Here is a 69632-nt window from a genome sequence, read left to right on the forward strand (position 1 = left end):
ATATAATAATATAATTAAAATTAAAATATTATTATTTTTTCAAGAAACACATGGAATCTATGCTTAGACTTGGTCTATTTCCATCATCCAAAAGAGAAAAAGAAGTTAATATATGATATCTCAAGAGAAACCAAACCTTTTATTCATATGATATCACTGTCACCAAGAAAAAAGAAACCCACTTCCCCTTTTTCTCTCTCTAGTTTTCTTTTCTTTCAGACAAGTAACTTCCGTCCGTCCGGCGGATAAGACCGATCTGGGTCCCCAAATTATTCATCTTTTTCTCTTCCTGATCACTCAAACACATCAATCTTCACAAATCTTGATCAATCTTGCATTACCCATCTGATAAAGTTTCAATCTTTGGATCAAAAATGTCATCTTCTTCAACTTCAACTTCAACTTCATCACAACCCACCAAACCCCCAATCTTGAAGAAACCCATCACCCCACAACCCTCAAATTCAAAACCCTTTTGGGTTCTCAAGCAAAGAACCCCAGTCTTGCAACACTTGTACACAATTGGTAGGAAATTAGGGCAAGGGCAGTTTGGTACAACCCATCTATGCACTGAGAAATCAACAGGTGTTGCATATGCATGTAAGTCAATCCCTAAGAAGAAACTGATTTGCAGGGAGGATTATGAGGATGTGTTGAAGGAGATTCAGATAATGCACCATTTGTCTGAGCACACTAATGTGGTGAGGATTAAAGGGACTTATGAAGATGCTTTGTATGTGCATATTGTCATGGAGTTGTGTGCTGGTGGTGAGTTGTTTGATAGGATTGTGCAGAAGGGGCATTATAGTGAAAGAGAGGCTGCAAAGTTGATTAAGACAATTGTGGGTGTGGTTGAGGCTTGTCATTCTTTGGGTGTCATGCATAGGGATCTTAAGCCTGAAAACTTCTTGTTTTCAACCACTCATGAAGATGCTACCCTTAAAGCCACTGATTTTGGGTTGTCTGTGTTTTACAAACCAGGTTTTTTTTTTTTTTTAATAAAGTTTGGATTTTCATTTATTGGGATGCTTGATGTTTTGAATGCCTTAATAATCTCATGTGGGCTCATCTCATCTTTATATGTTTTGGTTGTAGATTGTTTTTTCTGTTCTTGGGTCATGTATGATGTGTTGTTGTGTGTGATATGAATATACGATTCATCTTTTTTATTTTTTTTATTCTATTTTTATTTTAACATATGGTGAGTTGTATGTGCTATTTAGATGTAAATGTGTAATGATATGCATTGGTGGTTAGAAATATATAGGAAATTTAGGTTTTTGGTTGTCTGTGTTCTACAAACCAGGTTTGATTTCTTGTTTTTTTTTTAATAAAGATTGGATTTTTATTTCTTGGGTTGTTTGATGCTTTAAATACCTAAATAAACTCATGTGGGTTCATCTCATCTTTATATGTTTTGGGGTTTAGTATGTTTTGGTTTTAGATTGTCTTTTCTGTTCTTGGATCATTTATGATGTGTTGTTGTGTGTGATATAATTCATCATTTTCATTTTATTGTTTTAACACATGATGAGTTGTATTGGTATTTTAGAAGTAAATGTGTAATGATATGCATTAGTGGTTGGAAATATAGGAAATTTAGATTTTGGGTTGTCTGTGTCCTACAAACCATGTTTGATTTCTTGATATTTATTAATAAAGTTTGGATTTTCTTTCCTTGGGTTATCTGATGTTATAAATACCTGAACAATTTCATGTGGGTTCATCTCATCTCTATATGTTTTGGGGTTTTGTATGTTTTGGATTTAGGTTGTCTTTTCTGTCTTGGGTCATTTTGGAACCACCCTTCTTTATGGATTAAATGTTATTGTGGGTGATATAATACACTAATTATGAGTTTTATTTTGTTTAATTTAATCCTATAACTTAGATGTGAATATGTAAAAATGTGCAGCATACTTTCATTTACTTGGTTGAGTAAATATGAGTGAAAATGCATTTAATTTTCTGTGCTGTTCTTGTTGTGTCTTTAATTTTTTATTTTGCTAGAAATAGGTGACATTTGATGGATCTTACTTTAAAATGGAAAATTTTGAAGTAATTGCACTTGGTACATGCAATGGTACTTCTTCCTGAATGATGCGATGATTGTTACTTTTTTTTAATAAATTGTATGCTTCAAGTTCTTCTTGATCTTATAGTTCTTGTGGATTCTTTCTAAGAACCATGTTTATTATATAATCATGTTTTTTGTTCCAAACTTAGGTGAAACGTTTCGGGATGTGGTTGGAAGCCCTTATTATGTTGCACCCGAGGTTTTACGCAAGCATTACGGGCCGGAATCTGATGTTTGGAGCGCAGGGGTAATTCTGTACATTTTACTGAGTGGTGTTCCTCCCTTTTGGGCTGGTATATTTCTAATCTTTTACTATAATTTGTAGGCTTGTAAACAAACCGAACGTTCAGAGAACGGTTTGTGAACCATTCTGCATGAAGTTCCTTTAATTAACAAACGAACATGAACAAAATTTTTTGTTCTAATAGTTAAAGGAGCGAACAAAGCATGTCTTGTCTGTCTGTTCATTTATGTTCGTTTTCACTCGCTTATTTTTGTTTGTTTAGGTTCTTTAGTTTAAAATTTTATAAGTTCATTCATTAATATCTTTGGGTTCATTACAATTTAGTCTAGTCTTCTGAAAATAAAATATCACCCGTTACAATAATCTAGTTTTATTATTTTTTCAGGCCTGGTAGATTGATGTTCACATTTACTTTTAATTGGTGTTCACTCGATTATGTTTGTTCTATGTTAGGTTAGCTCATTGTTTGTGTTCATTTGCATTCATGAAGCGTTCACTTATGCTATTAACAAACAAACACAGACACACTGATTTTCTTAACGAAAGAACATGAACAAGAATTCCTCGTTTGTTTAATCATTCAGGTTTGATTGTCTGTTCGGTTAAAGTTAAACGAACGAACATGAACATGCCCGTTCGTGTTTGTTCAGTTCGTTTTACAAACCTAGTATTCTTTTTATCTTTTACCATAATCCGTTTAATTTAGGCAAAGTTATAATCTTTTTTTTCTAAACGTGTGTTTTTATCTACAGAAACTGAAATGGGCATCTTCCGTCAGATACTACAAGCAAAATTAGATTTTGAATCGGAGCCATGGCCCGCAATCACAGACAGTGCTAAGGATCTTATAAGGAAAATGCTTGATAGAAACCCTAAGAAAAGGCTTACTGCTCATGAAGTTCTATGTGAGTAACCTTGGCCCCTAAAAAAGTTATAAAAAATAATTTTATTTCGATAATATTGATACTGTTTTCTTTAACAGGCCATCCATGGATTGTTGATGACAAAATAGCACCCGATAAGCCTCTTGATTCTGCAGTATTGTCACGCTTGAAACAGTTTTCTGCAATGAACAAGCTCAAGAAGATGGCTTTACGGGTAAGTTTCTTTTCATGTTTTGGTAAAGCAGTTAGATTTATGATCTTGTTTAAAATGATAGGTTTCAGTGTTTCACAGTCGGGTTCAGTTGTCTCTTTTTAAGATAAGCTTGTGGTCTTTGTTTAGCTTTCTTTTTGAAAATGATAGGATTCCATGGTCCATTAAGTATGATAGGTTGAAGTGGGATATATTTTGACAGGGCTAAAGGATTCCGGGTGTTCCCTAAAGTTCCCTTTTTAGATAAAGTTACTGATAAATTATATCAACTATCATATAGGTTCCTTTCAAAATGATAAAGACTTCACGGCCCTTTTGGTATGATGGGTTGAAATGGATTAAATTTGATAACGTGCCAAAAGGGTTTGAGCCTATTGATATAAAAGGGAATCTGTTATAGATTCATTAAAATTGTGGGTGTTTTTCATTAAAATTTGCTAGTTATGATTATAAAAAAGTATTGTTAAATAGCGACCCGATGATGTTAAATATAAAACACTTGAGATTGCAATGGACTATTTCTTATATTGTTTGACTCATTTCTTTTTTACTAAGTTTGTTAGTTTTAGTATTTTACATATTAACCTGTTAAATAAACTACAACCAAAATGTGAATTATTTTCACATAAGTGGTTCAAGTTATTGTCATCTTTAGATATAAAATGGAGCGAGGTAGATATGCACAGCAAAGGCTCATCACTCGATTCTTATGAGCAAATCCTTTGTTACATTTGAAATGAGTTGATTTGGTTATAGGTTCATTAACTCGATTCTTAACCCATATATATACGCACTAAAACTACCCATTATGACATGCTATCATAAATAAGACGGACCTACCGCTGACTCAGGATATTATGCGTAGGTGATTGCGGAAAGGCTTTCAGAAGAAGAAATCGGTGGATTGAAAGAGTTATTCAAAATGATAGATACGGACAACAGCGGTTCAATTACTTTTGATGAGCTGAAAGAGGGTCTGAAACGAGTCGGTTCTGAACTTATGGAATCAGAAATAAAGGACTTGATGGAGGCAGTAAGTGCATATTATTAGAGATCTTTGACGTTTTAAATTACTGGAAATCTTTTGACTTTTATCTTTGACCTTGCAGGCAGATATTGACAACAGTGGAACAATCGACTATGGCGAATTCATTGCTGCAACTGTACACTTGAACAAACTGGAGAGAGAAGAGAATCTCTTGTCTGCATTTTCATTTTTTGACAAAGATGGAAGTGGTTACATTACAATTGATGAGCTCCAACAAGCGTGTCAAGAAATGGGATTAGGTGATGTTCATCTCGATGAAACAATCAAGGAAATCGATCAAGATAATGTAAGTGTTCATTCACAAGGTTAAAATAGTAATTTGTCACCCTGAATACTTATCAATTGACAATGTTTATAATCATCTAAATTGATTTGCTGAAAAACGACCAACTCATTCTCAAACTGCAAATGATAAAAAATTATTCGCGGGTCAACCCAACCTATCATTTTGACCTGAAACCCAACCCGACCTCTTTTAGCTAATTTTTCTTTACTATTATTATTATTATTATTATTATTATTATCTAGACATGGAAAAAAGAAAAATCAATTTAGTTATTAATGGGTCAGTTTGGGTTGTGCTTTATCTCAAGCAGGTTTAATTAAGAAATTTTGCTAAAAAGGATGATGCATACAACTTTTTAATGTGTTTTATCTTAAACTGCTTAAAATGGGTCGACGGGTCAAAAGTGTATTGTTGATGTGTACAACCTCTTATTTTATTATATTTAAATTGTATTGTTTTTATTATTTTTTTTTATTTTTATTATTATTATTATTATTATTATTATATTAAGATTACTATAGATTGTTATATAAATGGAGTTTGCACAAAATGGTTTTTGCCACTTTTTTTTTTTACTTTTTTTTTCTCAATTTTGGTCTGAAGTTTTCAGTACCTTTTTCTGTAGTTTGATGACTTGGTCTATATATATAATCACATCTAAATTCATGAAACTTATAAAAAGTCCTAAAATTCATGCAAAAAACGAGTGGGTCAACACAATCCAACCCGTACTAAGAATCATCCATTATGACTCGTTACAAAACTCAATTTTGCCACCTTACTTTGACCGGTCGATGTATTATTAATTAATAAAATATAATAACCCAAATTGACATAAATTAAACATGTGTGGTGCAGGATGGGCAGATTGATTATGGGGAATTTGCTGCGATGATGAGGAAGGGAAACGGTGGAATTGGGAGGCGAACAATGAGGAGCAATCTGAATCTGGGTGAAGCTTTGGGAGTCATACCGCCGCCAACTGAAGAAAAAAGTCCCTAACAGATTCATATTATTACTAATCAGTCAGTTGGATGATGATGTTGGTTTTGTTAGATTGAAGAACTAACTATGGATTTAAATTATATATTAAGCTTTTGACTTTGAACTATGACTTGGTCTTTGGCTTTGGCTGCTGCACTGTTTTGTCAGTTTGTGTTCATATCTTTTTTTTAATGGAGGGTCAACGGTCAACTGTTTTTAAAAGTCTAAATTAGGATGTCATTATAGTCAACATAAGATGGTTTGACATATTATTGGTAAAATTCTAGGGAGGGCCATAATGTGCTGGTTTGACATATTATCCGCCTCTTTAGCATAAGAGAGCCTGACTCGTAAGCAGTTGTTTAAGCCCGAGCTCTTTTACTAAATATGCTCCAATGGGGGCTCAAACTTATTTAATGTTGGCTTGGTTTTTGAGCATTTAGCAAGCCAATTTCAAATTTAGAGTTGCTCATTATTTACACCCCTAAGTTGGGTTGACGTGGTAGACTTACCACTTATTTTTTCGAGTTTTAAACATTATCAAGTTAGATTGTCTAAATATTGTACTTTAAATTGTTTAATCTAATTTGTGACCCATTTTCGTGTTTAGATAATATTTTTTAAATTATATATTATCATTTATTACCAAATAATATGCATGAGTATGACTTGTCTTGGAAGTTATTCTATCCTCACACATTGATTGAAATAAACAACTTTTTTATTTGTGATGGATAATGTTAGTTTGGTCTCCAATATCTCATTTCATGTCACACAGCCACGTATTATCCAATGAGCAATAAAATAAGGGAAAATTCTCTAAAGAGAATCCCTAAAACAGTCTTTTTTTTTCCTTAAAATTTTTTAGAATTTGAACATGGTAGACTTATTAGAAAAAAATAATAATATAGGGGTAGCAGGCCAAATTTTGAAAGAAAGTGTGGTAGGAGACAAGATTTGAAGAAATATAAATCAAAATTGAAATAAGTAAAAAAAAAACTAAAATGTTTCCTCTGTCGTACTCATTAAAAAACAATGACAAAAAAATATTATTATGTCTTTTTATTTATTATTGTATTTTTTTGTTTATTTTCATCACCGTGCCTTTTTTTTCTTAGCATTGTGTATTTTTGTCCTCAATATTGTGTTATATTACTCAGCATTGTGCTATATTTTGCGAAATGTTGTGTCTTTTTTATTTATTATTGTGTTTTTGGTTTATTTCGTCATTGTGTCTTTTTCCTTTACATTTTTTTTTTGAATGGAGACGACAAGGAAACATTTTAGTATTTTTACTTTTTTCGTTTTTGATTTATATTTTGAATTATAATTTTTCTTTTATTTTTTTCTTGAATTTTTTTAAAGTTTTTTCTATAGGTTATAAATCTTTTTTATTTTTGTCTCTCTTTGTATTTTAACTTTTACCTATAACAAAAATAATAATAAGGTTAAATCGAGAAACATGATGATAAAGATAATGAAGATAATGTAATGTACAGAACTTTAGTCATGTATTTTATTATGAAACGTGACTATTACAAATAATCATATTCTAGATAAATTATTTGTAAATTTATATAAACTCTAAACAGCATATTCCTATAATTATTTATATTGTAAATAAGATATAATGGGTGTTTGGGATTCCTTATTTTTACCTCCTTATAGCTTATGACTTATGATAAGTTAAAAGAAAGTGTTTGGATTTTCTTATTATGTGAGAAGAAATGTTAATAAGTTACACATTTGTAACTTATGACTTCTCCTTATAAGTTATAAGAAGGTGAAAATAAGGAATCCCAAACAGCCCAATAATATTGTTATACTAAGACAGAGCTCCTATAATACACAGGAGGTTAAAAAAATACAAAAAAAAAGTTAAATTTAATAATATGAATAACAGCATGTCTTATGAATTTATAAGATATAAATAATTTTCTAAAATACATTAGTAAGAATAATTTGTGTTTGTATTAGAAAATAAAAATGAAATGTTATGAATCTTTACCAATTAATATGTTTTTTTTGGCTAACTTTGTTTTTAACTAGAGCCCAATCCCTAGTAGCTTTAGCTTACTCCACCTAAATTCGACCTGCACATTGTTCTTTAAATATGGCTCATATGGTTCACCCGACTCGGTCAGAAACCGTTTGGTTCAACCAATGTTTTTAATACCGGTTCCTATCGTCCGGTTGAGCCGATAATACCGACTTTCACACACCAGACCAACATTTTTGGCCGATTTGCCAGAACATCGAACTGGCGTTTTTTTTTTAAATACTAGTTTGAACCGAAAAACCTGTTTTAAGCCCAAGAGATTTTGAGATTTGTGGCTTAAAACTGGAACAAGAAAATTGAGAACATCAATCATGACTTGATGTATACAACATTCTGATGTCATAAACATATCGCACACTTTTATAGCTTTATTTAAAAAAAATTGTTTAAAAATCTAGTGTGTTTTTCGTATTTTTTTTCCTGTTACGGATTAACTTTTGGATTATCTTTTAATTTATCGAGTCATGTATTTTTTAAGTTATTTATTGAGTTGAAGTTGCATCCTATATGAAATTATAGTAAAACTATTCAACTTTGTTGAACCTGCCGGCATAACCCCGTATAGTCGGTTGCATCATTTTTTAGCCTAGTCTAGTACGAGTTAAAAACCATTTTTTAAAGCATCGGGTTCAACATTAACGATTCAAATGTGACAAACTAGACCGATGACAAAGCCAATTCCCAGTTTAACCATTCCGTCCGACTTGTTCGATTCAGGTTTTAAAGCATTGCGAAACACAAATGTGTTAATATATCTCAAGGCAGCTCATTGGAATTTCTTTAAGCAAGTCCCATCGAGTTGGCTCTTGGAGTCAAGGTATGCCTTAAGGTAGCGACTGGCTTTTAGGTGAGATGGTTCAAGGAGCTATGTTATTGGATAATCGAGTTATGTAATCAAACATATTACAAATTTAGAGTCAAGTTATTTTACAAAGGGGAAAACAAATATGAGAAGGAAGAGAAGGATTTGTGACAAAAAAAAACACTCAAAAATAATAATAAAAAGTTAATAAAAATAGTAATTCAAAACATAAATCAAAAACAAAAAAAAAGTAAAAAAACTAAAATCTTTCTACCGTTGTTCTTATTAAAAAGAGACACAATGTTGAGGAAGAAAAATTATTGTGTTTTTTTATTTATCACTGTGATTTTTGTTTTATTTTCGTCATTGATTGTGCATTTTTTCCGTGATATCGTACCTTTTTTCCTCGATATTGTTTTATATTACTCAACATTGTTGTATATTTTGTTTGATATTGTGTTTTGTTTTGTGATTTGTTGCGTCTTTTTATCATTGTGTTTTTTGTTTATTTTCGTCATTGTGTCTTTTTGTCCTGTTTTTGAACGGGAAAAACGGGGAAACATTTTTGTTTTTTTCATTATTCGTTATTTACTTATATTTTGAGTATCAAAACACTTATTTTTGTTTCCATTTTTATTTTAACATTTTCCTACAAATCAAATCCAAACACATACCAAATCCACGAAAAATTTCAAAATTAATCTCAAACCAGGGTCGTCTTAAAGCATGTGTGGGCTAGGCAATCGTGCAAGACCCATCGAGGTTTGAGGCCCATAAATTTTTAATTTCTTTGAATATATTTCATATATTATATGAGTTTTTAATTTCTTTTAATATATTTCGAGGCCTATTTTTATGGCTCGTGCAAGACCCATGACAACCCTCGTGCACTTAGAGCCGACCCTGTCTCAAACCTATCCCACACCTTAACAACAAGACGGCCATTGCCATCTCAATGTTTCACATATTGTATTTTTCCATCATGTTCGGGTTTCACGTCAATAAACCCATTTAGCCTAACCCAATACAAACCATGGTTACCAAGTCATGATATTTGTCAATGATGCTTTCTACTTTACTACAGCAATAGCAATAGCAATAGCAATAGTCCAATAGAACCCTGAACCAAACCCTAGCTAACGTTACACCGAATCTCTTCAACAACGTTTAGCGGCTCGGTGATTCTTCCCACATAAAGGTTATATTTTTTTCTTGGATTCTGCTTTCTAGATTTACAGGGTTTGTTAATTTTCAATCAAGATTGTATTTTTAGTTAATTTTATGTAATCTTGATGAAGAAAAGATCTGACCCACTTGCTAATTGATTCAGGTTGTGTGGTTAATTTAGGGTTTGTGTTTGGAATAGTGTGAAATTTGTTAAGAAGAGTGAATATGGCTCGGAAAGGTTTGATGGAGCAGGATTTGAGCAACCTGGATGTTGCGAAGCTGCATCCGCTTTCGCCGGAGGTCATTTCTCGCCAGGTGACGATTAATATTGGTAGATTGTTTGCTTTGCTCTTGTCAATAGGGCTGTAAATGAACTGAACCGTCTTGTTCTGTGTTCGTCCTTTAAGCTTATATCGGATAAGCGAACGGTTTATGAATAGCTAGCCGAATGAATTTTTTTGTTCGTGTTTGGTCATTAAAGAAATGAACTTGTTTCAGTTGTTTGTGAATGGTTCACGAACAGAAATGAGCGAACACAAACAATGTTTTATTTGATTTGGCTTAACTTATAATGGTCAGTGTCAACAGTTTGGTTGGGCACCAGGTTTGTGTTGGGTGTTTTCTTTAACATTTGTATGCATATGTGTTAATATACATATAAATTAATCTCGTAATACTCGTATATATTTTTGTTTTATAGTGTTTTATAGTTAATAATTTTGCTTAAGTATGTATGATAAGATTAGAAAAGGTTATTATAAGTACTAAAAACTTTTAATGGACAAAAAAAAAACCTTTAATGGACGTAAACGAACACATTATTGAACGCTCACAAACACAATTGAATGAACATGACCTTTGTTTGTGTTCGTTCATTTAGTTAATCGAACGAAACGAATATAAATGAATTTCCCGACGAACAGTTCATGAACATTTCACTGAATGTTCTGTTCGTTTACAACCTTACCTGAGATTGGTGTTTTTTGTGTGTATAAACAGTGTTAGGATTAAACGCACACACGAAACTGAACACGACACGAAAGCAATAAACGAACACGAGGATTTAACGTGGTTCGGTCTAAACTGACCTACGTCCACGGGTGGCAACTAGGTATATCTTTATTGAGTGACAAAAATTACAAGTACATAATGTTGTTTATATAGAGACTGAACTAGGGTTAGTAAATTATTATGCAAGAAATCTAAACCGGGCCGGGCTTCGGTCTGGCCACCCTACACCCATCTGCCCTTTGGACTTCAAATAATAAATCGGGCCAACAAAAGGCCTACGAAACCCAACAATCTCCCACTCGGAGGCCTTGAATACTCTCGTCTGCACTCCTGATTGTACTTCTGTAATCTGAACATTAAACTTCTTCTAGTTGCCACCGCCTTCTCATCAATTAGCCAGAAGGCCCATTGAAGCTCCCCGGAGCTCCAACACGTCAGTCACGGCTGAAACTGCCCCTGACCCATTCTCTGTCCCTACCGGCTCCCACTGTAACGAACTACCGGATCCTGAGATAACCTGAGAACAAACACTCTCCATATTCAGCAAGTAATTCATTGGAGAGACTTTTACAGCTGGAATACTGGTTTTCTTAATCCACTGTCGACCTGGAACTGTAACTGAAACACGACCTGTGCTCCCACTGTCACGATATCCCCCAACTGATTTAACCTTCCTAGCTCGTTCATCCTGAATCTTCACTTTGGCTCTGGGTTTGTTACTTGCAAAACGAACCTTCTTCTGCCCACGAGATTCTGTGAACCGGACTTTGTCTTTCACCAAAACTGGATCCACTCCTTTCGGTGACATGCCGACCATATACAATGAACCCATTTTCTTTCCACGAGCAACAACGAGATTCCCTTTGACTACTTTCCACTGCCCATTCCCGAACTTAACATCGTGCCCTTGGTCATCCAACTGCCCAACTGAAATCAAACGTTTCTTCAAACTTGGAATAACCCTCACGTCTTTCAAAGTCCAAGAAGTACCGGCTGAAGTTATCAAATCAACGTCTCCCATACCCGTAACCTCTAAAATATCATCATTCGCTAGTCGAACCTTTCCAAAATCCCCAAATTTAAGATTCTTCATCGTTTCACTACAGTGAGTGGCATGAAACGATGCACCAGAATCCATCACCCAAGCATCAACGCTACTCTCAACACTACAAACCAAAGCCTCATCACTACTGACCCCGTCATCTGTGTCGTCTTCTGTAACGTTCACCTCTTTCTTACCATTCGGACACTGATTCCTGAAGTGTCCTTTCTCTTTACAACCCCAACATTCAATATCCTTACGAGTCTTAGACTGACTCCTCTTCCTGCTCCCACTGCCTCGCTGTTTTCCCCTACCTCTACCTTCTGTGACTAGCATATTGCCTGATGATTCACCTGAACTTCTGCGTCTTGAATCTTCTCCCAGAATCAGATCTCGAATCCCATCGAAAGTAATATTTGTAGACGAACTACAAACTGCAGTCACTGTTTGCGACCAACTGTCGGGCAAAGAGGATAATAACAAGAGGCCTTGAACTTCATCATCAAACTTAATGTCAACTGACACTAAGCGGGACAAGATCGAATTAAGATTATTGATATGAGTTGTAACTGACCCACCCTCTTTCATTCTTGTTGTCACTAGCTCTCGGATAAGATAGACTTTATTCGCTGCCGAAGGCTTCTCATACATGTTGGATAGTGCGTCCATCATACCACGGGCTGTGGTTTCTTTCATGACGTTAAACGCCACATCTTCCGACAACGACAATGTAATACAAGCCCTAGCTTTCTTGTCTAACTTCTTCCAATCTGCTTCTGACAGCTTTTCTGGTTTTTCATCTTCAAGCACTACATCCAAGTCTTTCTGACAAAGTAGTGCCTCAATCTGCATCTTCCACCAACCGAACTTCTGTCCGTCAAACTTCTGTATCGAAACCTTTCCGTCTTCTGCCATAACAATGACTAAAACGAAAAACTGGATAAAAAAACAGAGACAGACACAGCAACACGAGCCTGAACTTAACGACTGTTCTACTGAACTCTGTTAAAAATCAACCTATTTAAACCGCAGCGGAAATACGAACTGTAAATCAGAAACTGAAATTTTAAACTGAAACGATAAAACCTGACAAACGCGGTTGGCAACTGGTTATCCGTTTCTTTAACGCTTCTTCTGACTTGACAACTGTTTTTCAACAAAAATAGGATCTTGATTCAAACTTTCATGTCTCGTACTATGCTTCACCGGAGCTGATCAGCGATAACAGGTAATCAGGCCGGCTTCACTGCTCGGCTACCACACTTATACTTCGACCACAAACCCGTAACGGCAGCTGGTTACTCAGTTCTGTCGGCTAGACTGCCCGACACGACTTTTAGCGGTTGATGCTTCTTGAATGACGATCGAACAAATCGGTAATAGGGTGGCGGCGCTACTGCCGGCAAACCCTAATCGAACTGATGACCAACAAACAGGAACCATTGGTCATGTGGCTCATGGCAAGTCAACAGTTGTAAAAGCTATATCTGGTGTACAGGTAATTCGTCTTTTCATGTTTATTGTTACTGAAAGTTATACATACCGCTTGTAGCATTTAGAGTAGTGAGCTTCATTATTCAGTATAGTACTATAGACTATAGACCTATAGTTGGCATTGTTTCTAGAGAACCTTTTTAATAACTTCAAGTTGTTATCATTCGTATGCAGACTGTTCGGTTCAAAAACGAGCTGGAGCGTAACATCACTATTAAGCTTGGGTATGCTAATGCAAAGATATACAAATGTGAAGATGAAAAGTGCCCTCGACCCATGTGTTACAAGTAAGTGTACAGATAACGCTATTTTATTGTGTCTTGGCATTTAGTATGTTATTAATTTTATTTTTTAAACTATATGCAGGGCCTATGGAAGTGGGAAAGAAGATAGCCCTCCTTGTGATGTGCCTGGATTTGAGAACAGCAAGATGAAATTGATGAGGCATGTATCGTTTGTTGACTGCCCAGTAAGTATTCACTGTTTGTATAATTTAAACCGTTTATCTTCTCCTGTTAGTTGTCTGTTTAATAATTTATCATTATTGTCATAGGGACACGATATTCTCATGGCTACTATGCTTAATGGAGCAGCTATCATGGACGGAGCATTACTTCTCATAGCAGCAAACGAAAGCTGCCCTCAACCTCAGACTTCTGAGCACTTGGCCGCTGTTGAGATTATGAGGCTTCAACATATTATAATTCTTCAAAATAAGGTTGATCTAATTCAAGAAAATGTTGCCATTAACCAACACGAGGCAATTCAGCAATTCATCCAGGTTATTTACCACCTGTTTTTTTCATTAATTTGAATTTGTGATAATTTGATACATGTAACAAATAAACTCGTTTGACTTGAATTGTTTTAATTATTATTTCTCATATGGTAACTTTTTGATAAAACATTGATGATATCAGGGGACAGTTGCTGACGGTGCACCAGTGATCCCAGTGTCAGCTCAGCTTAGGTATAATATTGATGTGGTGTGCGAATACATAATTAAGCGGATTCCTATTCCAGAGAGGAACTTCATATCACCTCCGAATATGATAGTAATCCGTTCATTTGATGTTAACAAACCTGGATCCGAGGTTGATGAGATTAAAGGTGGTGTTGCTGGTGGAAGTATTCTCAAGGTTTGTTCTTTTCTGTTTATACTGCTTTTACTTTTTGTTCTAAAATGTCACAAAAGTTAAGTTCAAATAGAAATCTGACATGGCTGTTATTGTTTTATACAGGGTGTGTTGAAGGTGAACCAGCATATAGAGGTCCGTCCCGGGATTGTTGTTAAAGATGAGAGCGGTAACATCAAGTGCACTCCGATTTACTCGAGAATCGTGTCACTATATGCAGAGCAGAATGAACTTCAATTTGCTGTACCTGGTGGTCTTATCGGGGTTGGAACTACAATGGACCCTATGTTGACTCGTGCTGATCGGTTGGTGGGTCAAGTTCTCGGGGAGGTCGGTTCTCTTCCAGATGTTTATGTCGAACTAGAGGTAAGCGTGAGATCAGCTCAGCTTTTTGACTTGATAAAAATGATCATTTTGTGGGTTCTGATTCTATGAATGGTTTTTGTAGGTGAACTTTTTTCTGTTGCGTCGGTTGTTGGGTGTGAAGACAAAAGGAACCGAAAAGCAAGGGAAGGTATCAAAGTTGTCAAAGGTGGAAATACTTATGTTGAACATAGGGTCCATGTCGACTGGGGCTCGTGTGTTGGCGGTTAAGAATGATTTGGCAAAACTGCAGTTGACATCGCCCGTGTGTACGAGCAAAGGTGAGAAGATTGCTTTGAGCAGGAGAGTGGAGAAGCATTGGCGGTTAATTGGTTGGGGACAAATTCAAGCTGGTTCGACTCTTGAGATCCCACCCTGTCCAATTTAGAGTGTTAGACGCCTGTTTGATCGCCAGTTTTGCCTGCTGCTTTCGTTTCCAACTTTTGATTCTTGGTTATCTGGTTTAGCTTTTGTAGCGTTTGTGAATTTGTTTTGAACAACAAATACTTTGGATGATGTCTGCAGAGAGGATCATAAGACATGTACCGTTTACCTTTAAATGCTTTAATTATTGGTTATTTTTTTATCAGCATGTAATCTATAATTAAAACTAGACGTATTACACGTTTCACAATGCACGACTTGAAAAGTTTTCACTCGAACTAGACGTCACTTTTTGGTAATCTTTTACCAGGGTTGAATGTTACTAAACTAAGACTCCGTCTAACATGTTTAAACTCAGACACAGTACAAGAAGCTGCAACATGTAGTCCTTTTTAAAACCAAGTCATACCCAATTCTCCATATAAATGATTGAAATGATTACTTTTATGGATGTATGACCATGGGAGAAAGTAATGATATAAACAGTTGAAATGATTACATTCACATCATATTTCTTTTTAGTTTTAACCTAAGCCAAAGTGCCAAACTGTTAACTTCCAGATTGGGATTGTTTCTTTAGAACGTTCCACGCAAGCAAAGCTGCACCAACAGCAGGTTCCACCTGATAAAATTTTACCAAAACAAGCAGTATGAGAAATAAGACATAAAAATGGTTGATAGAAAAAATATATGTTTTGAGCTATACGTTGACCAAGAATGATTTCCTTACCTGTGGCCGGATTGGAAGCATCCCAGGGAACTCCTTCGAAATGCAGCTAATTACTTCTTTCCCGATATCCCACTTCCTATTGGCTTGAAGAACACCACCAACCATCACAAGAGGACAACTACCCTTTCCATCTGTCAAGTAAATCACACGTGTAAATCATTCAAACTATCTAAATATAGAAAGAAAAAAGGCTTAATTTCTTTTTTTTGGTTTTAATTATGCACCTTCACCACACAACCCAAGTCGGCAAACAACAGCTTTGACACTTGAGGCCAACTCCTGAACTGCATCAAGCAATATTCCGTTCGCCACCTCATCACCTGCTTCAGCACAAGATACAACAACCGGGACCAAAGCTGCGATTCGAGCCCATGATGGATCAGCATAGGTCCACCTATATTCAAACAAAAGCAATACACTTATATGATTGCATTTGTAAGCCAATAACATTGTTCTTGAAAACCAATAAAACTAGAAAACACAAATTCATAGACAGCTGGCACCTAGTGAGTAGTGACCCACATTGTTATAACTAGTAGTGTTGTAAACAAAAAAACAAACAGTAAACATCATAAGTTTCTAGAAACAAATACCCAATCAATTCATCTGGGGAAGAAAGTTCGAGTTCGAGCAGAATTCTTGATGTAAGCATTGTTTGTGGACCACGACCATCATAAGCCCTTATTACTGATGTCAATGCCATTGCAGCTATACCATATCCACTGCATGTAAACAACGCAAATCTCTCATACTATACACATTTCTCATAATATACATACACACATATGGCTATATAATGTATTAGTATATTACCTTCCCCAATCACCTAAGACGGGTCCTGCACCAGAAGCCCGGGCTTCTCTTCCATCTTCAGTATAACCATAAGCAATGGTCCCCGTGCCAGCAATTAACACACACCCATGAAGCTTTCCCATGGTTCCACTAGCCATAGCAGCCACAGCATCATTGTGGACAAAACACTTAACATCATCATTGGGAAATATCTCTCTGTGTATGGAAAGAAGAGATTAACACAAGTATGGATGTGAGTAAGAAATTAACTTGTAATGTATGCAAATGTATATATAGACAACTGACCTAACCCAACTTAATATCCTTTCCTGGTCTGTTGGATGGTTAACCCCTGATACAGCTAAACATACTGCACGAACAGATGATCGAGTAGAACCTGACTTAAAAAGAGCATCTGCCATAACATGCTCTAGTGTCTCTTTCGCAGCAGTTTCTGTCATATATATAAAAGTACTCATCACGTGACACATGGCACATCTAAGGTTGGTTAACAAGTTTTTCACTAGTAATTAAACTGTAAATGTTGAAAACTAGCACTGCAAAAGATCTAAGTCTAACATTGAAGCCTTTTATTTTCTATTACCAAGTTCATGGTTTAAAAAAGTGCTGCATCACGTACGTGAGCCATTGCTCTATGTAAAACAAAATAAGCTTTATTTACAACCAGAAGCTGTGTCTCTCTCATCTGTTTTAGAACTTTATAAACTTCATTGTGTGTGTGGCTGTAAAGTTATGGAGAGAAACAAGAATCTATTACCTCCAACACTGTTATGATTGGAGCAGCCAGCAACAGCATGAGCTAAGACAGGCGGAGGGTCAGGAGGAAGACATTCATCAGTAAAAGGAAACACAGGCATGCATATACACACAGTGGAAGTAGTCCCGCCATCCAATCCCAGAATCAGATCCTGAAAACCACCCTGTGATATTATTCCTTGCTCAAAATCCCAAATTCCCTCATTTCTCCCCCTTTTCATGGCTTCCTTCATCTACTTCCCACTACCTTCAGTATCAAAAGAGATCACAATCCACAAATCAAAGTATAAAACCCTCTCAAATCTTCATTAGTTACAGGGCTGTAAACGAACGGAACATTCAACGAGCCGTTCGGCCGGAAGCTCGTTCACTTTCGTTCTTTTAATAAATGGACAAACATGAACAATATACGTTGAAATGAACGAACATGAATAAAGATCGTGTTTGTTCATTTATGTTTGTGAATGTTCGGTCACGTGCTCGTTCATTTACATTCGTGAATGTCCTTTCGTTTACGTCATTCATCTTCGTTTGTTTATATTCCTTCATTAAAAGCTTTTTATACTTATAAATTTTATATTTTTTAGTTAATTATCCAAACATCTAAACTTTGGGGAACTTACACCTTTCACACTATTTTTATAATAATAATGATTATGATTATTATGCTTTAAGTATTTTTAAGTTAAACTTGATTTATCTTTTAGACGGTTATGCCTAAAATTAGGATTAACAATGTTGTTTTATATTTTCAAATAAATATATGTCCGTTTGTGTTCGCATATGTTCATCTACATTCGTTTAGAAAGTTCACGAACGAACACGAACACGAAATTTCATCCGGTTATGTGTTCGTGACTCGTCTGTTAAGTTTAACGAACGAAGAGAAGACGAACAAGGCTTCCTGCCCAATATTTAATTAATGCCATACACCACACAGGCACACACAGATTATGTACAGAACAACATTACTGCACCAGGTAGAGTGTGAAATGATACTACTACTATAACTTGCTTTAACTGCATATATAATAATATCATCCGGACGGCACTTAGGTCAAAACACTAACATCCGTGAATCCGTGATCAATTACTGCATTATTTTAAACTTAACAAGCCGCGTAACAAATTGAACAGAAATTGGCTGCAATTTCAGGTATTTAGAATCCAATAAGCAACGATTACAGTTCTAAAGAGTGATCGGATGAACAATTAAACTTCAGATAACATAACTACAGATATTCAGTATACATGCATACATCGATATATAGATTTGAAATTAGAGATCACGGAGATAGATATTATACCAGATAGTAACGATTCGAACGCTCGATCTACTGTAGATTCATCATCTTCTTCTTCTTCAACTGTTCGTGGGCGTTGGTGATTTCTTCAGTGAAGGCCGTTTATGTATTTTGTTTCTTTCCTTTTGGAGTCTTATTTTTTTAAGAATAATCATTTGTTTGGACAAATAAATATATTTATATTTCTTTTTACAGGGGATAGGTTATAATAGGAAGGATATGAAGTAATCTTATCTGGAGGGTTGAGATTAGTTTAGGAGGAAATCAAATGTGAACATAAAGGAAATAGTATAAAAGGAATAACACATTTGTGGACTTTTTCTCTCCACATGTAAGACACATGTCAAATTCCCCTATCATTCTAAAACGTCCATAACTTTTTTTTACGACGTTTTTATGAAAAACAAATTCACCATAATAACGAGTGTCTTTTTATCTTTTATAAGAGTACCATATTGTTATATAAAAATTGAAAAAAATAAGTGGGTTTTTACAAATTGTGTTTTATAAAATTGTGTTATACAATAGTATTTTTCATTGTGTTTTTTCCATTGTGTTTTTTACATTGTGTCATACAATTGTGTTTTTATCATTGTGTTTTTTATAGTGTTTTTTTCCATTGTGTTTTTCATATTGTTTTCCATTGTGTTTTTTCGAACTTTTCCGACGAGGTGGTGGCGGTGGGCGCTGGAGTGGTGGTGGTTGTAGGAGATGAGTGAAGATGTAATTGGGTTTTATGTAAGTGGGTTTTGAGATTAAAGTAAGTGGGTTTTGATATTAAAGTGTTAGACTAAAATACCATCCTTCCTAGCATTCTTAGAAAAATCAAACTTCTTATTTGAACCTAACCCTCTTTTTATATTACCATATACTTGTGACTTAATTTAAGTTTTTTAATTAAAAGTTTAATACCAAACCTATACATAAGATAGCCGAAATTAGCAATCTCATCTAAATTCTAAACCCTATATAAGTGAGTGTAGAACGAATACAAGTGCACATTTCATTTAACTCTCGCATGCTATATGCCTATATCATAAATAAATGACTATCTGGATAGTTCTTGATAATTTTTTATATATGGTTGTATATAACTTGATGATTCTTGCATCTAATCTAATCTAACTATACTATTAAAACAAGATGATTTTTCCATGTGACACAATTATAGAGTATCCATATTGGATTCCACATATACAATTTCCTTAAATGCATTTTTCACATAATTAACATTCATTAAAATGCATAACAATTTATTACTCTGTAAATGCATGAAATTTTCTATTCATTATTTTTCATTTAATTACTATTCTAAAGTTAAATTAACTTATTCATATAAAGTTAGAAAGACTAATATTTAACCTTTTACAATTTAATATAAAATTCTTTATTAATTTTATTTTATAATCATTTAAATCAATAACAAAAGTCCGACTATATAAATCAATGCAATAGCTAAAATCTTGGAAAATTATTAAATGGTAAAAAACATGGACATATCTTCTAACATTTTTTATACACATACATTTCAATTTTAATACTTTAAGTAATAATTTGATTTTAAATGAATATAAAATAAAAGTCATAAATAAAAATTATTATATAAAATAATTGAATTTACGTATTACATATAATATTTTTATTTTTATTATAATTTTCGTCCGTGTGGAGCACGAGATTTAACCTAGTATAAGTATATAACCATTTGACAAATGGCAAATTTTCTTGTATGAGCATGTTGTCTTAAAAAATAAATCAAATCAATAGGGGGTTGATTAGTAAGGTACGATTTGAACGTATAGTCATCCTTTTTTAGTTAGTAGTGCTTCAAATACTTAATTTGTAACACCCCAACCCGGAATAGGCTAACGTGTTATTATTACAGATATCAAAACAACGCCACAATCCAAATACAACAAAAATTAATGCAACCTACGTCATATTATTAAACAAAATGAATTAACTTTAAGAAGCTTGGACTTCATTTTTTTTATCTCTCATCACTAAATTCCCAGAATCCCGGATTACCTGAAAACAAAATAAGAAAAACAAAACAAGAAAACACGGCTGAGCCAAAAATTGCCCAGTAACGGAAAGAACAATAGTATAGGTAAGGACAGACGTAAGAGAATAAATATACGAACTTCAATTCAAACTCGAAACCAACCCTTTATACCTAAACATATACTTAATAAAATTCGGATGTATGATCCGACACTTGGCCAGAACATGGTCAAACGCATGCGGAAATATATCAGAACTATAACAAAAACACCCAGAGCCAGAAACATATAACTTGTAACATATATTGTGTGACGTGTAACATATAACGTATAACATTTAACTGAACTATAATTAAATGCGAAACATAATCCGATAAACGATCGGGACGTAATCTGAATATACTCAAATTTAATCAAATACATATACACATATCAAAACGGACCAGAAATATAGCGAAACAAAATATAATTACTAAAATACACGACGATGAAGTTAAAATAAATAGGTCGTGTAATACGGAAGCACCCAGAGCCTAAACAGAGGGGTACACAGCTAGCTAGTCCATGCACCAAGGAGACGGTGTGGGTGGCGTGCACACATTGTTTCATCTCAAACAGAAGTCAGGAGTCAGGAGTCAGGAGTCAGAAGTCGGAGCTAAGATCGATCTATACGCCTCTAAGTGGCCAAGGTACTACATGAGTACTTTCAGAGACGCCGTGAACTTTGATTACGCACTGTCACGATAAGTGCCATGTCAGGAGTCAGGAGTCAGGAGTCAGAGCTAAGATCGATCTATACGCCTCCAAGTGGCCCTAATACTTCAAAAGTACTAGTTAGAGACGCCGTGAACTTTGATTACGCACTGTCACGATAAGTGCCATGTCGTTGACGCCCCAACGACAAGTCAGAAATGCTCGGGTAACAGAGTACTGAACTAAAGTCGTATAACTAAAATATATTATATAAAATAACTGAACTCAAAATATAACCGACGCGTAACGAAAATCCGTACTACAAAGTAACGGAATAGAGTCAATACTAAAAGTGAACAAAAACAGAAACCGTACTACAAAGTAACAAAATAAAATTTATACTATGAGTGACAGAAACCAGAATCCGTACAACAAAGTAACAGACTATAATTAATACTAAGAGTAACAAAAACATAACCCGTACTATGAAGTAACAAGAAACAGAATCCGTACCACTACGAGAACGGTGAAAACAATATAAAGCTAAAAGAAGAAAAACACGGAATCCGAACTACGAAGGAACAAAATATAATACTATGAGTAACAAAAACAGAAACCGTACTATGAAGTAACAAGAAACAGAATCCGTACTACGAAGTAACGGAATATAAATAATACTAAGAGGAAACAAAGACGGAAACCGTACCTTAACAAATCAAATGTAAACAAAGTCGGGTAGTACTCAATTCGTGTTAGCACCTACATTAAAATTATCTTTCAATTTACTTACAATAGTTCAATGAGTTGATTAACTGTTTTTCCGGCGACATGGACTTTTAAAATCTTTAATTAGTTATGGCATATTATCAGGCATCACTATTATTATTATTTTCGCACAACAACTATCTTATATAAGTTTTTCTTAATTAATACTATAATGTAACAAAATAAATATTATGCTTAATATATAAACAGTTGGTCTTTTGAATTAAAAGTAATTGATTGATGTGTATAAAATCTTTAAAATTTGGAGTTCATCAAAAGGCTACAACTTCAAATATTCCCAATTTAGATTCTAAATTCAGTCACAATTAGCCACGAATATATACCAACTTACAAAACAATTCAGATTATTATTATTACTATTATTATTATTATTATTATTATTATTATTAACTACCCACAATTATAAGACTATATTATATATTATATCAATATGCATGACACGGTATGCACGAGCAGAACTACAAATATGTGACCATTTTCTTTGTTAATAAAAAAAAATATATTAGATTTATTATGCATGTTAGTCGCCGGAACAAGAAATCACGTAAATCAGGAAGGGTTGAAGTCTTAACCTCAATCGGCTAGCAAAACGGATCGGAGGACTGAGGCAGCGGCGGTGTGTGACTACCGGCGTTGTCAGCGAGAATTTGCGTAGAGGTGGTTGCGGTGCCCGCGGCTTCTCTGACGAGTTGCAGAGCGGCGGTGACTAGTTTAGGCTCCAGCGAATAGCGCGGCCTTCCTTCTAACAACCAATGGCGTTGACGGTTGTTTCCGGCGAGTTTTAGGGCGGCGGCGGTGATGGGTATTCGGCAGAGAGAGATTAAGGTTTAAGGTTTTGATAAAAGAAAACAATAATCGTTCCTTGTATTTATGATAGTCGACCCCCCCTGAATTCGCGAAATCAACAACAGTTTGTTTTTGAGTCTACCACGTTCTCTCGTCGGAAAGGTCGGGAAGAAGAAGATAAGCCTGGTTTTTCAAATCTTACTTTAGTTAATTGGCAAGAATAGCCCTTCTAGTCTAGAATAGTTTTTTTTTTTTTTTTTTTTAAACACCCTAAACTTATTGTTATATTATATCGATTGAGTAACATTAATTAATATATCACATTCGGTTAGTTATCATTGATATTCGATCAGTTTTTAATAATTACCGATGCGTTATATTAATTCGATATTTAATGTTTTAGGCTTTCAAATTCTCGTATATTACAATTCTACCTCCCTTAAAAGAAATTTCGTCCTCGAAATTAACGTTATACTTCAAAAATTTCAGCCTCGAAATTGTAAGACGGTGACACATACTTTCGGATATCACGGAAACGAAACAAACTTAAGCTTTCATAAATTCAGACATGACAATTGCAAAGTCTTGGAAACAAATATTAGGACATATAAAACAGAATTCATATGAAATCAAAACCATCCAAACTGAAATAGCAGACTCGTTACCATGATGATATTGAACGAAACTATGGGTAACCTAAAACTTGTATCGGATAATACTAGTTCTTATAAACGGAAATCAAAAATTTCATTTGAACACAGAATTACATATAACATAGTGGATAACTAATAACTAAAATAAATAAATTTTGATGAGCTAAAGCCTATGACTAAATTGTGTAACTAATAACCAAAACGAAAGACAGATAACTGAAACATGTGACTTATAAGTGGAAATAAAAAGTGATAACTAATGGAATACTAAAAAAAAATCAAGACTTAAAACGTAAATTTTCAAAAACATATTTTGAATATTAACATGCATTTCTACACTGATAAATAAATATATAATAAAAGACACGTAACACTAGCAGATAATAGCGAAAACTTAAGACAATGTCGTATCTAAATATTAGAGGAACATTAAGCTGCAAAATGGATTTTAGTAGCACACATACATACCTTACATTTGTTAATACTTGTTGCTTTTGAATTTATACTTGTAAGATAAATATGTTACTTTACAAAAATCATTATGTTACTGAAACGATTTTATGAAGTTTAAAAATAAATTATCCAACTCAACTTTATATATTTTCTTATATCCATTACTAATATTTATTATTTTAAATATTTTAAATATGCGGATATTACAATTCTACCTCCCTAAATAAAATTTCGTCCTCGAAATTTCTAGTTATCCATGCGCAATCAAACTTTGACGTAACGGATAAGAAACATAACTTCAAGCGGTAATGATACCAAAACAAAACTTAAATGGTAAACTAAAATATTTAACTGAGAATACTTAATCATATTACTGAAATGAAACAGAAAATTTTTCTCTAAATACATATAATTGGGTGTATCACAAAAATGTCAAACGAAGACATCTAAATGAATCCTATAACTAGTAACCGAGACAAAACAACTAACTGAAACAGGTGACTATAAGTAGAACTTAAAAACGGTAACAAATTTGATCCTTCATAATTTTAAAAACTCAAAACATATCAAATTCAAAAATCAAATTTTATAAGTTTACATATTATTTTTTTTTACTCATATACAAATAAATAGATAGATAAATGAATAAACACATAACACTAGCACAATAAAGTGAAAAATCTTATGACGAGGTCATATCGGATGGAGTATTAGAGGAACAAAATCTGCATAAAAGAATTTTTGTAGCACACCTGCGTACCTGTAAATTCACGATTACGTTCGCGACCATAATCGTCAATTTACCTTACGACTGTGTCCTAACAAGCCTTCCATTATGCATTTTAAAAACATGGCTTGGCTTATAACAAAAGAGTAATGTGATGACAAAATAATTAAGAAATGATGTTTATTCAAATGCATAATTATCGCGGAAAACGTCTAGAGGCATGCGTGGTAGTAAAGTCTGAATCGAGCGTAAAGGGTACGTAAGTCAAAGTCGTGATCCCTTTAGTTGTGTAGCGTTGTCTTCGAAAGTCATTTCCATATTTGTATAGTGTAAGCATGAACAATTTATTCAACTAAATGAAATCCGGAAAGTCAGAGATTGACGTAGGTGCCTAGAAAGGACTCTAAAAATAGACCGAAAATCATAAAATGATCGGCACGAAGATTGATATGAAATATTAATCCTAACCCAACGTCTACCCATTATCTCACAAGTCTGATTTTAAGGTTTAAGTTTTCTACAGGAAAGAGCCTTAGCTCTGATACCATAACTGTAACACCCCAACCCGGAATAGGCTAACGTGTTATTATTACAGATATCAAAACAACGCCACAATCCAAATACAACAAAAATTAATGCAACCTACGTCATATTATTAAACAAAATGAATTAACTTTAAGAAGCTTGGACTTCATTTTTTTTATCTCTCATCACTAAATTCCCAGAATCCCGGATTACCTGAAAACAAAATAAGAAAAACAAAACAAGAAAACACGGCTGAGCCAAAAATTGCCCAGTAACGGAAAGAACAATAGTATAGGTAAGGACAGACGTAAGAGAATAAATATACGAACTTCAATTCAAACTCGAAACCAACCCTTTATACCTAAACATATACTTAATAAAATTCGGATGTATGATCCGACACTTGGCCAGAACATGGTCAAACGCATGCGGAAATATATCAGAACTATAACAAAAACACCCAGAGCCAGAAACATATAACTTGTAACATATATTGTGTGACGTGTAACATATAACGTATAACATTTAACTGAACTATAATTAAATGCGAAACATAATCCGATAAACGATCGGGACGTAATCTGAATATACTCAAATTTAATCAAATACATATACACATATCAAAACGGACCAGAAATATAGCGAAACAAAATATAATTACTAAAATACACGACGATGAAGTTAAAATAAATAGGTCGTGTAATACGGAAGCACCCAGAGCCTAAACAGAGGGGTACACAGCTAGCTAGTCCATGCACCAAGGAGACGGTGTGGGTGGCGTGCACACATTGTTTCATCTCAAACAGAAGTCAGGAGTCAGGAGTCAGGAGTCAGAAGTCGGAGCTAAGATCGATCTATACGCCTCTAAGTGGCCAAGGTACTACATGAGTACTTTCAGAGACGCCGTGAACTTTGATTACGCACTGTCACGATAAGTGCCATGTCAGGAGTCAGGAGTCAGGAGTCAGAGCTAAGATCGATCTATACGCCTCCAAGTGGCCCTAATACTTCAAAAGTACTAGTTAGAGACGCCGTGAACTTTGATTACGCACTGTCACGATAAGTGCCATGTCGTTGACGCCCCAACGACAAGTCAGAAATGCTCGGGTAACAGAGTACTGAACTAAAGTCGTATAACTAAAATATATTATATAAAATAACTGAACTCAAAATATAACCGACGCGTAACGAAAATCCGTACTACAAAGTAACGGAATAGAGTCAATACTAAAAGTGAACAAAAACAGAAACCGTACTACAAAGTAACAAAATAAAATTTATACTATGAGTGACAGAAACCAGAATCCGTACAACAAAGTAACAGACTATAATTAATACTAAGAGTAACAAAAACATAACCCGTACTATGAAGTAACAAGAAACAGAATCCGTACCACTACGAGAACGGTGAAAACAATATAAAGCTAAAAGAAGAAAAACACGGAATCCGAACTACGAAGGAACAAAATATAATACTATGAGTAACAAAAACAGAAACCGTACTATGAAGTAACAAGAAACAGAATCCGTACTACGAAGTAACGGAATATAAATAATACTAAGAGGAAACAAAGACGGAAACCGTACCTTAACAAATCAAATGTAAACAAAGTCGGGTAGTACTCAATTCGTGTTAGCACCTACATTAAAATTATCTTTCAATTTACTTACAATAGTTCAATGAGTTGATTAACTGTTTTTCCGGCGACATGGACTTTTAAAATCTTTAATTAGTTATGGCATATTATCAGGCATCACTATTATTATTATTTTCGCACAACAACTATCTTATATAAGTTTTTCTTAATTAATACTATAATGTAACAAAATAAATATTATGCTTAATATATAAACAGTTGGTCTTTTGAATTAAAAGTAATTGATTGATGTGTATAAAATCTTTAAAATTTGGAGTTCATCAAAAGGCTACAACTTCAAATATTCCCAATTTAGATTCTAAATTCAGTCACAATTAGCCACGAATATATACCAACTTACAAAACAATTCAGATTATTATTATTACTATTATTATTATTATTATTATTATTATTAACTACCCACAATTATAAGACTATATTATATATTATATCAATATGCATGACACGGTATGCACGAGCAGAACTACAAATATGTGACCATTTTCTTTGTTAATAAAAAAAAATATATTAGATTTATTATGCATGTTAGTCGCCGGAACAAGAAATCACGTAAATCAGGAAGGGTTGAAGTCTTAACCTCAATCGGCTAGCAAAACGGATCGGAGGACTGAGGCAGCGGCGGTGTGTGACTACCGGCGTTGTCAGCGAGAATTTGCGTAGAGGTGGTTGCGGTGCCCGCGGCTTCTCTGACGAGTTGCAGAGCGGCGGTGACTAGTTTAGGCTCCAGCGAATAGCGCGGCCTTCCTTCTAACAACCAATGGCGTTGACGGTTGTTTCCGGCGAGTTTTAGGGCGGCGGCGGTGATGGGTATTCGGCAGAGAGAGATTAAGGTTTAAGGTTTTGATAAAAGAAAACAATAATCGTTCCTTGTATTTATGATAGTCGACCCCCCCTGAATTCGCGAAATCAACAACAGTTTGTTTTTGAGTCTACCACGTTCTCTCGTCGGAAAGGTCGGGAAGAAGAAGATAAGCCTGGTTTTTCAAATCTTACTTTAGTTAATTGGCAAGAATAGCCCTTCTAGTCTAGAATAGTTTTTTTTTTTTTTTTTTTTAAACACCCTAAACTTATTGTTATATTATATCGATTGAGTAACATTAATTAATATATCACATTCGGTTAGTTATCATTGATATTCGATCAGTTTTTAATAATTACCGATGCGTTATATTAATTCGATATTTAATGTTTTAGGCTTTCAAATTCTCGTATATTACATAATTATTTCTATGAGTCTAACATCATAGTGTTCCAATAACTAGGGTTGGAATTCGGAAGGATGCTTCTTTTTTTTTAAATTGTTATCATTTTCTTATTTGAGTGTGTTTTCATGGTTTGAAAATTTCGATCTTTAATTCTTAAAGACTAGCAAGACCTTATATGCTATATAGACTTCAAACGGAGAATGATAACTACCAGCAAAATATATTCTTTGAGATGATGGTCTTGACAATCTAATTGAGTTACTCCTCGTCATATCTGTTAGTCTACAAGCATAACTAAGAACTCATTAGAATGTGTCCAAAGGTTTTAGCCTAGAAGAAACTACCTAACATTTAAGTTATATGTGTGTCTGATTAAAATAGAGGGAATCAAGAGAAGAAGTGTCAAGTAGTGACCAATGCACATAGAGTTGAGTGAACATATACCCGTTTATTTATTAATGTCATGTAACACTCTGTTAAAAGTTTGTCACGCTTTTGTTTTAAGAAGTGTCAAGTAGTGACAATCGATGACATTGACGGGTATAAGACTAGTAATTAAAACATTTTTTACATTCACATGTGTGGTAGTACTCAAAACCACAATTTGATTTTAGAACCAACAAGTATGTAAGATGCAAGCGAAAGGAACGTACTTAACATGGCCATTTTTAACTCATATTCTTCACCGCTACAAGTTTAATGTTAACATACATACTAAGAATGAACGAGAAGGAAAACAATTAGAGAGAAAAAATAATGTATTTGAAGTTAATTAATTTTGTTTAAATGGATAGTGTTAATAAGTAACATAAAAAATTGTAAGTTTAAAAATATAGATACTGTCATTCTCTTATTGGCTAATGAGCCAATATTCACAAATGGTTACCATATGTGTGTATTTGTGCCCAAGAGTTCTATTAAATTGTGGACAAAATGTACAAATATACAACAAGTGGAAAGAGGTGAGCCGACATAATTATACATAGACTCGTGTCACGCGTTGTATCTGTACTCTTTCACATATCAACCATAGACTCTACACTTTTGAAAGATGACATATAGCGTGTTATTATTATTTTTTTTCGATTGACGAGCTACATTAAAACTAGCACACCCAGCAAGACGCTAGAGACCCGAACAACAAAACCACCGGAAAACACAATTCTGTCCACGACAAAGACTTAAAGGAAGACCTATTTTAAATCTAAAAATCCCCCGGCCAACGTTTTAATGCTCTTCACCACGTCCAATTCCTTTGGTCAGAAATGATATCATTTCGCGTCTTTAAAATGCACAAGAAGACTAGATGATGTTATGATAATAACGTTACGATGTCTATGAATTAATTTTTGTTTTCTAGAAGAGTTTGAAATAGGATGATTATCTTGGTTTGGGTCAATGTGTTTGTTAATAGCAATCAATCAGTCGTTCAATAATTGATAAATGAAAGCCTTTTTGACTTGACTGAAGCAATGCTGACTTTTAAGTTTTAAGTGCTGCTGCCGTTGTTGACATTTTCATGGTGTTGACGTCCTCCATTACGCTTTCATATTTTTATTATTCCCAGTCCAGATATCAGCATCAGCATCAGCATCATCTGATCCTCCACGTTCTCCCACGCGTCTTCAATGGATTCCACCTACTCTTCACTAACAACGTCAACTAATTCCACCTATAAATTAACCCTAACACCTCTCTATAACTTCATACAGCCATGGCACCGGAGAGCTTCAACTCTAATGTACGTATATTTCTATTTCTGTTATCTGTAAATATATTTTATACTTGATATAATAATTAGAGTTCATATCTTCTCTTTTCTGCCTGTGTATTTGAATTTACTACATATATATGCACCGTTTAGTGTATTGAATTTTGAAGTTAATTAGGAATGCACAAGTTAGGGTTTATGTGAACAGATCGATGATCATGGTGATGGAAACAGGACTGTTAGTTAGTTAGTTAGTATGTAGTTCATTGAGTTTTTATAAGTCAATTGTGAGTTTGTGGTTGTTTGCTGTTAGTTAGGGTCAGTTTTGGTAGATTGGATTTATGATTTATATATATAGCTAAAAAACAAAAATAGGTAGTTAACTTGAAGTCTTGAACTATACAGATAAGGTACAACAGAAGAAAGTTTGCTGGCTGATTGACAGCAGTGATGATTACTTCATTATGAACACAGTAATTAAACAAGATTGATATTTCATGTAAACTAACTAGTTATGAATTTATCATCATATATGCAGTATGGAATTCTTTAGTTATCTCATGATCCTCTCCCTTACGAATAAAGTATTATTGTAATTAAACTTACGAGTTGGGAGATTTGATTTTTAATTTTCTATGATCTTGATGAGGACTATTATGGAATTTATTGGCATGAACTGAATATCATAATACATATATGCAGGGATCATGAGAGAACTGACATATGATATTAGTACTGCATATAAGCAGTATGGAGTTCTTTAGTTCTCTCAGTCCCTTACGAATTAAGTATTGTAATAAAACTTACATGTTGGGAGATTTGATTTCTAAATTTCTATGATCTTGAGGAGGACTATTATGGAATCTACTGGCATGAACTGAATAACATTAGTTATGTCTTTAGATGATGGTATTTAATTATTCCGTGTTCTTTTTGTATTTGTATTCTTGGGGAGAGAATTTATGTTAGGGAAAAGATGTCAGAAAATAGAATATGTAGGAAATTAGCACTCAACAAGAGTAAGTGGAGAGGGGTAAAACCTTAAAATCATTTATTCGAGATTCTACATGTGCTATTTGGCAATTGATTACAAAGTGTGGTGGGTCTTGATTATACTTCTGCCTTTTATTTTTTGTTCTCTATGTTCATTCTTGTCTGCCATTTTCCAACAGGGTAATGCATCCAATTTGCCATATGAGAATGGTTTTCATGATTCGCTTTCTATTTTAAACTCTGAGAAAGCTGTAAAGGAACTTGTCGAGCAACCTCTTGTTGAGGGGATTGAAGATCATCTTGTGGAGTTTTCCGAGGCCATGAGAAGTATGATAGTATGTTTATGTTCATGTTCACATTTTCATGAAATTGTTAGCAGTCACGTATAATGGCACGCGATACTGATTCTTTTTAAATATTTTGTTTGTATTGATGTATAGCTGTTGGTAAGGCTTTAAGGCGTGCAGCAGAGGGGAAAGCTTCTGCTCAAGCCGAGGCATCAGAATGGAAACGCAAATATGAATTGGAGAGACAGAAGAATTTACAGCTGGAGAATAAAGGTCTATAATATGAGCAATATAATTAAATTCACTATTTGTTAGCACACATAGTAAAATAAAGAAAACATATGCATTACATGTTTCTGATGTTTGCATTGTATATAATTCTGCTAAACTGCTAATACCATGAATATTTTGTACACGTGGCAATTTTGACCTGTTAATTTTAAATATCTCAAATGGGTCGACTAAACAAAGTTATCTATAAGGGAAGGGTTAAAAGAAGGTACTAACCTAGCTGCTTTAAAGCATGTGGTGCTTTGAGACCCTATGCATAAGTTTATTTGATTTCAAATCCTTTTCTATTCTAACTTTGTTTTTCTACATTTCATCTCAGTTTTGACATCTGTAGAGTTATACAATAACGACACCGAGAAGAAAATTGAAAACTCAGTACCACACCTTGAACCCATGCTTGAAACCAATGAGCAGCCTCCAATATACCGTGGAAAGAATGGAATTTATTCTCATGAGGTTCTTTGGGACAAAGAACAAAATTCTTATTCCAATGCTTGCAGCAAGCTTATTCGAAAGGTACAAATCCAATTCGTATATAAGCATATAATTTTCAAATTCAAATGGGTATACTTAATTTTGAATAATTTATACCTGCCACAGGCATCATTTAAGCTACACTGGAGTTGTAAAGGTGAAAAGAATGATCAACATAAACATGATGTTGTCTCTTTTGAAAAGGGGAATATAACAACAGCAGAACGCAGCAGTAAACAGGTATGTTACTGTTATTAAGATGTAGAATTAGGCAACTGTAATGGTTAACTTTGCATTGTGTTTGTAACTGGCATTTTTATGGTCTTTTATTTCAGATTTGTTTGAAATGGGAATCTCCTCCACAGACTGTGCTCATCTTGACAAAACCGAATTCAGTTTCTGTTAAAGTGATTTGTGCAGAAATGGTCAGGTAGGATATTACATTGTAAACATTTTGTCATCTTATATTTCTGTTAGTTTCTTCATTTATTTCTATTATATTCGTGACATATATATTCATTTACACGTGTCAAAAGTTTCTAGAAACAAAATGGCTTGAATGCAGTGTTATATGTTTATCCAACTATTTTCAATTTTCTAAATTGTTTTATTCAATAAAACAAGATATCATTATGTTATAAATAGTTCTATAATCATATGCATACAATATACCAATCATTTATAAAATTCAAAATATTTGGGAATGTCAAGTTGTCAACTCCCATCCTGAATTGAAAATTACCCATTTTGACCTAGACACTTTGACCTACTCATCTAGTCACCCATTTTGCACCTCTATTTCTAAGCATGATTTAATCAACATTCTTTTTATGTTTTAGGTGGTTGAGGGAAAAAAAGTTGAATATTTATGTGGAACCACAAGTAAGAACGGAATTGCTAACAGATTCATCTTGCTATAACTTTGTACAGACCTGGAAAGATGGTGAGTCACACACAATACAAATTTTAAAGTAGAATTAACCGTTGATAATCTATTTCTAAAAGTAGAAAGTTTTCTCTTGTAAATAACTCCTGTATTGTTACTTGACAGGCGATGTTTCACTTCTGCATGAGAAGGTTGATCTTGTTGTAACTCTTGGTGGGGATGGAACTGTGCTTTGGGTATGTGCTTTCATTTCTATTTCTTTTGAAATATGAGAACTCTTTGTGAGACTTTTTAATTAACTCAATAATAGTGTACTTCTTCATACTCTTTTATCTATCTTAATTTACATCTATCGTTTGACCAGCCATAAAAAATGTTAAGTTGGTCTTTTACTAATTTTGTTGAAGTTATAATACATGTTTAATTAGTCGCCTGTAACTATCTAAAAAGCACAGAAAGATAGGTTCTTTTTAGATTTGAGTGAGATATCAGGTCATCTTGTCTGCAAAACAGTTTTGACTAGATTATATGTGCCAAGAAGTGAAACATCTTATTTCGATGTAGATATTTACAGTAATCACCTTTTGCAGGCTGCATCATTGTTTAAAGGCCCGGTTCCTCCAATTGTGCCATTCTCTTTGGGTTCTTTGGGCTTCATGACTCCATTTCGTATCCTTATCTTTCTGTATATATTACTCTTTCCTGTTTAAGTTATTTGTTCAGGAATGTCAGGTATCATATTATAGTGTAAACGGGTCAAAATTTCTTACTTTAAAATGACAAATATAAGCACTTGTATATATGATTCATAAGTGATCTTTAACTTTAGTTCCAAAGATAGTGAACAATACAGAGAATGTCTGAAATCGATCCTACAAGGTCCAATCAGTATCACACTCAGACATCGATTACAGTGCCACGTGATTCGTGATGCAGCTAAAAATGAATACGAGACCGAAGAGCCAATACTTGTGTTAAATGAAGTCACAATCGACCGTGGGATCTCATCATTCCTGACAAATTTGGAATGCTATTGTGACAGCTCGTTTGTCACATGTGTACAAGGAGACGGTTTGATTTTATCAACTACTTCAGGGAGCACTGCATACTCTCTTGCAGCTGGTGGCTCAATGGTTCATCCACAGGTATGTTTTATAAATTAGTTTTATATTAAACACGGCTTAGTGAGATAATAGATAAATATAAAAAAAGTGACATTTGTGAAATAGAATTAAGTTTAAACAACTTTAAACAAAACATGCAGGTTCCGGGCATCTTATTCACTCCAATCTGTCCACATTCGTTATCATTCCGACCTCTGATATTACCCGAATATGTAACGCTTCGGATCCAAGTTCCGTTCAACAGTCGAGGTCACGCGTGGGCATCGTTTGACGGGAAAGATCGGAAACAGTTGGCCCCTGGTGATGCACTCTTGTGTAGCATGTCGGTTTGGCCCGTACCCACAGCTTGTAGCGAGGATTCAACCAATGATTTTTTGCATAGCATACATAATGGGCTGCATTGGAACAAGAGAAAGACTCAATCTTTCGATGGACCACTAGAACCATAACCGGTAAATGTTTGAATGTGGGTCAATCAAAAGAGGTCTTGCTGATTAGCGTTGACTGTTTTGACTTTTTTCCCCCTTTTTCATATATAAGTTATTGTTACGTTGATAATAGAGTAACTAGTAATTTACCCGTGCGTTGCGCGGTAAAATTAGTTTGTAAAACCTGGTGTTACAGTGGCAAATCAACACGAATTCAGTTAATAGTAGCTACGTCCGTTACGGTACTGGAAGTAAAACAAAATGGAAACAAAAAAATAAAAATTGAGGTTGGCAAATGGGGTGGCGTCGGTTGGTCCTAGACGATGGCAGCGAGTCACTGCGAATTTAGTCAATATTAGCTACGTTTGTTATGAGAAGGTTGATCTTGTTGTAACTCTTGGTGGGGATGGAACTGTGCTTTGGGTATGTGCTTTCATTTCTATTTCTTTTGAAATATGAGAACTCTTTGTGAGACTTTTTAATTAACTCAATAATAGTGTACTTCTTCATACTCTTTTATCTATCTTAATTTACATCTATCGTTTGACCAGAATTTAGTCAATATTAGCTACGTTTGTTATGGTACTGGATTAAAATGAAAACAAAAATTGAGGTGAGCCAATGGGGTGACTTTAGTCGGTCCCAGACGCTGAGGCAATGGCTCAACGACACTATTATAATTTTCTTTTGTTAACATATTTAAAACAATGTTTCTTTGGTAGGTAAACCCGGGAGTTGGTAAAACACGATCATTGCAACGTCGAGTCGACTCGTATTCGGGTGATCCGGTGGTGATTCGGTAAAACTGGGGCTCTGGTAAAATCCGGCCTTTTCGGCGGACGGTCAACGTGAATTTTGTTGATTTCGTTTACATTTGTTACGGTACCGTACCGGAACAAAAGTCACTGCTAGAAAGCTAGGCATTTGCGACCACTTTTCCGGTCTCAAATCGGTCGCAATTGCCTTGTTGCAACCGTTTTGCAACCAAAAATGCGGTCAGTAAAATGAAGGTCGCAAATGCCCTGTTGCTACCATTTTGCGACTGCTGTTGCATTGCGACCTCTGTTACAGTCGGAAATCTTGCGACCGCTATCACCGTCGGAAATCTTGCGACCGCTGCTGAAGTCGGAAATCTTGCGACCTCTTTGCGGTCAGAAATTTTGCTACCGCTGTAGCGGTTGGAATTTCTGCTACTGCTCTGCAGTCGGAAATTTTGTGACCGCTGCAGCGGCTGGAATTTCAGTGACCACTGCTGCAGTCCGAAATTTTGCTACCGTTTTGCGACCACTTTTTGTTTGCAAGGCAGCCGAAAGCTTTTTCCAAAAAACCATCACAATATATATATACATATATATATATATATATATATATATATATATATACACACACGAACACACATATTTATATAATCATATACACAAATCAAACTAAAAAATTCTATCAAAGTGTTCAATATTAACAAAACTAGTCAAGATCTATTAGGGTTGATCAACGAAACCGGTTCCTGGAACCGAACCGGTGGACCCGAACCGGACCCGAACCGGTTCCTACCCGTTTTTTGTAGGAACCGGACCCTATCTGATTCAACCCGATGATCCGTGACTGGTTCTTGCATTTCTGAGTGGGGGCGGGTAGGAACCGGAACCGAACCGGTTCTGGAACCGAACCATCCGGAACCGGTTAGGAACCGGTTCTAGCCGTTGGATCGATTATAGCCGTTGGAAATAGTTTTTTTGGCCGTTTTTTGACCGTTGGGGTCAAAAATAGCCGTTTTTTTGGCTCCCCCAAGCACCCCACTACTAGTATAAATAGGTATTTGGTGTCATGGGTTCATCACAACACTCAAAACACAAACCCAAACGCAAAAAAATACAAAAAAACGCTATTACAACGTTTTGAGTTCTCTAATCTCTTGTTTTCTCTTCTTCTATATTCATATTTGTTGTTATGGCTGCCTCACAATTATCGGTTGGTCAAGGTTCCAACGCCGAACCAAGTTTCGTTCGTATTGTACCTTATAATCGTAATCAAGAGATTTGGTGCAATTGGGATTTGGTTGAATTGAGTGACCATTCATTGAAGGCTCGGTGCAAGTTTTGTGGGGTTTATTTAAACCCACTTTCGAATTCAAATTTGAAGAAACACATCGAAAAACCGTATTGCAAGGCGTTGAAAAAGAACGTCGATTCGCAACAAACGCAAATGGATAGTGAAGGCGGAATATTTACATACCAAATTGATCGAGTTCAAGATCGTATGGCGAAGTTTGTGATTTAAGAAGCTTTGCCGTTTAGCCACTTCGACAACCCTCGCTTAACCGCCATGATTCGAGATACGCTTCAACCACAATACACTCACGTAAGTCGTCATACTCTTAAACGTTATTGTTTAAAATTGTGGAAGAAGGCCAAAGAGGTGCTAATTGCATATTTTGAAAATATAAATACGGGAATAAACTTAACTAGTGATGTTTGGTCGGCTCCACATGGTCTACCCGAATCTTATCTTTGTGTCACCGCTCATTGGGTAGACCCGTCATCGTGGGAAATGATGAAACGCACCATTGCTTTCGAACTCTTTGAGTATCCACATACGGGAGATAATTTGTTTGAAATTTTAGATTATGTTATAAAAACTTATAAACTAGAAAATAAAATATTTTCAATGGCATTTGATAACGCGTCGAATAATACATCGGCGGTTGATAAATTAAAATTAAAATATACGCCGATTTGCAATGGTGTATTTTTTCACTCAAGGTGTGTTGCACATATCATTAATTTAATCGTGCAAGACGGACTTGCTTCGGATGAGGTTACATCGGTTATAAACGATTTTAGACTAATGATACATGAAGTTTTTAAGAAAAGTAAAAAAAGACAAATGGAATATAGAAAATTTTGTAAAGATACGGGAAGAAAAGCTTTGGGAGCTAATTGGGATGTACCTCATCGATGGAATTCCACTTGCATAATGTTTCAAAGTGCTTTGGAACAAAGAGAAACTTTACAAATGTTTCATTCTAGTCTTGCCGAGAATGATTTGGCAATCCTCTTTTCAAATGAGAAATGGGAAATTATCAATGACTTATCGACTTTTCTTGAAGTTTTTAAAACATCAACTACGAAACTATCGGGAACGTATTATCCGACAAGTCCCTTGGTTCTTTCGGAGTTATTTTTAATCGTTAACAATCTTAAAGAATTTGAAAATAAAAGTCCAATGTTTTCAAACATCATATTACCAATGAAGTTTAAATTAAAAAAATACTTTCTTGAATTGCCACCGGTTTTTACTTGCGCCGCCGCTTTAAACCCAATGTTAAATGTTACGGGGGTTGAATGTGTGATAGACGAAATTTTTTCAGCCTTAGATATGCATGAAGTTGACCCAAACTTTTCAACAGAGGCAAAAAATTATTTTAACTTGAATTTTAAATTTATGTATGACTTTTATTTAAATAAATATGGGTCAAACATACACATGCCTATGCCGGGGGGGTCTTCATCAAGTTCAAGTGCTACTAGAGTACGAGATCTCATTATTAGCCTTATGAACACCGTTCGCAACGTAACGGCTAAAAAACAAAGGGGTAACACCCCTTCAAGCGAACTAGGAAGGTATAGTGCAAATGATTACTCTACCGGTTTATCCGAAGAGGAATATGGCACTTTTGATGTTTTGGCTTGGTGGAAGGTAAAGGAAACCGAGTTTCCGATTCTTGCCACCATGGCCCGTGATTTACTAACCGTCCAAGCTTCTACGGTAGCTTCGGAATCCGCTTTTTCTCTTAGTGGCAGGGTAATATCGGTGAGAAGAACAAGACTAAATTCGGAGTCGGTGGAGATGTGCATTTGCTTAAAGGATCACTTGGACTCAATCGATCGTATTCAACACGTAACCACTCTCGAAGATGAAACACCACTTGATGTTCGAATGCACGACGAACAAGAAGACATTTCTACAAGTAATTCCGAGGAAGAAGTCGCCGCTCAATAATTACGACGAACAAGAAGGCTTTTCTAGAAATAATATGTCACAACTTTATATTTATAAGTTTAATGTTTTGTTAGTTTGTTTTTGAAGATTTTAAAACATGTAACCTTTTTTTTTAAACTTCTTAAAGTAAATAAAATGAATTTTATGTTAATTGTTTTTTTTATTTTTCATGTTATACAAATACGAATCGTAGTTTAGAATCCAAATCGCAAACGAAAAACGAAAAAAAAAAAATTTTTTTACACTGTAACCGGTCCGGTTACAGTACAGGAACCGGGTTAGGAACCGGTTAGATAGGTTAGGGGTCCGAGGGTGGGAGAACCGGTTCGGTTCCCTGACCGGTTCGAGCCTGGAACCGGTTTAAAATGGGGTTTTGAATATAGGAACCGGTTAGGAACCGGTTCCGGTTCCTAGTCCCAAACCGTTTTGAACATCTCTAAGATCTATAAACAAATTAAAAAATTATATATTATTCTAGCATTCTTCTCAACACCAACCAATTACATTCTTCTATATCTAGTTACATATAAGTAACTTTTGGCACCAACTAGTCATCCGGTTTGGATCTGTTAAGATAAAAAGCAATACCTGCCAAACACATACTACATGTTATTACATGAATTAAGCCAAACCTATTAATTCTATTAAGGAGTTTAAAATATTACACAAATGAAGAAATGGAGCTATATATCAAACCTTGGAGAATGTTAGTGCTGGGCTCCATTGTTCCTTGAGGGTATCTAAGATATGCTACCGGAGGTTTTAATGTTTGGATGCTAAACCTTGGTCCTAAATGCAACCTTTACATATATACCTAAAACCTGCAACAATAACCAAAATCTAACCGTCCAAATCAAGAATACAACACACACATAAACATATGCATGTATAATATACACATAAACAAATGTAATCATACAAAATTTGTCACCTTATGATCCAATTTTGAATCATTAAAACAAGATCCAGAAACAAGCTCCATATCTTTTCCATCCAGTATAAGTTCATCCTTCGCCTTCTCATATCCGACTACAAGATGTAGAAGTAAAAAAATTCAAATAATAGTTAATATCCTGCATTTAAAAAGAAAACTAATAATCTTAATATAAAACATATATGTGTCATAATGTTATCTCTTCCAACAGAGGCTCAATACATAAAATCTCCAAGTATTGCCTAAAAATTATGAATCTAATACATAAGGCTATACGCAAAGAACACATAAGGTTTTAATATTTTAGTTGAAAAAAAAAAACACACAAGGTAAAACCCGGGCGTGGGTAAACCTGAGCGTTGTTGGTATCGGACGTTGCGCCGTGAGTCGGTAAAACCCTAGTATTGTCAGTCCCGGGGGTTATGGCGGCGAGTCGACGCAAATTCGGTAATACAAAAAACAAAACGTTCGTTACGAATCTAGGAAAAAGGTGAGTCGGTAAAACCCGAGTATTGTCAGTCCCGGGCGTTGTGGCGGTAAGTCGACACAAATTCAGTAATAAAAAAGCAAAACGTTACGAATCCAGAGAAAAGAACAAAAAGAAATATCATTTAACCAATAAAACAAAAAAAAATTTAAAAAAAAAATTGGACCGTTGAGGTGGTGCCACTTGGTTCAATCAGGGCCTTGCGACACCAAATATCAACTTTACTTATATATAGATAACTAGTTTTAGAGCCCGTGTTACACACAGGATAATTCAATGTAAGGTCCCAAACCGGTAGCCCTACTTTAGCGTCGGATTTACTCATAAACACAGTTCTTGCAATCAGAGTTAATTAAAACTTTCGCGGAAACGTTTACTTGAAGCATTCGTTACAAAACATTCAATCTCTTCTCTGATACTATAAAACAAATCATTATATTTAAAACATCTTTTCTTCCATCTTAAGATGCCAGCCGTTCAATCCATGTCATGTGCCCTCCTCATGCCAGCTCATTTAACATATTTACCTGCGTGCATACTAAAAGTCAGCTACGCTGAGTGAGTTCTAGTTAATCAAGCAACTTATCATACAACCACTACATGCATCATATACATATCCGCAGACACGTAGTCCACTATCTAACCTGCTTACCTTACCACTTAGCCTCTTATTTACACCTACCACCTTGCCACTTTGCCACTTTAATAACGTATAACGTTATGCCACTTTAATAACGTATAACGTTATGCCACTTTGCCACTTTGCCGCTTTAATAACGTAGTCACGTATAGGCTTACCCTACCACGTACTATCGTCGTGCCACTAACACTCTTACTACACTCTTGCCACTTCTAACTCGCTCTACCTCTACTTGTCTACAACATGCTTCATATCATTTACATAATAAGCAAGTCACATCATAGCATTCATACACACTAATAACCACTTGGCAATCACTATCCTTGGCGATGCGTGCAATATCCGAAGATCGTTCACGCACCAACAAGTATTATATAATAGCTATCTCGTATAACATCTATAGCATACACTAAACACTTAAGGTAAGTGTATTCACACTTCACATCGAGTATGCACACAGCCCCGAAAACATAACAAGGAAATGGGGCTAGAAACTCACCTGAACACGGTTACGTTCACCGTTAATCGTAATCCCTTTCTTTAGTTGTGCACGGCTGACTGTATAACAAGTATACGTATCAATTAACTATCACTACTCATATTGTATTTCTATCTTTATATGACCCACAACGAACGGGGGTCCGGGGGCAGCGCCCCTGGCAGCGGGGTCTAGGGGCGGCAGCCCCTAGCAGGGTCCAAGGGGCAGAGCCCCTGGCTGGGGTCGAGCTGCCAGGTCAGCTTGGAAAAATTTTATTTCCATTAACTGTCTTAACACATTTTTCATTAGGTTTTTAATTTATTTTCTAAGCGAACTTAACTTTAGGCGAAGTTAAACCTTAGGCGAACTTAGCTTTAGGCGAAGTTAAACCTTAGGCGAACTTAGCTTTAGGCGAAGTTAAACCTTAGGCGAACTTAGCTTTAGGCGAAGTTGTCATCAGGCGAACTTAGCTTTAGGCGAAGTTGTCATCAGGGGAACTTAGCTTTGCAGGCGAAGTTCATCAGGCGAACTTAGCTTGCAGGCGAAGTTGTCGGCTGCAGCTACTGTTCGTCCTTAATCATCTTCGTTTCTTAACCAAATAACTCGATTTAGGTATCCACGGAATCGTCTGACCAGCGCCTACAAACCCCAACCATCAAATCGACCTAGCATCGATGTTTAAAGGGTGCGATTTAGACATATAGGTTACGGGTTCTTTTATCAATCGATTAACCCATCAAATCGTAACCATTTTCAGTAAGTTTAGCTTTGTTGGATTCGTTTTTACCATACAAACACAGATCTATCATTTCTATACTAATCCAAACCTAAACGAACAAGTTCTCGATATAAACGTACCGTAAATGAGTCGAACTACGAACACGAGCTGGTCTTGTTGCTTTGGTTCGACACGACGATCTAGCACCAACGAGCTCGGGTCCTCGCCTTTGGATCTTGGTTCGGGTTGTGTTTTGGGGTGTGTAGAGATTAGGATGGATAAATGGATGGAATGGAAATGATTGGGGTTTAAGGGGGTATTTATACTCCCTTAAGCCCATGGACCGAAGGCCCATATTTCCTTTTGGTCCCTATCTAATCTCATCTAACTATCCTACTAAGTCTTCATATTTTGCTATTATTATTATTATCGTTCCACTAACTCGTTTATTTCACCCGACAAAATAATATATTAAATATTACTTTAGAAATTTCGGGATGTTACATTCAAATTATAAAATTATAAATAAAACAAATAATTACATAGCGTATATGAAAAAAAATGTATTACATTTATGTTTGTATCTATACAATGTGTACATAAATTGATTTTATTTATATCACAAAATGGTTTTTTTAAATGAACTTAATAAAAAGATGTCCGTGCAAAATCGTACCCGAGAATGCTTATTTCTATTGAAAAATTCATTCTCGGTGTCATATATGTATAATTGAAAGAATTTTGGTTATGAACCAATTTCGAAAATAAGACTTCTCATACGATAGCAGTTCTAACCACTCAGCCTAAATACAAAGAGGCGTTACCTTTATTGATATATTTATCAATTTACCACCCATCAAAGGAAAGAAGGATATTAAATTGTAACAATGGATGTTTTTCAAGAACTATATTTTTCAGAGCTACACCATAAAAAAGATTTTGATAAGTTTTAGAGGGCTTCTTGACTTTGTCATAATGATAACATAAAAAATAATATGTTAACCCATTTAATTTTGTGAATATTTTGTTTCATTTGAGCATGGTTTTGCATGACATGCTCCCCATACAACGTTCTGATTACCATTGAAGGAAAAATTAATGTTGACATAAATATTTGAAATTTGATAAAAGTTTGAAGCATTGATAGGCATGGGGGTGACATGTCGAAAGTGTTCGCAATCTTTTCTTAAGTTTTAATAGTTGAGGGAAAAATAGTCAATTTGTCAAATCCCGAACCTTTTGAATATTTCAAAAAATGCCCTTAAAAATAAACTTGAAACCCGAATCATGTTTAAAATTCTAACTTTCATACTTTTGATATTTTAATATCAACACTTTGAACCCATAATAAATTTGACGATAAATCTATTTTGCATTCTCAAACTTTTAAAAATACTCAAAGTTTTCATTTTTGACCTGTAACAAATTTTGAACTAAATGTAGTTAACTTGTACCAAACAATCTATTTACCAACTTTTTACCCACAAAATCAAATTTAACTTCCACAAAAAACTCGAAACAATTTTCATTTGAGAAACATAATTTGTTGTTGATTTTTGGAATTCACCAAGTATTTTGAAATATATAGTAAAATACTATGTTAATATTTATATTTATAAAAATATATAGATATTATATAAATATAGTGTAAAATGAAAGTGAATAATTATTGATTTATTACATACATATTAGTTTTGGAGGGAAAAAAATTGTGAGAAATAACCAAAACATGACAAGTATCCTTATTTATTTTACTTTATTAGAATATAGGTAGATTATGTATTGACATGTAATATGGTATCTATGTATTTTCACAAGTGTATCATTTTATACAAAGTATTATATTTATACCCCAAGTCATTGTACTCGACTAGTCGTGTAACTACTATTTACTAAAGTGTAAGCGTGTAACATGTTTTGCGAGTTCAATTGAATGTTAGTTGTTAGAAGCCATTGTAACAAAACTTGCATGAGTTATCCTTTTCTTAGAAGGTTTTATGTATGTAAATATGTTAATTTAAAACATTTTGATAAAAGAAAAAATAAAAAAGGTAGTACATTTACTTTTTGTTTGTGTGTTATGGAGAGCCTATTTGGTGCCCCACCCACCATTTGGAGGGTTTTCACCGGCTCTCTACGCTGCACCAGGCGGACATCAAACTGCATTTGGTGCCCACTAACAACTCGCGCTATGCCCTTGGCGCCCCTTGTAACGGGGTGCAACCCCCCTCCCTTTGAAACCACAACACATAGTCTTAAAGGAGTTTAAAAGAATATTAGCCGATGCTACCTTGAAAAGGTATTAGCTATTTTGTAGCTGACGCTTGACAGTACCAAAACGTGTAATAAATATGTTTCTTTCTGTCACACCCCGACTAGCACAATGCGGAAGCGTAAAACGGGAATGTAATAGACACCTCTGGTATCAACAGATTGTTTATAAAGAAACATTACAAACTAATTTACAATATATTACATTTCTTTGTTCTATCATTGTTTTACAGTCCTAGGTGATACAAACAAAACTAGTTCGTTAACTATACGTTCTTACTACTAACACCCTTGCCTCTATTCACATATCATCAACCACACACCTTAGGCAAGTAACAGATCACCAAATCATTCCGATTTAGGTACACCTGAAAAACAGTTTAAAACGGGTTAACTACTAGAGTTGGTGAGTTTCACGAGTTTCAAGAAAACGTAATGAGTATTCACAAGTTAACACTTGTAATCATGAAATAAATATGTATGTATGTAAATGATGTAATTATGCTAAGCTACAGTGAAGCCTTGACTGTATGTGCTGCGTGCATCCATTTCCCACGCTCAATCAACCACTGTGGCCCCTTTCCGCCCACAACATGCCCCGGTAGCTATGTCTAACACTACATAGCCTGTTTGTATAAATATAGTCATATGCAAACGGCGTTATGTGACACGGCAACCAGGCCGATTCCGTTTGGGTTTGTCAAACCAATAGTACTATTCACAAGCCATTGGCTCGAAGTTAATCACTATGATCGTGGGGACTTTCGTGTGTTAGCACTTAGATAATTCACATCAATACATGTTTCAGGTATGTATATGTAATCAAACATGCTTTTCACCCCAAAAGTTCATAAAACTGTTTAAAGAGTGGGGTCATGAAACTTACGGTTTAGTAGATAATCAGTACTGTATCAGCTCGTGGTTTGTTCGGTCCGCTATCAGTAGTTCCTATAATCAATATTATAATAATATTAATATTTTAATATTATTATAATCTCAATACTAAACTGGGCTGTATAACTAATCTAGGTATAGCTGGAATGCCCAGAAAGTGGCAATAGGCTTAGGTTGTGATGTTGTTCAATGTCTAATACTTAGAACTGAACTTGGCTCAGATTCCCGTTTTCCCAGCTGGGCCAAGTTGTTCGTTTACGCGTTCAGAAAACAGTTATGGGAAAATAAGTTTGGGTAAATGTATTAGTTAACAAAATGATTAAGTTATAAAGAAGAATTACATACTGGGGTCCCAGATTAGCCACGAGGCCCGTTTCCGTTTATTCAATTTGATTTAAGAAGAAACGCGCACAATCCACCCGGATTGTCCAGGTTTCTCATAGAAAAGTTCTTTTTTACTTAATTAGTCCAAAAATATGATTTTTGATCACTCTTGGTGTTTTGATATTCCCGCAGATTCGTTAGTCGCAAACTTACCGGTTTTTATAAAAACTAAATTTGTTTAATCTTTAAATTAGCATAATTAATTAATTGTTAATCATTAAATTATGAAAATTTAGCCACTTATCAATTAAAATATGTATATTTTTATAAAAATATTTTTGGAATTTTTTTACTAATTTATGAATTTATAAAAAATTATTTTATCAGCTATATTTCGCCTGAAAATCGTCCGTTTATCCTAAAAAATTTCCAAAAATTCCACCAAAATTCAGGAATTCTCAAATCATGTCCCAAAACAACCTGTATCAATTCCAGAATGTAAAAAGCTCGTGCGATATTCTTTTCGACCCAAATTCGGCTATAAAAATTCACACGAACGCATATACACAAAACACCTTTACACTTCTCCAAATGATCCCAAAATTCATATGTAATCAAGATACATCAAATCTGAGTTCCCATAATAATTTCATAATTTTTGAAGTATTTTAGCTATTTTTCCCAAATAAACGTCCCAATTCGGTAATAAATTCGCCAAATATTCTCGGATGGTCAAAAAATTACCAAATTTGAACAGGGACTCAATGACATGGTCCCTGATGTCCCTTAAAAATTTCAAGGTCTAATAATATGCACATCACAACCTTAAACTAAACAGCCCGTAAGCGAGTGTTTCGGCATTACCTTAGCGGTTTTGGTTTGTTTCCGCCTTTCTAATCAACTTTTCAGCTCTTGTGCTCCTATGTAGGCTAGATACAAGTCCTATATCACAAACCAAGCAAGTTTAATCAATAGAACAGCCCTTTTACTTAGGGTTTCGGCTAGGGTATAAAAACGAACTTTTGAACCGTAAAAACGTCGTTTCAACCCTTTAATCCGTGTTTATGGCAAAAAAAAACTATCAAAACAGGTTCCTTACCATGTGTATGATCAAAACTTGTTTATGGACCATTTTTAGGATTTTTACATGGTTAGGAATGATTTTTAGCAATTAAGACATGTTTTTATGGTATTAATCAAGGTTAAACAAGTTTAAAAGCTACTTATTTAAGTTGTTACCTTAGGGTTTTGGAAGATTTCTGGAAAAATGACTTGCAGATGCTTGGACTCCAGTTTTTTATCAAGTGAAATGAATAAAAAGCTTAGGTAACAAGTTTTATAAAAAAAATGGGGGGGTGGGGGGTGGGGTGGCTGGCCGATCGGGATTGCTTATGGGCTCCCTTTGGGTTGTTTTGGCCCAATATTCTGATTTCTAAAGCCCAAATACGAAAAGCCCAGTCCAAATTTAGTCCGGGTTCGGTTTTTGGCGCGAAAAACTTATCGGGTGCGTTAAACAGTGCGAAAACGTGTGTTTTTCAGCTAGTTTTGTGTAAAATTATAAAAACATACTATATGTTTGTAAAAATCAAAAATATTTTAACGGATCGCTTAAAACATTTCAAATAAGTGTTTGGTAAGTCTTTTTCGGCTTAACGGATGATACAATGCTTGGTTTGTAACTATCTTTCGCGTTTTATTCTATAGCAGGTAGTTAAACTAGCATGTTTTCGTTTAACTTGTTTGCTATCGAACTAAGGCCATAATACTAATATTTTAGCTCATATTAAACGTATATCACTTATAGATGGCCCCCCGGGATATCTGGGTCATAACCAGACCCGTTCGGTTAATCGTTCGTCTGTTATGCAAAAAGCGTTTATTTGCTGAATCGATAAATACGTACTGAGGTGTACCTTGTTTTGTCTCAAATGTCACACTTTCTAAGTAGTTAATAGTCTAAATAAGTAAATATAGATATCGACGTAGGCTTTGGGACTGGGAGTAGGTTTAAAGATTGTGTAAGTTAGTCTAAAAATCTTAATTTTAAAATAGACTCAGACGATTAATATGTAAAGCCTTTATTGTGTTTCAATGATCATCCCGAACACTAACCCCAAACATCTTCAAATATGTAACGCTACAAATTTATAAATCAAGCATAAGATCAACAAAAAGAAGTAATCCCCATGCACCGATAGTTCATTCAATTCTTCTTCTGTTTATTTTAGGTAAACATGTATTCCGACTTTTACTTACATTGGCAACCCTCATATTATGCTAAAATTGAAAAAAAGACCCCTTGTAGTTGTACTTAATTGACATGTAACAAAATACCCGACCCGTTACTGAAACTCTCACCCGCAATCGTATGTCTCCGTAGATCCTCGGTTCAATTAACAGTAGAGTATATTTGCATCATTTTCGATCGTCGGCAGGTATATATCATCGTTCACGCATCCTTAGACTGTTAATTTCAATATACAGTAGTAATATTTGAAGTTTTGGTGTTATGTTAGTAGGATATTTTCTATCGTCTGTTTAGTTAATTGTATTGGTTTAAGCCTTCATTATCTCATACATATATCTGCAATTCAATGAATCTGTTAGGGTTTCAATGTACCATAGGAATTTGCATAATTTGCTTCCTCACTTGAATGTCAATTTGATTAGAATCATATGGTTAGTGCTTTAACTAAAACTAAGCTGGTAGCAAACTCTATGTAAACATTATGACAGATTCGGTTTGAATATCTGGATGGAATAATAAATATGCAATTTCGGTGACGACGACCTTAACTGTTTTCTTATCACAAATTTAAATGAAATCTGGATTTCATTCAGTACGCCATTTTAGGGCCAGTATTGATATTTTATCAAGGTGTCAAAGCGTTAACTGGATCAATTTAACAGTACATTTAACACTAGCTCCAATGATATTACCAACAGGAAATAAGTTCCATCATAAACACTTGTGTAGCGTAAATCAGTGATTGCATAGATGATAATAAGTTGCATCCAGTTTGTTTCCAGATATGATGGTGTAGCACTTTCTTTCTATTGTCTAAAGGCTTATATGTTGTGGATAAAAGAAACTCTAGTCCTTTGTAGTTATGCAATTCAAAGAGGGAAAGCATAGCATTTTGATGGTGTCCGACTTTTTCTACCCGAATTTCGGTGGTGTGGAGAATCACATCTATCTCTTATCACAATGCTTGCTTAAGCTTGGCCATAAGGTTAGAAATATTAATAATTTACTTTTATATTTGTAGAGTTCCAACTTCCAAAAAAATCACTTATTTTAACTTTCAGGTGGTGGTTATGACTCACGCTTATGCAAACCGTTCTGGAGTGAGGTACATGACGAACGGCTTAAAAGTTTATTATGTACCTTGGAAGCCATTTCTTATGCAAAACACATTGCCAACTTTTTATGGCACACTCCCAATTATAAGAACTATTCTTATTCGGGAAAAGATCTCACTAGTTCATGGACATCAAGCCTTTTCAACCCTGTGCCACGAGGCGTTAATGCATGCACGCACAATGGGTTACAAAGTCATATTCACTGATCATTCACTGTATGGTTTTTCTGATATTGGAAGCATTCACATGAACAAAGTATTGCAGTTTACTTTAGCAGATGTTAGTCAAGCTATCTGCGTCTCCCATACAAGTAAAGAAAACACGGTTTTAAGGTCGGGTTTGCGTCCTGAGAAGGTTTATGTTATACCTAATGCTGTGGATACAACCATGTTCAAGCCTGCTCCTGAGAGACTTAGCATGGATCCAATTGTTATTGTTGTGATAAGTAGACTTGTGTATCGGAAGGGTGCAGATCTGCTGGTTGAAGTTATTCCTGAAGTGTGTCGTTTGTATCCCAATGTAAGTTCTGTCCTTGCAAGATTACATAATTTTTTAGAAATTTTGAAGATGTTATTAAAAAGCATATGTTTTAAGGTTCGGTTCATCATTGGAGGAGATGGGCCTAAGAGAGTAAGATTAGAAGAGATGAGGGAAAAACACTCTCTTCAAGATCGAGTTGATATGCTAGGTGCGGTCCCACATGCTCAAGTGAGATCAGTTTTGAATTCTGGCCATATATTTTTGAACAGGTATTCAATCGATATATTTACATAGTCATGCATCACAATAATCACATATTTGTTAGTGCTGTTAATATCACACAGTTCATTTCTAAGGGTCTTTTGTATTCTTTTGATAGTTCTTTAACTGAGGCTTTTTGCATAGCGATACTAGAGGCTGCTAGTTGTGGATTATTGACCGTTAGTACACGCGTTGGTGGTGTTCCAGAGGTGAGAATTAAAATATTTTGCTTTTTCACTGCAAATTATGAGAATTCTTTTTTCATGTTAAAATGTTTATCTTCTCTGTTTTCAGGTTCTACCAGATGATATGATTGTTCTTGCTAAACCAGATCCCGGTGATATGGTACAAGCAATTAAGAAAGCAATTCGGATACTTCCTAGTATTGATCCACAACAGATGCACCTTCGTGTAAGTTCCCTAAAATGATTCCAAGTTGGAGGTTGTGTACTTATATAAATCTTTTTGTGTTCAATTAGATGAAAGAAATGTATAGCTGGCATGATGTCGCAAAACGAACACAAATTGTGTATGACCGCGCGTTAAGATGTTCAAATCAAAGCCTCTTGGAAAGACTCCCTCGGTATGCACGTGCTAACTTTGATTATTCTAGGGTTGCAAAACGGGCGGGTTACAGGTCAAACACATCACTCAGCTAGTTAGTTTATCTGATATTGTGATATTAATCGATCTGCTAGGTACCTCACGTGTGGTGCGTGGGCAGGCAAGCTTTTCTGTTTGGTTATGATCATTGATTTCATATTATGGCGAATGTTACAACTGTGGCAGGTATGTGTCTATGCTACTTTACCCCCCCCCCCCTCTTTTTTTGTTTCTTTTGTGGTGATTATATTTGTATAAAATTATGTAGCCTGATTCTGAAATTGAGCCGGTGCCTGATTTTAAACGGACGGAGCTTAAACGGGGTTAAGAACATGACCATAATTGTGATCTTGACTTTGGTCCATATATATGTATACATGCATCATGTTTTTGTATATGCAAGGTTTTTTTGACAAAGTATAAAATTTTATCTAGTGAGTGCACTATTCAAAGACTATTGTTCTATTTTATACCAAAATTGTCCTCCATGTATGTCTGTCAATGCATTCATGTATGAACTTGAATTTACATCAAACTCCTTTTATTAGAGGTGGTAATTATATCCATTCATTTGAAATTAAGACTCTGTAGGAACATATTATTTATAACTAGTCAAATGAGAAAATATATTAATAAACTAGATACAAATTAAATGTAATATTGACCCCATTTTGACCCGAATATGGCCTCTCTTTTTCCTAAGCCGGATTTGACTGTTTTGGTCTGTTTGCTCGAACTCGTTTGTCTTGTTTTCTAACCCATGTAACCCACCAGCTATGCCTCATCTACCACCTATAAGTTTATATATTGTTTATGGTTATTTTTTATTTCAGTTACCCATTTGACAAGAAACATCTATCATACATTTATACCAGTCTAGTAGTCTTACCTTCCAATGACTTGGGTCTACAAGAAACACAGTTGGTTCACCAAAGTTAGGGAACCCACTATACCAATCACCAATGGGTCTAAGTTAGCCTACCTAATTATCCTAACCCAACTTTCATCTTTATACATTTAACTTACTTCATTCCCCATAGCTTAAACTAAAAAATGGCATCTTGCCTCAACCCTTCCACCATCGAAGACGACTCTGCCGCCCTCTTCACTGCTTCCGACAACTCCCCGGATCAATCCACCAGCCCATCTTCCTCTTCCCCACCACCACCTTACCCTTCCAAACCATCCTACAAACTAACTGTTAAAAACCTCTCTTACACTATCAAAACAGACTCCCGATTCACACGTCCATGGCTACTAAACAACCCGAACCATATAAACATTCTCAAATCGGTATCCTTCGTTGCACAAAGCTCGGAAATCATGGCAATTGTTGGGCCAAGTGGCAGTGGCAAGTCGAGTTTACTCCACTTCATATCCGGTCGTGTTAGAAACAACACTTTGGATCCCAAAACCACCATTTCACTTAACGATTTCCTGATCACGAGCCCTTCACAAATGAAGAAGATATGCGGGTTTGTGGCACAAGAAGATAACTTGCTTCCACTGCTAACTGTGAAAGAAACTTTAATGTATAGTGCCGAATATAGGCTAAAAGAAATGAGTTTAAAAGAGAAAGATGAGAGGGTTGAGTGTTTGATTCGGGAGCTCGGTTTAGTTCATGTTCGTGATAGTTTTGTAGGGGATGAAGATGATCGTGGCATATCGGGAGGAGAGAGGAAACGGGTATCCATTGGTGTCGATATGATTCCCGACCCGCCCATTTTACTCCTAGACGAGCCAACATCAGGGTTAGATAGTAGCTTGGCTCTTCAAGTGATTGAGCTACTATCTAACATGGCTAGATCAAAGCAACGCACCATCATCCTATCGATCCACCAACCGAGCTATCGGGTCCTCCAATGCATATCAAACTTTTTAATCCTCTCAAATGGCTCAGCAGTCCATAACGGGTCCCTCGAGTCACTCGAGGAAACCATTAACGAGTTGGGATTTGAAATTCCAACTCAACTCAACGCACTCGAGTTCTCAATGGAAATCAAAGAGGTTCTTGAAACATTACATAACACTAACGAGCTTGATACTTTTGAAGAACTTATGGAACCGTCTTTTGCTACTGTTTGGGCCGAACAAACGAAAGGCACGTTTCAAGAGCTTTTAAGGCGGGATCAATGCGTTGAAAGAAGTAGATTTAAACATGCGTTACATGAGATTCTAATTCTTTGTACACGATTTTGGAAGACGATTTATAGGACTAAACAACTGTTCTTGGCAAGAACAATGCAAGCAGTTGTTGGGGGGCTCGGGTTAGGCAGCGTTTATGTAAACGTTGAAAACAACGAAAATGGGATTGCGGAACGATTAGGCCTCTTCGCGTTTAGTCTTAGTTTTCTTCTTTCTTCTACTGTAGAAGCACTTCCTATATACCTTCAAGAACGAAGAGTGTTAATGAAAGAAGCATCACGAGGCGCTTACAAGACGTCTTCATATATGATTGCCAACACGATCGTGTTCCTACCGTTTCTTTTTGTGGTTGGCCTTCTATTCGCGGTTCCAGTATACTGGCTAGTCGGGTTGAACCCATCAGTCATGTCATTCGCCTTTTTCGTGTTTGTGGTCTGGCTCATTGTACTCATGGCTAGCTCTTTGGTCCTCTTTTTAAGTGCGGTTTCACCCGATTTCATATCCGGAAATTCACTCATTTGCACGGTTCTCGGTGCGTTTTTTCTCTTTTCGGGGTACTTTATACCGAAGGAAGTGATCCCGAAATACTGGATGTTTATGTACTATGTGTCGTTGTATCGGTACCCATTGGACTCGTGGTTGGTTAACGAGTATTGGGGCAGGAGGGGGGTTTGTTTCTCTCGGGAGGGTCCCGGTTTGACATGTTCGGTCACCGGGAAGGATATCTTAAAGGGTAGAGGGCTTGAATCAGACACTAGATGGATGAATGTTGGGATTATGCTTGGTTTCTTTGTGTTTTATAGAGTACTTTGTTGGATCATTCTTTCAAGAAAGGTCTCCAAAACTACAATATGAATCTTTTGTTTGAGAACAAGATGATGATATATATTTACTATATTTTTTTTGGTATTTTCATTTATTCTTTTCTTATTTTTCTCATGCCATTTCATGATATTGGATGCATAAATCGATTAATTAGCGGAATTTAGCATACATATAACACCCATAGGGGGAATTTTACGCGATATGAACTCGGTGAATCGTTTCAAGTATAATAGAACTGGCTTAACTCTTTTAACACCCACTCGAGGGTTTATTAAAATCTTTATGCTACATTACTCCCATGGTTCATGAGCCAACTAATTCACCAAGAAAATGCATATTCTTTGATCACACAAAGATAGCAACAACCCTTTTGTAAGCACCTAATCTTTTAAGTTTATGAAAGATTAAAATCAATTAACTTATCTAAAATACCCTTATACCCTTGTGAAAATAAAATCAAAATATTTGATAATTTGACATTTCATATATGAAACGTCTAAAATGGATATTTTTATTTATACAAAATAGTATTAACAAAATAAATTAATGGAGTCGTGTTACACGACAATAAAAGAGCCTACATGACATTCCGTCAACAAAAAAGACCATCTACAACACCTCCGTATATGCAAAAATGCTCCATATACGCAACAAGTGTGCTTGTAGCCGGCGTTTATTGTTGATTTTACAATGTGTGCATTGTAAACAAGTTCAAAGATCTCAGCGTACCAAAATTGAGTTGATGAATTTTTCGCATATAATGAAAAGTATGTAAGCTTTTTTTATAGTGGTAACCATTCTGACAAAGTTTTTTAGGATACAATTATTTATGTAACGAAGTATATTATCTAAAACCTTAGTCATATATAATGAGTACATACGTGTATTGCAAATATATAGCCTTAAAATAAATATCTTATGATTATAAATATTAACATTTGCTTTATAACTGTCCAAATTTAGATACATTTTTGAAACTTAATTACAACAAGAGTGAACAAGTTATAGATGACATAGCATGCAAGTTCATACATTTTGGAGTTGTGCAGCTTTAAACAATTCTTTCCATTTTTCTGTGTCACTTCCTGGTCCATCACCCTGCATCATAACAGCATTTACCACAATTTATTTTACTAAATAGCACACACTTCACAACTCATTTATAATCTAGATGGACGGGTCCTATAGCCGGGTTACATGTCAAAAACAGATTCTACTTTAATATTCTAAGATAAATTATTATCAGAAAAACAAACACTTTAAATATATAACTTTAGATTACTCACCGGGACTGAGTTGATTTCATATATTTGACCTTCAGTAAAATCTATGTCCAATGCTTGTATGCAAGCTTCCGCAACTACCAGCCAACTAACCTCTCCTACAAGTTTATCTCCTGGAAACACAAACAAATAGAGAGAGTATCTGCTTAACAAAACATTATCACCACTTAAATATCTGAAATAAGATTTTAAAACTAACATCCTTCTGTCAAATTAGTTCAAATTACTACCTTGACCAATAAGAACGGCTCGTCTTTCACCTGCTGTTGCTTTGAGCAGAGTATTTAGATCATATGATGTGTAAGGTCCATCTGTCAGCCTACCAGGTCTAATATTGCAAACACATGTTACAACTAATAAATACATAACATGAATATGTGAATGTTTTAGATTTAATAATAATATGATTAAAAGGCAACGACACTATGGGCTACAAACCTTATTATTGTATAAGGAAGTCCAGAGTTAATAACAAAGTCCTCCCCCATCTTCTTATATTTTAGAACACCAAAAAGGTTCATGATGCTGACATATCAAAGGCGGAGAAAAAAATTAGGATCAGAAAATAAACCATGTCTTCTTTTATTACAAAAATGTCGTTTTAACTATTAGTTGTTATAAAAATGACTATCTTACTTAGATTATGTAATATCACATAATCACTAACAAAACACACATCCAAACACCTTCTGAGTTTAGAAACAGAGAAATTTAAATATTTAATAACATACACTTAAACTGTAGCCATACCTCCATGGTAGTTCATTTGACTTAGTTACTCCAACTGATGAAACAAGGATGATTCTTGACAGTGATCGAGGCAGTGCTGACACAAGGTTTCTCACACCTTCCCAATCTTTAAAGTTTAAACACAAATTAACATTAAAATGCAGTTATCAAAAGCAAGGAAGATGGAATTGTTTAGCACTAAATAAGATGGTAAACTATCTGCATAAACATGTGTATGCATGCGCTTGTGTATAATTGTATATATACACACATATAGAGATGCAAGGTTACCTATATGTACTTTTAAGTGTAAACTTATATAGTACAACATTACAACGATATTTGAATGAACATATATTCATAATTAATTTTCCACCAAGTATGATTCAGACCTACTCTTTCAGGTGTGTTATCCCCATCCCATCACCGTGATGGAAACGCTGTAGTACCAGTGCAGCATATAACATGAGTTACACCCTGTAAATCAAAAGTTCAAGGTTATTGATGACCAACTTTATGGGGCGGGCGGGCTAACTGGTAAAAAGGGTTTGGCCATTTGGGTCAAAAACGTGTAGATATGTTTCATATTTTACCCGTTTGACCAGTAACATAATCAAATTGACCAGTAAATGGATTGAAAGAACAAACCTCAAACATAGACGGGTCAAGATCCTCTGAGTTCCGAGTGTCACCTTTAATCACCTACCAAAATGACTATTTAATAAAAATTTATATCGTGAACTGGTTTCACTAGTGTCAAGATAAATACTGATGTCACAATTTGTTTGCATTCATAACATGTAAAAGAATGAAAACAGAAGAAACTAGACCTGCAATTTCTCCTCTTCTTGTTCTCCAAATAGAGCAGTGGCTTTCTCTGGATTTCGCAGTAACAAATGCAATTTAACATCCCGATTTAGCAATGATGCAACAACTAATTGTCCTGCAGAGAAAGAACGTATTAGTACATATTATAGATCCATGGCAATATGATGATTGATGATACTCAACCTTATGGTTACTAAAGGGAGGTTTTGAAATGTAAATTATTTTATCTAATAGCAACTTTAATTTTATATGAATTATAAGGATGAGCAGATTTCGGTTCAGTTTGGTTATTCCAACCCACCAAAACCAAAAACAGAAATTTGGTTTTTGCAAAATCATCCACCATAATCGGGTCCACTAGTTTGGTAGTTGTTGGTTCAGTTTGGTTAATTTCTGCTAATAACCAAAAAACAAACTTGGGCTAAAGTTTGCTTAGAAATACATGAAATGGAGGTATAAAAGCTAGAATTATATGAAAATACGAATGATTCGTTTAACCGAGGGTACACAAAAAAAGCTGAGAACAAATTTTCGATTAATTCCGTTTTCGGTTAATTTCAGTTGGTTTTCAGTTTGGTTTTGGTTAATGGTTCAGTTATTACTCACTCTATGAAACCTCCAAAACTAATATAATATGCAGAAATCCCTTTGTGCATATGATGATCCCTAATTTCAAAATGATATGTTCAAGTTGAATATAAAACCACTAAAAAATTGTTGAGTTACTTACACAGGCACTAAATGTAGCAATTTAACCCTAAAAACTAGGGGTCTGCATGGCTCAGTTCGGTTAATAGCCTCAACCAAATTAACCAATCGGTTTTCAGCCGTTATTTTTTCGATTTTATTAGGTTAATAACTAAAATCAAATTTGGGATAACACCTTTACTTAGAAATACATGAAATAAATTTCTAAATACATGAAATGGAGCTATAAATATAAGAAATGGAGGTACAAAACATGAAATGGAGATATAACAGCTAAAAAAGTATGAAAATATGAATTGTTTGGTTCGGGTAATTTCGGTTAACCGAGGTTATAACAAATAAAACTAGAATACAGAAGCACCAATTACGACTACCACATAACTCCAAATTCAACTCTAGTTTTAAAACAATTGACATCCATAAAAAGAATACTAGGCTAAAATAATCATACCGACTCCTCCGGTGCCTCCAATAACGAGAACAAGCTTATTAGAAGATGCAGAAGTTGGGGCCGGGTTCTGAATTGTCTCCTGTTTCAGTGAATTGCTACAAACAGACGATTTCCGTCGTGAATTGAGCTTCGAACACGATGAGCGAAATATAGGGTTGGTTAGAAGGAATTGTGTGTAGAAATTGGGGGTTTTATTGGCTTGAAGGTGTCTAATGGGAGTGATGAGTGATAGCTTAAAAGCCATGGAAGAATGAGGATGGTGGTTGTACTATTTTCAGTGGTGGTTATGCTTTTTCATCAAATGTGGTTATTATTATAATAATAATAATAATAATAACAACAACAATAGCAACGTTCATGGTGTGTGATGCTGAGGTGACATAAATGGTGCCACTGAAACACCGCGTCTCCTTTCATTAACCACTAGTAAAGTAGTCTCTTTGGAATAGAATAGGCCACGGACATCACCGCCTACTCATTGATTTTTTTTTTATTTTTTTTGTGTGTAAATAATATGTTATAACATATGTTGAATGGTGGGGTTAAACCGTTGAAGGGTAAAAGAAAAACTGAGGTGACGTTGATATGTTAAATGATCAAGAGTGGTGTATAACGCATAGCTATAGTAAACCCGATTGCTTGAATATGGGGCATCACGGTTAAAAGAATATATGTCAACTTTGATGTATCATAGTTCTTAAATCAAGCTTCAAGCATATGATTCATATGAAACACTACTTCTCCATCATTATCGGGTTGTGCTTGATTTAAATCGTACATTTCTTCAAGATTCTCTTCTTTGACAATTCCAAAAGGTTTGGTTATCAAACCAGTCTTCACACATAGTTTGGTTATCAAACTAGACTTCACGCATAGTTTGGTTATTAAACTAGACTTCACGCATAGTTTGGTTATGGATTATCTCTTCTCTAAACGGACATTTTGGGATTGTTTCCAGAAGAAACAAATGATAGTGAACTGACATAACATAATATACATATAAGTATATTAAAACAAATATGATTAAAGAAATTATATTATACATTTGTTCTTTACGTATTTTAATTCTATAAAAATGCTTAATAATATCTTCATTAGAAATACCGGCAAACACATCTTATACAATTCAAGCATCACTTGAGTGTGTATGACTTACTGTGTTGTGATTGCAACAGACAACCTTATGCTGGTTACGTCAATAATTTTAGTAACCAATTTAACCTAGTTTAACAGACAAATCGCTGCGATTGCAGTTTGGGGAAAACCTGTGTGTGTTACTTCAATAATCATAATAATAGTTCTAACTTCGTTAAAAAAAGTCAAGGACGGACCATCGTAATGTAATTTCGTCGGGATAACAACTACCAAAAATGTACAAAATTGTGCGTTACAGTTTATGAACATGTTTTCCATCCCTCTACGAGTCAAAAATGACCAACAGAAGTTGACTTATTTAATAGAAGCTGAAATGATCCACGAAGAAGTACACTTGAAGACGCTCATTTACCTTCTTTCAGCCTGGGGATCTTCTTGTATTCATAGTTGTTTATGTCAACACTCTGCTGCAAAGCCTGCAACCAAAACAACCAATCAATAAAGTTCAGAATATATACATTTATAGAACTAGGAATGGAAAATAGGTGGGATTGGTAACGGGCCAAAAGGAGTACTCGGGTTGGGCAGACCAAGTAACACTTTTTATTACTCTTCCACACTTTACAAATAACTAACATGTTATGTATGTGCATTATTACAAAACTATGCAATCACAATAATAACATCAACTATTGTTAACAAAAAGAGATGTGTAAGGTTTCATTCCTTTAAATACATTTTAGAGAACCAGTTTGACCCACTCATCCCATTTGGCTCGTTAGTAATAAAACATAACCCAACCCATTTGCAAATAAACTGATCAAAACTGTCACCTCTAATAATTTTATACTGATGGGTTATTTATGGGTTGTTATTAGGGTTCTAAATGAACCGAAAGAAACCAGCAAACAAGAACAAGGCTTGTCCGTGCTTGTTCGCTATGTTTAATCGAACAAACACAAACACTTCAACGAGCATATTTTCTTATTTAGAATAACACGTTTGCTTGTGTTCACTCATTAAAAATAAACGAACTTCCTGCTGAATAATTTGTTTAACTTTCGGTTTGCTTACACATTACAGCCCTAGTTATTAATATTATGTTACCTTTAGCTCCTCTTCCAGTGACAAGTTTTTGGGTTTGTAAGATTCAGTCGGTCCTGTTCTTGAAAGGGCTTTTTTTGTTTCAAGGATCTCCCACGCTTGGTCGTCTTTCACCTTAGCTATATCCTTGCTAAATTTCACATCAATAAGATGAAAATCAAGAAAATAATATGAAAGAAATGATGTTATACGCATTAATTTTGATTTAATAACTCAGTTAAGTATCACCAGGGGCGGACCTACATAGTAGCCGTCGGGGTCCCGGGACACCAATGTTTTTTAAAATTTATTTAGAAGCGATATAGAAAATTTTTGAAGGACCCCATATAAATTATCACTTGGACCCCATAACAATGTTACAGATCTGCTCTGCTGGGAAAGATCCTTGTTTTGGGTGTGGAATGTCCCAGGTTCGAGTCTCATCCACAATCCGTTTTTTCTATGTTTTTGCTATTTTCTTTTTTAGTCAAATAGTCAATATAATAATTAGGGTTTTTTAAGTTTATAACATCAACCAGAACCAGAACAGATCTGAACGTTGTTGCTCAACCTCAACTCCTCAACACTGCTCAAGCCTCCGCAAGACCGCCACCAACCCACCACCTGCCGCCGCGGCCCTTCTCAGCCACCATCCATCCCTTTGGCGCTCCTCTGTCTTCATTGCTTTCTGATTTTGCCACAACTTTCAGGTAATTTTAAACACTTACTCCATAAAATAAAGATATCCAATTGATTGATTTTATGCAATTATTTACTTAGATTAGTAACTGTATGTTGTATATTATTGTTAGATTACGACTTTGTTATGTCAAAAACTTAATTTTAAGGTTAGTTATTCAAGAATCATTGAAAAGAATGGGGAAAGGGTTTGAAGATGGGGTATTGTTATATATATATATATATTATAGATTTAGAGAAGAGCCATGCTATGGAGTTAGGGTTTGAGGAGAGTAGCACGGTTTAGATCGTGCAAAAACGGTTCATTTAAGAGTGTTTCAATTTGGCTAGGGTCAAAACGATTCTTTTTTCAAAATTTTAATTTTGTTCAGGTCGAAACTGGCTTTGACCACTAGACTCTTGTTGAATAGAGTTGTAACATAATAAGTTAATTAAGCATAACTTAGATGGTCTAGCTATTTACGAGTATGAGGAATTTTGTGAGAAACGCGGGTAAATATCTAAAATGGGTTTAGTCATGTTAAATTAGTAGCAAAAGGAATATTTGGAGCCTGTATTTATTTACTTTCTATTTCGTAATGGCAAAGCTTTGATTTTGCAGATGGAAGCATGTAACTTGTTCATATCATGATTGTAATGTTTTCTCTTATCGTTTTGAATGACATCCTATTGTGTGGGTTTTATTATGATGATATTGTTTTCTATTATGTTTCTCCACTCGACCCGACCTGACCTGACCCGACCCAAACAACGACCGACCCAAAAATTTGAACGCCGAAAATAACGGGACCCCGTTGTCAAAAAATCCTGGGTCCGCCACTGAGTATCACTCACCTTCCCTGCAAGAGATGACCGAGCCCAAGTGCTCCAAACACGGTTAGTGAAATCATAGGAAGCCCGTACCTGATAAACGGCCCTTTTCTTCCCCACCTTTTGAACCCTGAAGTTGAATTCTGAACCTTACCGGCCTTTGTGGCTCCAAGTTTATTACCTTGCTCCATTGTTCCAACTGTTGTCATCCTTAAATACCGCAAAGTGACATGTACTGTATTGGAAAATATGTAACAATTATGCAGAATGCCACATCACTTAAGGTCTTAACTTTAATTCATAAATCATAACAGCCAATAAGTTCATCATTTTAATTTTCAGACAACACGCATTATTACTTCGAAGTAGGGCTGTAAACGAACCGAACGTTCTACGGGAACTTCGTTTATGTTCATTTGTTTAATAAATGAACGAACATGAACAAGAAAAATTTCTTCGATTGACTAAACGAACAAACAAGAACGAAGACCATGTTCGTTCAATTGTGTTCGTGATCATTCAGTAAAGCGTTCGCTTGCGTCGGTTTATGTTTGTTCATTAAAGGTTTTCTAATACTTTTTAATGACCTTATTTTATCTTATTATATAGAATTACGCAAAATTATTAACCCAAACTTGGTAGCCTGAACAAACCATTGACCCTGACCATTCTCGGTTAGTCGAATCGAATAAAACATTGGTTGTGTTCATGACATTGGTTGTGTTCATGAGCGGTTCACGAAAAAATTCATTTCTTAATGAACGAACACGAACATGAAATTAAAATTTCGTTCGGTTAGGTGTTAGGTGTTCGTTAACCATTCACTTATCCGATAAAAGCTTAACAAACGAACAAGAACAAGACCTGGTTCGGTTCGATTCATTTACAACCCTACTTCTAAGAAAGGTAGTATGTGTTCTCTTCTGTTAACGAAATTAAATTAAATTCCATGTGATATACATTTTAGTCGCCGGAAAAATAAACTAAATAAAATAAGAATTGGCAAACGCTAATCGGACAATCGGAGAACTGAACATGTATGTATGGCGTTCGAATTGGTTACGGAATCGAAGAGAGGATTCGATTGTTACCTGGTCTTGTGAGCCAAAAGCAGGAGTCGTTCAGTGGCTGTTTGACGGTTGGCGGCTTTCGTACGGCAGATCCGCGGTGAATCGTTTGACTGAAGAGGTTAGGATTGGATTTGATGGTGGTGGTGACTGACTCACAGGAGCTACGAATTCGCCAGCAATGGTTTGTGTTAGTGGGTTCGAGGTCAGACTAACCACGAGACCGAAAATTGTTTTCGACAAGTGACCTGGGTCGACACAAGTTTCACAAGCTCCGATATGATAAGTGAAACTTCGTTTAGCTGAAAGAACAAACACTGGCATATACCATGTTTAAAATTATATTCAATGAACAAATTAGTTCAATTTTTAACTTCGCATCACACATGTTATGCTCATGTTTTGGGAATTTAATGAGTGAGTAAGTCAAAAAAACGTTAGCTCAGGCTCGAAGTTAAACGACCCAAGTTTGAGCTAGCGTTGCTCAAGTTAGTTTTGGCTTATCAAGCCAACTCATTTGTTTTTTCAAACTTTAATATAAAATAATATTCTTAAATTAATGCATAATTTATAAATAGATTCAGTACGAACCAACAATGAGCTTAGGTTTTCTTTTCTCTTTCCTTTTTTTTAAACAATAGATATTATTGAAAAAACAAATCTATTAGCAGGAAGCTAGAGACAGGTACAAAAACGAAAGTAAACAAACTAGAACAAAGGAAAGATTAAAAAATTAAAGTTACATCATTTTTTCCCATTCCAAGCTTAAAAAGGTTAAAAGATAGTAAATTCATTAGCAAACTTGACTAGTTGAGTTTGGTTCGATAACTTGAAATATTGTTTAGAGTATACTTGAAGATGAAGGGTTGAACCCAGATAAGTGATTGAAGGGCTGTAAAGTGAAGTTGTTGTCTCTATCTCTAGATTGTTTGGTGATTTTTGTTTTGTAACCTGAGTGTTTGATCGAGAGATTATTTGTAATTGTTTATCTGTTCCTTGACTCATAATAATATCATTACTTTGGCAAAGATTTAGTTTAGGAATTAATCACAAATTCACGACTGAATTTGTAAGGTTCTTAAATTCTTGTTATTCCTGAGTTTAATTTAATCCGGTACATGTTTTGTGACGCAAAGTTCGCTCTGTTTTTTATCCGTAAGAAGGAAAACGTCTTGTGGTCACCTACTAGTCATGCGGAAACCTTAACATTTCTACACCTTCACAATAGCTAGCACGTAACGATAATTACCGCTCGTAGCATGTAACATTTCTCCATGACACGTGTGGTTTTTCAGGAAGAATTAGTAACTCTTGGATAAAACTGTAACCTCCCAAGGTAGTAGTTTAACCCAAGAGATCAAGATGTATGTCATGGCTCGAGTTCGACTAAAACTAACCACTATATATGCTATAACTTAATAAACATTAAAATCTTATCTTAATCTCCAATGAGCAAAACAAGCTTTACATTCACTCGAACTCGTTTACAAGCTAACCGGTGTTAAACAAACTAGAAGCCATACGACCATACGCATAATATGAAGAATTATATTATTTTTGTCACTTTTGATTGGGCGATTGCAAGGTATCTCAACCCACCAGTCGTCATCACCTGGCGTCTCCACTACTGCTGCTCCTCGTTGATTTTCATTTCATTTCATTTCATTAATTTAATAAACCCTAGCTTAGCTACTTCACCACACACTCTCATCTGGCTCCTCCTTGTTTCTATCATCAATGGCGAATCCATTGAATCCACACATCTTCGAGTCATTCTATTCAGTCATTACACTCGTGTTCATCGTAATCGCCTGCGTTGAGCTCTGCGATGCGTCTACCGTCGTTGACGTTTACCGCCTCATTCAGTACGATATCTCCGGTTCACCGTTCGGATCTCGTGCTGCATCCATCAATCATCACGCCGGTTCTTCTCTCTCGGCTCCTGGTTCCGATCTGTCTCGCACTGTTGCCGTACTGTCTCTACGTGAATTGAATGAAACCTTCATTCGAGGTAGTTAATTAATTATTGATCTCGGTTGAATCCGATTTATTTAGTGTTTTTATTATTATTAGTTGATTGAGCATATTATTAAATCTAGAAAGTAAGATCAGTTTGATATGCTGCTTCACTGCTCAGTCTGTTTTATAGAATTTAGTTTTTATTGAGTTCGAATTAGATGATTCATCGATAAAGGCGCTGTTGATAGGTGGAATATACTTGAGATATATACTGATTCACGATTATTATTATTATAAAGTCGATTGAGACTTTACCTATTTGATTAGATTCATCAAAGTTGTGATTGGACGTTATAAAAGTAGTGGTAGTTAATTTGTTATACGATATTGCCATGGGGATGGTTTGCTATGGGCAGTCGGTAGTGGATAGATTGGCGAATATTTAATGCAGATCGATTGCTTGCTTGCATAACAAGTTTGACTAAAGCAGAATTTAAAGAGAAGTTTACCAGCTGTTATTAAAGTTTATGCTATCCTAACTGTTATAACTAGCTGAATATACTTGATAAACAAACTGATTCACTCTTTTGTAAAGTTGATTGAGATTCGCTAAAGTTGTGATTCTAAGGTGGTGGATAGATCAGAGAAAATTGATTGCTTGCATGAGAAGTTTGACTAAACCAGAATTTAAAGAGATGCTTATAGACTGTTTCCAAAGTCAATGCTATTCCAAGTGCTACTATTTTTGAAAATTAATTTTGGATGCATTTTGATGATGAGAGATGTGTTTTCTATTTTTGTATTCTTTATGAAATTATGAATGTTGGTATATTAGAATTGTTTCTTACTTTTTACCCATTGGCTGAATTTGAAGCCAATGGAAATCGGAATTCAAGCTAATTGCATTTAGATTTAAGATTTGAAGTGGAAGGAACGCGACGTCAAAGGGAGGGAGTGTGATAAATAACTGTTTAGAGGAAAAAAATCAGAAGATGAAAGTAAATGTTGTTTGAAATTGAAGCAACGTGACGGGTTTGATGAGATAAATTGATATGTACTAAATTATCAAATCTGACATGATTATATGATATCCATGCGTGCATGGGGTGCACAATTCTTTGTTTTGCATCCTGTTTGGCCTAAAGTGTCAAGTTTATCTGATCATAGTTTTGTTGATTCTTTTGTTGTATTCATTCAATCCTTCTCCAACTAGTTTGGTATAAATGGGTTTTCATTGTTGTTATTGCTTCTATATTTAGCTTAGTCAGGGTTCTAACTTTGTTGTCCACATGGCAGAATATATTGAACAGGGAAAGCCATTAGGGGGCTTACTACTGCTACTTCCTCAAGTTTTTCGTTCTGATAACTGTCAAACGGTTGCTGATAATTGTGATTATACGGATATGAAAAAACTGTTGGCGAATTTAGAGCAGAAGCTAATACATTCTACCATTCAAGTGAGTGAACAATATATGTGCATAATGGTTATTTATCTTTGCTCATATGCAAATGAATGTTTAACAAAAAAAATGATGTTTAACTATGATGCTTAAACTTAATAATTCCTCTTAAGTCAGAAGATGGTGCTTATTTTTTTATTTTATTTTTTATTTTTTTGTGATTCACTTTTGGTACATTGTTTATTGATTATGTTTTCATCTTACAGTATCCTGTGTATTTTGCTTTTGAAGATGAAGATCTAGCTAAAGTGTTAGCCGATATCCAGAAAAATGATGCGGCTGGTCAGCCTGCAACAGCAACCACAGGCGGGTTAGTATATATTTTATACGCTTACTGCTTAGGTTTTAATAATTTTATACTACAACTAACAGAAAATTTACGTTCTGTTTACATTGTTTTCTATGTAACAAAATTTTGTGATCCAACCTGTTGTTACTATTAATATGAAACTGCTAACCTTAAATGCAAAATTTATCTTGTAGCATCACAATTAGAACATGTGTTATTTACAGAGTTGGTATTTAGTACCTACCTCGTATTTCTGATGATAACCGATTGCATGCCCTTTTCGTGTTGCTCACTTGCTCCCGTGTCATCTTTCTAAACACAACATTTCAAGTGAAATTCTTATCACTAAGGTTGTGTACCGTCATACTAAGTCTATATACAAAACAATTTGTTTGCAACAATCTGATCATGCAGATGAAAATCATATCTCACTGACATTAAACTTGCATATAAGCAGATACTATCTCAATAACAATTCATATTGTTATATTTCTCATTTCTGAAAATCTTCAACACATCCGATCTTTATCTTTATGATCTGAAGTTGTACTGTTCTATGCTTTTTTTATAGAAGATCCATGAAGATTTTTATAGTACATTCAACTTAATTAGGATATTGGTGGTGATCTTGGCTGCATTCCTTTCTATCTTTGCAGATACAAGCTTATTGTTACGTCACCAGCTCCTAAGAAACTTGCATCTCCAACAATCACAAACATCCAGGTTTTTTTTCTTCAAAACATGTCATCACCTATTGTTTACACTTGTATTTGCTGAAATGGGTCCACCCGTTTTGCTACCTAGACAAAGAAATACAAACCCTGGATATGTTCTGATGCTAAGAGCCTAAAACCTAACTATTTACATTTTACAGGGATGGCTGCCTGGATCGAAAGCTGACGGGGATTCAAGGCAACTCCTAACAATCGCCATCGTGGCATCATATGACACATTTGGTGCAGCTCCGGTAATTTACGAGATTACCCTTCAATTAATTCTTATAATCATATTACATCTACTTAATTGCGTCTTGAAGTTTTATTTATAGGCATTGTCAGTTGGAAGTGATAGCAATGGGAGTGGCGTAGTAGCGCTTCTTGAAATTGCGAGGTTATTTTCTGTTTTGTATTCCAACCCTAACACGAGAGGAAGGTATAATATACTCTTTGGGTTGACATCTGGCGGGCCTTATAACTTCAATGGAACTCAGAAGGTGTGTATCTTTTGGCTGACTCTATATTAGATATGGCAATTTCAACCCATTTATTTACAAATGTGTTGATTTGGGTTTTATTTTTCTCAAAAATGTTTTATTGCTTGCAGTGGCTTAGAAGTTTTGATCAGCGTTTGCGTGAAAGTATTGATTATGCTATCTGCCTGAACAGTCTTAGCTCAGGAGAAAATGGGTTATGGCTTCATGTTTCTAAACCTCCAGAGAATGCTTACGTGAAGCAAATTTTTGAGGCAAGTGTATAATATTTAATAATTTCCTAGGAAACACGTAACGATACTTATGCTTAAATATCCACCTTAAAAACATGCTTAATCTGTTCAAAAGTTGATTCCTGTCTAAACTCTCGTGTGCAGGGTTTATCCAACGTAGCAGAGGAATTGGGCCTTAAAGTTGGATTAAAGCACAAGAAAATAAACGTTTCCAATTCTCGAGTTAGTACACTAAGACGATATGGATGTTATAAATTTAAGACATTGCAATTTAAGTTTATGCTAACGGTTACTATATGCAGGTTGCATGGGAGCATGAACAGTTTTCAAGGTTAAGAGTTACTGCAGCCACACTCTCTGGACTTTCTGTTGCACCAAACTTACTGGAAAATACTGGAGGCATTGCTGATAAAAGGTGAATTTTTAGAAACCCTGTCATATTTATCATCTAGATAAACCATATAAGACCAAGTGTTATGGGTGTTATTCACCGCTACATCACCAAGGAATAACGCTTGAAACCATTACAACCCTTGGAGGATGGGCGCCAAACCCATGTTCAATCCATTGGGGCGCTAGTGCAGTAACGAGCAAAGGGGCTCAGAATCATTCGTTCATATATTTATTAATTACAAAATTATTATAAACTTGGTTGTTGACACCCCTCCCCCCTCTCTCCTTCCCTCTCCACCACACAAGCTTAGTTAAACCCCCCCCCCCTTTCCAACTGCCTACGTGGCAGTGACGTGGCGGCACTTAACTAACCCCCTTTCATACACTCAGTCTAATAAGCCAAATCATTTCTCTTTATTTGCTAATTTCGTTTTGTTTGCTTTGTCATCAGAGAGTTTGTCAATGAAGATACAGTTGTTCAAAGTGTAAAATTGGTTGCCGAGAGTCTGGCTGTAAGAACCTTACTAAATAAATAATTAATATTATTGTTAATTTTACAGTTTCCATAGTAATGAGCTCTTTGATTTGCTTAAACTACTATTATATGCAGAGGCATATATATGGTCAGGAGGGCAAGAACATCAATATATTTGCAGATAACAGTAGTTTGGCGGTTAATCCTTCTTACATACAATCATGGCTTGACCTTTTATCAAAAACACCTCGTGTGGCACCTTTTCTCTCAAAGGACAATGCAATTATAACGGCGCTGAAAAAGGTATTTTCAATTTGATATTTTATTATTTTGTGTTTTTTGGTTTTGCTAAAAAAAATTTAAGTTAAAATCAAATTTGTTAATTTCAGGAATTAGCAGATCATGTTGTAGAAGTGAATTTGCAACATGATGTGATCGATGGGATGTTTACTTTTTATGATTCTACAGTTAATACACTGCAGATTTATCAGGTATAGTTATTCACATTTTGTATTATCAAGTTTTTAGGAGTAATTGTTGGTTTTACCCACTTTCGTCTCCTCATGATCTAAACCGAAAGTCGAACGTACCTTAACTTATTGCAGGTCGCCAGTGTAACATTTGACTTGCTCTTGCTACTTGTTCTCGGTTCATACTTGATCACCCTTTTCAGTTTTCTCGTAGTAACTACCAGGGTATGAACTTCTCATTTATTGCATTTTTGATTTATTAGTTTATTAAAAAAAGTTGTAAAAAATTATCTGTGTTGATATCATTCAACAGGGTGTGGATGATCTCATCAGTCTTTTCCGTCGTCCTCCGTCTCGCAAAGTGAAATCAACTTGATGATGAAACACAGTCAGTTGTGCTGCAAAACTTTGAGGTTTCTGCATAGCTAAGTCGTTCTGACTGCAGAGATTAGATGCGCTCTTAACGGTCTCTTGTAGCTTTACTTGTAGTTTACCCGAGGACTATTATTTTTGTTTGTTATAAATCACAAACATGCAGAAATTTTTGGTTATGCTTAGACATGTAACCTCTGTAATCTTTTCCGGCAGTTTATAGTAAATTTGTTCTCAGTAATGCCTGGGATTTATGGCAAAAATAAGCTCTTTCTTTGTAGGGTGACCTATCTATATGTACGGTCAGTCCTGAGTCCTGACTCCTGACCTATGGTAGAAACCGTGAAAGGCTAAGGTTGCCTAAACTCTAAAGGGTGTAAACGAGCCAAGTCTGAATTTGCCTAAGTTTAACTTTGGTTTGTTTTAGAGCTCTATTTTAAAAGCTTCACCTCATTGTATAGGCCTTGAGCTTTCGATGAGCTGATCTCATGTTGCTCACGAGTGGTTAGACTCATACCTCGTAAAAGATCACACACATGAGCTGTATTTAGCACTTGCCATTCAAGCATCTTCTTAGGCCGATTTCAATAGACTTATTATAAACACTAAAGTTTTTTATTACATCGAAACAAAAGGCAAGCGGGTAGCAAGGTGCGCCGCTACCCCTTTTTGAATTGCAAAACCCAATCTTTTAAAAACTGAAAATTATAGCTTTAACCTATAAAACTGAAAATTATAATTTTATACCAATGTAACTAACATTTTGTAATGATTGGATTTAGATTGTAGACTAGAGGAACGAGGGATTGACACAATAGGTAGGGCTGTCATAACATGTCGGACATGGCACACCAAGACACGACACGATGACCTGTTGTGCCAAAAACAACACGACACGATACCTAATCGTGTCATTTTTTTCAAACACGAACACAAACCTGTTTAGTAACAGGTTAATCTGTTAAGGGACCTGTTTAAAGACACAATGAATTATGCATGTATAACGAAACCAAAATATTCAAAACGAGCATAAAAGTTTCATGATTATTCTTGTGAGCCTAATCAACATGAAGCTCAGGCACAAACTCGTTTATTACATGAGATTCAATTACAGCCA

General features: G+C 35.1%; 10 protein-coding genes across 11 annotated transcripts; 6 read left to right on the forward strand and 4 right to left on the reverse strand.

The window, feature by feature from the left end:
* The first annotated feature begins 302 nt into the window (after window positions 1-302).
* Window positions 303-5752, forward strand: LOC143548231 (calcium-dependent protein kinase SK5-like). The gene is made up of 7 exons (XM_077039455.1): window positions 303-981; window positions 2227-2370; window positions 3074-3226; window positions 3304-3419; window positions 4282-4449; window positions 4526-4750; window positions 5609-5752. The coding sequence occupies exons 1-7, from the start codon at window positions 375-377 to the stop codon at window positions 5750-5752; spliced, it is 1557 nt and encodes a 518-aa protein (XP_076895570.1). The 5' UTR covers window positions 303-374.
* Window positions 5753-9913: 4161 nt separating this feature from the next.
* Window positions 9914-15386, forward strand: LOC143548245 (eukaryotic translation initiation factor 2 subunit gamma-like). The gene is made up of 8 exons (XM_077039465.1): window positions 9914-10093; window positions 13252-13313; window positions 13484-13596; window positions 13676-13778; window positions 13863-14090; window positions 14230-14448; window positions 14551-14811; window positions 14894-15386. Exons 1-8 carry the CDS (start codon window positions 9988-9990, stop codon window positions 15194-15196), a joined length of 1395 nt encoding a protein of 464 aa, XP_076895580.1. The 5' UTR covers window positions 9914-9987; the 3' UTR covers window positions 15197-15386.
* Window positions 15387-15686: 300 nt separating this feature from the next.
* Window positions 15687-17817, reverse strand: LOC143548212 (uncharacterized). Its single transcript, XM_077039438.1, has 7 exons — window positions 17493-17817; window positions 17021-17168; window positions 16736-16930; window positions 16516-16644; window positions 16147-16316; window positions 15923-16053; window positions 15687-15814 (listed from the first exon to the last, which is right to left on the reverse strand). The coding sequence occupies exons 1-7, from the start codon at window positions 17722-17724 to the stop codon at window positions 15743-15745; spliced, it is 1077 nt and encodes a 358-aa protein (XP_076895553.1). The 5' UTR covers window positions 17725-17817; the 3' UTR covers window positions 15687-15742.
* Window positions 17818-29953: 12136 nt separating this feature from the next.
* Window positions 29954-34585, forward strand: LOC143548246 (NAD(H) kinase 1-like). 2 transcript variants are annotated; one of them, XM_077039467.1, is made up of 11 exons: window positions 29954-30026; window positions 31169-31316; window positions 31430-31549; window positions 31887-32083; window positions 32168-32281; window positions 32377-32471; window positions 32881-32984; window positions 33093-33163; window positions 33518-33596; window positions 33765-34072; window positions 34192-34584. In XM_077039467.1, exons 1-11 carry the CDS (start codon window positions 30000-30002, stop codon window positions 34498-34500), a joined length of 1572 nt encoding a protein of 523 aa, XP_076895582.1. In that variant the 5' UTR covers window positions 29954-29999; the 3' UTR covers window positions 34501-34584. The 2 variants fall into 2 exon arrangements, with proteins under 2 accessions (XP_076895582.1, XP_076895581.1); XM_077039466.1 differs by having other exon boundaries at window positions 31887-32281; window positions 34192-34585.
* A 13029-nt stretch (window positions 34586-47614) lies between these two features.
* LOC143548213 (phosphatidylinositol N-acetylglucosaminyltransferase subunit A-like) lies at window positions 47615-50307 on the forward strand. The gene is made up of 9 exons (XM_077039439.1): window positions 47615-47659; window positions 48333-48457; window positions 48534-49106; window positions 49182-49336; window positions 49447-49537; window positions 49623-49739; window positions 49808-49911; window positions 50027-50117; window positions 50200-50307. The coding sequence occupies exons 2-9, from the start codon at window positions 48335-48337 to the stop codon at window positions 50257-50259; spliced, it is 1314 nt and encodes a 437-aa protein (XP_076895554.1). The 5' UTR covers window positions 47615-47659; window positions 48333-48334; the 3' UTR covers window positions 50260-50307.
* A 677-nt stretch (window positions 50308-50984) lies between these two features.
* Window positions 50985-52931, forward strand: LOC143548214 (ABC transporter G family member 23-like). The gene has a single exon (XM_077039440.1). The coding sequence runs from the start codon at window positions 50985-50987 to the stop codon at window positions 52929-52931; it is 1947 nt and encodes a 648-aa protein (XP_076895555.1).
* Window positions 52932-53867: 936 nt separating this feature from the next.
* LOC143548233 (protein TIC 62, chloroplastic-like) lies at window positions 53868-57144 on the reverse strand. The gene is made up of 9 exons (XM_077039457.1): window positions 56901-57144; window positions 55744-55856; window positions 55562-55615; window positions 55306-55390; window positions 54935-55040; window positions 54623-54709; window positions 54415-54512; window positions 54188-54297; window positions 53868-53999 (listed from the first exon to the last, which is right to left on the reverse strand). The coding sequence occupies exons 1-4, from the start codon at window positions 57142-57144 to the stop codon at window positions 55337-55339; spliced, it is 465 nt and encodes a 154-aa protein (XP_076895572.1). The 3' UTR covers window positions 53868-53999; window positions 54188-54297; window positions 54415-54512; window positions 54623-54709; window positions 54935-55040; window positions 55306-55336.
* On the reverse strand, window positions 53928-54672 carry LOC143548232 (sanguinarine reductase-like). The gene is made up of 4 exons (XM_077039456.1): window positions 54623-54672; window positions 54415-54512; window positions 54188-54297; window positions 53928-53999 (listed from the first exon to the last, which is right to left on the reverse strand). Exons 1-4 carry the CDS (start codon window positions 54670-54672, stop codon window positions 53928-53930), a joined length of 330 nt encoding a protein of 109 aa, XP_076895571.1.
* A 1086-nt stretch (window positions 57145-58230) lies between the features above and the next one.
* Window positions 58231-60778, reverse strand: LOC143548215 (uncharacterized). The gene is made up of 3 exons (XM_077039441.1): window positions 60612-60778; window positions 59103-59229; window positions 58231-58471 (listed from the first exon to the last, which is right to left on the reverse strand). Exons 1-3 carry the CDS (start codon window positions 60776-60778, stop codon window positions 58400-58402), a joined length of 366 nt encoding a protein of 121 aa, XP_076895556.1. The 3' UTR covers window positions 58231-58399.
* Window positions 60779-63391: 2613 nt separating this feature from the next.
* Window positions 63392-68787, forward strand: LOC143548216 (uncharacterized). The gene is made up of 14 exons (XM_077039442.1): window positions 63392-63665; window positions 64910-65070; window positions 65280-65383; window positions 66019-66085; window positions 66237-66329; window positions 66411-66575; window positions 66686-66826; window positions 66950-67027; window positions 67108-67220; window positions 67650-67710; window positions 67809-67976; window positions 68063-68164; window positions 68279-68368; window positions 68457-68787. Exons 1-14 carry the CDS (start codon window positions 63392-63394, stop codon window positions 68517-68519), a joined length of 1680 nt encoding a protein of 559 aa, XP_076895557.1. The 3' UTR covers window positions 68520-68787.
* Window positions 68788-69632: the final 845 nt, after the last annotated feature.

The sequence above is a fragment of the Bidens hawaiensis genome, unplaced genomic scaffold, assembly GCF_021521415.1.
Source record: "Bidens hawaiensis isolate Kalapana, Puna unplaced genomic scaffold, B.hawaiensis_p1.1 tig00014981_1, whole genome shotgun sequence".
NCBI lineage: Eukaryota > Viridiplantae > Streptophyta > Magnoliopsida > Asterales > Asteraceae > Bidens > Bidens hawaiensis.

What these genes read in the sequence shown, in the direction of transcription:
- LOC143548231 (XM_077039455.1), top strand. Translation starts at nt 375, where the DNA reads ATGTCATCTTCTTCAACTTCAACTTCAACTTCATCACAACCCACCAAA. An exon ending in TGTTCCTCCCTTTTGGGCTG is followed by an intron (nt 2,371 to 3,073) that starts GTATATTTCTAA and finishes TTTTATCTACAG; the next exon opens with AAACTGAAATGGGCATCTTC. An exon ending in AGGAAATCGATCAAGATAAT is followed by an intron (nt 4,751 to 5,608) that starts GTAAGTGTTCAT and finishes TGTGTGGTGCAG; the next exon opens with GATGGGCAGATTGATTATGG.
- LOC143548245 (XM_077039465.1), top strand. Translation starts at nt 9,988, where the DNA reads ATGGCTCGGAAAGGTTTGATGGAGCAGGATTTGAGCAACCTGGATGTT. An exon ending in CCAGGTGACGATTAATATTG is followed by an intron (nt 10,094 to 13,251) that starts GTAGATTGTTTG and finishes ACCAACAAACAG; the next exon opens with GAACCATTGGTCATGTGGCT. An exon ending in TATCGTTTGTTGACTGCCCA is followed by an intron (nt 13,779 to 13,862) that starts GTAAGTATTCAC and finishes TTATTGTCATAG; the next exon opens with GGACACGATATTCTCATGGC.
- LOC143548212 (XM_077039438.1), bottom strand. Translation starts at nt 17,724, where the DNA reads ATGAAGGAAGCCATGAAAAGGGGGAGAAATGAGGGAATTTGGGATTTT. An exon ending in ACTTGGGTTGTGTGGTGAAG is followed by an intron (nt 16,054 to 16,146) that starts GTGCATAATTAA and finishes TTTACTTGACAG; the next exon opens with ATGGAAAGGGTAGTTGTCCT. An exon ending in TGCTTCCAATCCGGCCACAG is followed by an intron (nt 15,815 to 15,922) that starts GTAAGGAAATCA and finishes AAATTTTATCAG; the next exon opens with GTGGAACCTGCTGTTGGTGC.
- LOC143548246 (XM_077039466.1), top strand. Translation starts at nt 30,000, where the DNA reads ATGGCACCGGAGAGCTTCAACTCTAAT. An exon ending in GGGCTTCATGACTCCATTTC is followed by an intron (nt 33,597 to 33,764) that starts GTATCCTTATCT and finishes TTAGTTCCAAAG; the next exon opens with ATAGTGAACAATACAGAGAA. An exon ending in GCTCAATGGTTCATCCACAG is followed by an intron (nt 34,073 to 34,191) that starts GTATGTTTTATA and finishes CAAAACATGCAG; the next exon opens with GTTCCGGGCATCTTATTCAC.
- LOC143548213 (XM_077039439.1), top strand. Translation starts at nt 48,335, where the DNA reads ATGCAATTCAAAGAGGGAAAGCATAGCATTTTGATGGTGTCCGACTTT. An exon ending in TGTGTCGTTTGTATCCCAAT is followed by an intron (nt 49,107 to 49,181) that starts GTAAGTTCTGTC and finishes ATATGTTTTAAG; the next exon opens with GTTCGGTTCATCATTGGAGG. An exon ending in CACAACAGATGCACCTTCGT is followed by an intron (nt 49,740 to 49,807) that starts GTAAGTTCCCTA and finishes GTGTTCAATTAG; the next exon opens with ATGAAAGAAATGTATAGCTG.
- LOC143548214 (XM_077039440.1), top strand. Translation starts at nt 50,985, where the DNA reads ATGGCATCTTGCCTCAACCCTTCCACCATCGAAGACGACTCTGCCGCC.
- LOC143548232 (XM_077039456.1), bottom strand. Translation starts at nt 54,672, where the DNA reads ATGGGGGAGGACTTTGTTATTAACTCTGGACTTCCTTATACAATAATA. An exon ending in AGCCGTTCTTATTGGTCAAG is followed by an intron (nt 54,298 to 54,414) that starts GTAGTAATTTGA and finishes TTGTGTTTCCAG; the next exon opens with GAGATAAACTTGTAGGAGAG. An exon ending in ATGAAATCAACTCAGTCCCG is followed by an intron (nt 54,000 to 54,187) that starts GTGAGTAATCTA and finishes GTTATGATGCAG; the next exon opens with GGTGATGGACCAGGAAGTGA.
- LOC143548233 (XM_077039457.1), bottom strand. Translation starts at nt 57,144, where the DNA reads ATGGCTTTTAAGCTATCACTCATCACTCCCATTAGACACCTTCAAGCC. An exon ending in TGGAGGCACCGGAGGAGTCG is followed by an intron (nt 55,857 to 56,900) that starts GTATGATTATTT and finishes CTTTCTCTGCAG; the next exon opens with GACAATTAGTTGTTGCATCA. An exon ending in AAGAAGAGGAGAAATTGCAG is followed by an intron (nt 55,616 to 55,743) that starts GTCTAGTTTCTT and finishes TCATTTTGGTAG; the next exon opens with GTGATTAAAGGTGACACTCG.
- LOC143548215 (XM_077039441.1), bottom strand. Translation starts at nt 60,778, where the DNA reads ATGGAGCAAGGTAATAAACTTGGAGCCACAAAGGCCGGTAAGGTTCAG. An exon ending in GGTCATCTCTTGCAGGGAAG is followed by an intron (nt 59,230 to 60,611) that starts GTGAGTGATACT and finishes TGTGAAATTTAG; the next exon opens with CAAGGATATAGCTAAGGTGA. An exon ending in CACTGGAAGAGGAGCTAAAG is followed by an intron (nt 58,472 to 59,102) that starts GTAACATAATAT and finishes TTTTGGTTGCAG; the next exon opens with GCTTTGCAGCAGAGTGTTGA.
- LOC143548216 (XM_077039442.1), top strand. Translation starts at nt 63,392, where the DNA reads ATGGCGAATCCATTGAATCCACACATCTTCGAGTCATTCTATTCAGTC. An exon ending in GCAACAGCAACCACAGGCGG is followed by an intron (nt 65,384 to 66,018) that starts GTTAGTATATAT and finishes CTATCTTTGCAG; the next exon opens with ATACAAGCTTATTGTTACGT. An exon ending in TAAACGTTTCCAATTCTCGA is followed by an intron (nt 67,028 to 67,107) that starts GTTAGTACACTA and finishes TACTATATGCAG; the next exon opens with GTTGCATGGGAGCATGAACA.